General features: G+C 32.8%; 4 protein-coding genes, 1 long non-coding RNA gene and 2 pseudogenes across 8 annotated transcripts; 3 read left to right on the top strand and 4 right to left on the bottom strand.

Annotated features, from left to right (window-relative positions):
- Nucleotides 1–696: 696 nt before the first annotated feature.
- On the bottom strand, nt 697–5,404 carry LOC117933345 (membrane steroid-binding protein 2). The gene is given in 4 exon segments (XM_034854708.1): nt 697–1,279; nt 3,183–3,240; nt 3,243–3,594; nt 5,393–5,404. Coding segments are annotated over 4 exon segments (750 nt in total). The 3' UTR covers nt 697–951.
- A 327-nt stretch (nt 5,405–5,731) lies between these two features.
- LOC117932954 lies at nt 5,732–10,913 on the bottom strand (annotated as a pseudogene).
- Nucleotides 10,914–17,829: 6,916 nt separating this feature from the next.
- LOC117934320 lies at nt 17,830–17,942 on the bottom strand (annotated as a pseudogene).
- A 20,130-nt stretch (nt 17,943–38,072) lies between these two features.
- On the top strand, nt 38,073–55,833 carry LOC117933031. The gene is made up of 6 exons (XM_034854378.1): nt 38,073–38,276; nt 40,098–40,298; nt 40,402–40,497; nt 40,760–40,906; nt 52,464–52,590; nt 54,391–55,833. The coding sequence occupies exons 1-6, from the start codon at nt 38,193–38,195 to the stop codon at nt 55,653–55,655; spliced, it is 1,920 nt and encodes a 639-aa protein (XP_034710269.1). The 5' UTR covers nt 38,073–38,192; the 3' UTR covers nt 55,656–55,833.
- A 558-nt stretch (nt 55,834–56,391) lies between these two features.
- Nucleotides 56,392–60,951, top strand: LOC117933476 (chromosome transmission fidelity protein 8 homolog). Its single transcript, XM_034854849.1, has 3 exons — nt 56,392–56,699; nt 57,577–57,781; nt 60,603–60,951. Exons 1-3 carry the CDS (start codon nt 56,550–56,552, stop codon nt 60,668–60,670), a joined length of 423 nt encoding a protein of 140 aa, XP_034710740.1. The 5' UTR covers nt 56,392–56,549; the 3' UTR covers nt 60,671–60,951.
- Nucleotides 60,952–61,495: 544 nt separating this feature from the next.
- LOC117933865 (protein phosphatase inhibitor 2) lies at nt 61,496–66,107 on the top strand. Of its 4 annotated transcripts, none has more exons than XM_034855433.1 (5): nt 61,496–61,516; nt 63,541–63,614; nt 64,422–64,543; nt 64,829–65,002; nt 65,333–66,107. In XM_034855433.1, exons 2-5 carry the CDS (start codon nt 63,610–63,612, stop codon nt 65,569–65,571), a joined length of 540 nt encoding a protein of 179 aa, XP_034711324.1. In that variant the 5' UTR covers nt 61,496–61,516; nt 63,541–63,609; the 3' UTR covers nt 65,572–66,107. The 4 variants fall into 4 exon arrangements, with proteins under 4 accessions (XP_034711324.1, XP_034711325.1, XP_034711322.1 ...); XM_034855434.1 differs by lacking the exon at nt 61,496–61,516 and adding an exon at nt 61,576–61,669 and having other exon boundaries at nt 64,889–65,002; XM_034855431.1 differs by lacking the exon at nt 61,496–61,516 and adding an exon at nt 61,581–61,669.
- A 2,418-nt stretch (nt 66,108–68,525) lies between these two features.
- LOC117933462 lies at nt 68,526–71,058 on the bottom strand. The gene is made up of 2 exons (XR_004654290.1): nt 70,959–71,058; nt 68,526–68,797 (listed from the first exon to the last, which is right to left on the bottom strand). It is a non-coding gene; the product is annotated as an uncharacterized LOC117933462 (long non-coding RNA).
- Nucleotides 71,059–72,089: the final 1,031 nt, after the last annotated feature.

The raw sequence follows: 72,089 nt of genomic DNA, 5'->3' as shown, positions 1-72,089 counted from the left end.
AAGGGACAGATCTCGGTTGAGATGGTGATGACAATTATTTTGAATAAATGGTGCGGAACCCATCCCAAACCCATCCCGTTGTCATCCCTATCCATCAACCTAGATTTTCATTGATTGTATCGTCATCCATCAACCTAGATTTTATTATACACTTTTAATGATATCAACCTAGATTTTATTATACACTTTCAATTATGGAAATGACAAGTTTGGTACATACTATTCAAATTTTGTTAAATGTCTATATTTTGTATGAAATGCGTATGGAAACACGAGAAAGTGACGTTAAAATCAACACTTAAAAGTCCATTTGGGAATGCTTTTAAAAAACACTTCCAACACGAGACTCACTGTTAAAGAAAAATCACCCATTTGATAAATTTTAGAAAACATTTAACAAAATATTGAAAACAACTTGTAATGTTTTTTTAAGAAACACTTTATAGGTGTTTATTTCAAAAACACTTCGAATAAAAAAAAAGACACTTCAACTAAAAACACTTTAAATAATAAAGTCCTCAAAGACTAGAAAGGCACTGGTAATCTTTTGTTGAACAGCTAAGCCTCTACAGACCATAGATTATAGAAAGATGTGAAGCTGCTTGCTCAGGGTAGAATGAAGGAATATAATGAGATAATATAACTAGCGGGTAAACTGTTGATATGAGAGTTTCCAAGTGCCTGAAGGGGTGAGAATTCTAAAACATGGAAATAGATAGATACTGGGAATCAATCAGATTAAGCAAGTTGCACATTTTTGAACTCCAAAGCTTATCATGTCTTGACCCATTATTGAAAAATGTAAACATTCATAACAGTATCGTCACTGGAGTATTCTAAACTTATAAGCACATTAATAAACACAAGCACCCGACAATATAACATTAACAGAATCTCCACCGAGGGTCGTGGTTCACTGCTCCTACTGCTGTGGTCAAAAGCACCTCAACTTCACTCCTGTGCATCCCCGCCAGTGGTGGCTTCCACAGGTTTGGCGGGCAAGCTCTCTGATGGACCGTCTTCTGCAGGCTTGGCAATGTCACGGTCAGTGGTTTCGGTGGAGGACCCATCAGTTACAGGGACTGTCTTAATAGTTCCAACCTTGGTATACTTGCTCATAAACTTGTATTCCCAGTCCTGCAAGGCCTCGAGTTCGAATGGACCAAGACCAGAGAGATCTCCTGTTAGATCTTGTTCTTCAAAAGACATTTTAGCGAGAGCTCTGCTAGCATCCTTCCCAGCAAACAGAGCATATGGACCACCGGGTCCATAGAACATCCTGCAAGAGATGATGAGTTTCAATTAAAGGCAAGTTAGAAGTTTCAGTGTGGAGTAATAGAAAATAGAAAAGCCTTTAATGGAGTAGCAATAATTCATCATGGAAAATTGGCACCGGTAAGGGATAAGGGGAACAATATACTATCAATTTATAATCATCAACTGTAAGTCAGCGGGAATGGTTCCATGGTTCCCGAAAAATCAAATACAAATGAAAACATCCGAGTTCACTTCCATATCAATTGATGTGCATCACTGCTGCATATAATGTAGTTAATTACCAAAATCATATTCATCGAGATGAAAACAAATTACAATATTGTGATCCCATACACCACTTTTTGGTGAGTTCAAGTAGTACATATGGAATAGAGTTCAGATAAAATATTCACTTCAGAAAATCAAATTCATGCAAAAGCACCAACCAATTATCAAATTAATCATGCCTGTATATTTTTAAATAAGCAAGAAAATATCATTAAAGAGGACAAGGAGGCATAATCCAAGAACATGTTTTAAAATACCATGTGGTTTAAGCACTAACAGTTATGTAACAGATCCACTTTTGAAAGTAACTTCAACAGAAAAGGCATGGCTGAATGACTTCTATGAAGCAGAACCATATTAACAATGTAAAGCAAATTGACTTAGCGACACAAATAAATTAGTAATGATGTCCAAGAACAAGCCCAACGACAGGCAGACATGATAGAGTCAGCAACTAGAAATCCACAATAACAAGCCTAATGAGGTTGAGGATGAGGAGGAAAGGGGATGAGACTACAGAACAAAAAGTACAAAAAACCATGAAAACAACATTTTAGGCTGTTCAAGGTTGTGTAATGACAAATGGACTGCAGGGTTTATCACTGCAAACAAATTAGTCTGCCATCAGGTTTATTAACCATGGTGTGAAAGAAAATGATAATAAAGAAAAAAAGGCAATCTAAACATAGAACCTTCCACATTCAACTGCATTGTGCTGTGAGGCTGAAAACTCTGAAATAATAGTATAGAAGTCCACAAATGGCAATTAGCAAGCTGTACAGAACAAATTGAAACAACCAGGTAGACCACTATGTTCCAATAGCTGGATCACAAAGGATTCTAGTGAGAGCTTTAGTTTCTCAGATCACATCTTCAGATCCTTGTGGTTTAAGGATAGAACCACACACTTAAGTTCTTAATCCACACACTTAAACAGTTACAAGATTAACATGCATCAAGATTCTGATAAAACACAGTATATTTTTCAGTCACTTATGCTTCATTTTGAAGAAAATTGGAGTCAATCCAATATCTACAAACCCATTTGATGGTGACCTTTAATTACAAATCAATTACCTAAATCTCTTGTTAAACAAAGAGCACAGAAAGCTAAAATCCCTAGAATCCCAGATAAAAAAGAGGTATGCTTTTCAGAGAAAAGGAGCAGAAAATTCAGTTGACAGAAAATCGAAAGGCCAAAAGAACAATGTGGGGCGGAAAGGAAGAGAAGAAAAGATAAAAAGTTGCCAATCAAAAAACCACACGAAAAACAGAGAAAATATGTTAGATAACAAGCCAAAAAACCCAAGAAAAGACACATGGCCAGAAGCTAAAAAGTCGCTAAAAAAATCAAAACAAAACTAGAAATCTACAGCATCCACAAATGAAAGGGGGAAAAAAAATCAAAACCCACAAATATTTAAAGGCAAAGATCACTACAAAGTCAAATAACCCAGAAACTCAGAAGCTGAAAAAATTGGGAAAAATCAATTTATTTTTATTTTTATAAAAAGAATCTAAGCAGAATAGTAAAGGAAAATCAAAACCCACAAAAAATCCCTGCAACATCCAAATACCCAGAAGACAAACACCCCTCGAAAAAAAACAATATAAAGCACAAGAAATCAACGCTATACCTGCCCTGTGAAACATCATAGATCTGACCCTTGATAGCCATAAGCAAAGGTTCTTGGAATCGGACCCATCATAGGTCTTCAACTCCTCTTCAGTGATCTCACCAAGCTGAACAGGAGGGGGCAGAGGCTCCATCTCTTTTGAAACAACTCTCTCTCCCTCGCAGGATGAACAGGCGAGACAAAAAAACCCCGATACAACATGGTACACGGCCAAAGCCAAAGCCAGAATTGTGAAGAAAGCCGTCGGAGACAGCCCTGTATAGGCTGTGATTGCCTCCTTCAGTGTCTCCCAGGAGTTGCAGAGCCATCGTTGAGCCTGAAAAAATAGCCTCGGGAAAATCAGAGGAAAATAGGCTCTCTTTTTCCTCCTCTCCTGCAACAAAAGATGGGGGTTTTGATCAATCTCTTTCTTCTAAATATCAGGATTTAGGTTTGGTGGGTCTTGTTTGGACTCTGGATCTTTTACCAAATTTCCTTTTAATATTTTTTTTCAGTATTATTATTATTTTGGGTGGGCCTTCAGATGTATGTTATTATATTGTTTATGGCATAAGATTCCAAATATCACATCATTTTCCTTATTTTTCTGTGATTATTCATTGCTTGTCAAATCCCATTATTGTACATGACAAAGGGAGGATTGAGTATTCAACCCTATTTTTCTTTTATAGAAATTACCCTAAAAAAAATTTTAAATATCTTATCAAGAAAAAAAAAAAAAAAAAAAAAAAAAAGGTAAATATCACAACAACATTCGATAATATTGATGATGATAAAATTATATTAACCACAAAATAGGGGAAAAAAAATTTGGGAAGATTATGGAATTTTCAATTTCATATGACTTATTATTAAGAATAAAAATTTTCTCCCCATGTCTAATTAATAAATGGGCTTAAACATTGAGTAAAAAGAGTAGATATTGACCCATTATCTAATTTAGTTGGCCCATGGGGAAGGCTAGCTTTATGAATAAGATGGGCTAATTTTAAATTTTCAAAGAGATGGGTATTTTTTTCAATTTTGATGGATTTAATTTTCCTTTTCTAATAATACAATTTTTTCCATTTTGATTGATATTCATACCATTTTTCATTATAATTTTGGGTCAAAATTGATTGTTTGAGCACCAAAATATATCTTTTCAACCTCTTTTAAAACTCATATTCAATGTGACATTTTATAATCACATGATTACCATATTATCCTCCCACAAATATAACAATCGATAATTAAGACTTCGGTTTAAAAATAAATTCACAATTATCGATCAAAGTTTCAACTAAAAAATGAAATGAAATCTTAAAATTAAGCCTCAAAATGAAGCTTTAGTTTTTAATTGAAGTTTCATTTTTTAAATGAAGTATTAATTGATAATTAAGATTTTAACTTAATTAATTAATTAATTATATATATATATATATATATATATATATATATTATATATATATATATGTTTTTAGTCATATTGACAATAAAAGTATTTTGAACGTAAGTTTGGTAAAGCAGTTAGATTTAATATTTTTTTGCCCCAAAAGGGCTGTTTGGCCGAAGACTCTTTTCCCAAGGTTAGTACTTTTGACAATCCTTTTATGGCGGACAATGCAAGAGATTTTAGTACCAGTAAAAGAACCAATTCCAGGATTTCAGGGGTATTTAAGTCATTTCATTATATGGTAGGTGGATGGTTGGTACAGTATCAAATGAAGCCATCCAAAATTGAGAATGAAGAACACCCAAAAAGTAAACAAAAAGGGCCCATAATAATAAGGAAATTACACTCTTATAATCTAATGATTTAATGTGTACATTTTTTTTTCTGTTTTTAAATAAAAAAATAACTTTTATGTAAGATAAAAGAATTTTTAAAACTTACATTAAATAATAATAATTTTAAAAATTATTTATATAAATTAAGATATTACCTCAAATTTTAGAAATTTTGAAATTGATTTTTAAAAAATATAAGCTAAATTACTCTGCTTTACTTTTATATATTAAATCTGATTTTAAAAATAAAAAATAAAAACTGTCCAATGAGAAACTTAATTGATCAATTCTCTGCAAATTGTTTTTTCCTGGGGGATTATTAGTTTCTTGCTTTGTTCAAATGGCATTTTGTATGTAAGTCATTGTGAGCAGCCAAGTGCTATCATCATGCAAGTAATGGTGGAACTACAAACAGCTAAGCCTCCAAAATTTTGACTTACTTTCCTGCACATTCTTGGCCACCAAACAGAGTCAGGCTAAGGAAAAAGTTGACATCATGCATGACAGCTGTGAATTCTCCAACATATCCTCACAATCAAATATAAACACCAGTCAAATTAAGCAGCTAAAATAATTGTAAAACATGAAGGGCATTTGAAAGCTTGAATTCTCTCCTTCCCCACTTTGCATCTAAGATAAATCAGTTTGACAGTTTGGCATTTGAAATTTCAGGTGTAAAGAGATTAATCAAGACAGAAAGCCAAAGGTTTGGGACATGATCAAAACCAGACACTGGGGTCGCACAGTTAAAGAAGTGTGTGAAGCACATTGACAAGATCTTTTCATGTGAAACAAAAGGAAATGGTTTCAATTAATGCCAAAATGGCATCAATCAGCATGCACTTGAACAAAGTTTTTATTCTGTGTCTTCCATGGAAGTTAAATACACATTCTATGCTCACAAAGGAAAAGGGTAAATGGACTAAGGCTTTACATTTTAACCCGAGGTTCACTAATCAGAGAGCTAGAGAGGTCGCCTCATCTGTTTTCCATAGCCCTTCCTCATACTTGTACCACCTCATGAGCCCTTCATCATTGATCGTCCGTTCACACATAATGCATGAGTCGTTCATGCATGTTAAGAATTCACGTAATCTAGAAGCTGCCTTGAGAATGCTTTCATCAAGCTCCTTCATAACTCTTTTCATTGGAGGAAGTGGCTGGGAATTCATGCGCTGGGAGTCTATGAGAAGGCAGTGTGATATGTTAAGCACTTCCAGGTGTTTCAACCCTTCCAAGATACTGAGTAAAGCTTCCTTTAATAGCACTGAGCACCGAAGACTTAGAATCTTTAATCTTGGAAGAAATGCTACCAGTGTATTAGCAAAGAAAACATGACAAGGGCCCATGATTTTGAGTTCTCTAAAGTTATTGCAGTTCTTAGAAATTTCCTCCATCAGGTATGGGGGATTTTCTATGCTAGGCATTGTCAGGGATTCGAGATCTTTCCACATGCGAATAGCCTTGCATATCCCACTCTTCTTTATTCGATTCCAAGCTGGCAGAACAAGCCGTCTGAGCCGAGGGCACCTACAATAAAGAATGAGCAGATTACTTTCATGATTTCATCTCAGCCTACTCAAATTTGCATGTTAAAAGAATGGCATCATAAACCTCTGGCGATATCTTAAAAAATCACTAACCTCCCATGACACAGGTTTCAGCATTAACAGTGGATTGAACTGAAGGGTAATACAACTCAGGACTAAAAATGAATCAAAGAATAGTAGCCTAGCATGTAAGATACAAGGAACACGAGCATATGTGGTGCACTAACGTTCTGCCATGAGGAAAGAACTTTATGCAAATTGCTGGCCAAGCTTATTTGTCATTGTATATCGGCTAATAACACATGAGTTAAAAGAATAGCAGTATAGAATGCTGTAACATACAAGTAGCACAATATATGTACTGCACTAATGTTCTACCTTGATGCAACAACTTTATGCAAATTGCAGGCCAAGCTTTTTTGTCATTGTATATTGGTCACTAACTCGTGTCAACAGTCTTTTGATTTGAAGTATAGTAGAATGCATGTAATATACAAGTAGCACAAATATATGTGCTACACTAATGTTCTTCCATGATGCACAAACTTATGCAAATTGCAAGTCAAGCTTATTTGTCACAATTATATCGGCCTAAAAACATGTTTCACCTCAACAGCAAGGCATTTATCCCAACTGCCAGTGGAGAAAATCCTGAGTGCTATGGTCCCATCCCTCTAATAATCGGTTAAATAGGGTGAGGATTTAACTCACAACCTTTGGTCATTGCCAGGCACTACTGCATAGCTACACCTTACGGAGCAGCTTGATTCAGTTTAATCCAGTGTGAAAGTCAAATGCAGTGCTCATACTGGATTACATTGGATAACAATAACAGCATGAATCCAAGAAAAAACAAGCAATTGTACTTCCAACAAAAAAAATTCAGCAGTTCCAACAAAGTGGGAAAAGAAAAAGAAAAAAAAAAGATCGTGACAAGAGCCACAAGTATATAGTTAAATACCTAATAGTGAAGAGAGAACAAGCAATTCCAACTTGGGAGAATAATACATATCATTGCACCATCATAAATTAAGGCATTGAGGACATGATGGATTGCCACCAAGTTATCCTAATGACTGTATTATTTTTTTTGATTAAGCTTATCCTAATGATGTATTATTCAAATAAAGGTAAACAATATTTTTTTACATTTTAATGGGAAATAGACACTTCAACCAAGGCCATCTGTAGGATTTAGGTGCCAGTATTGAGTACAGGAATATGTCCAGTTGTCTAATTCCCACACCCACAGACCTACATATTTTAGAATCCCAAACTCAACTAAAAAGAATCTCAATAAAAGATGAGCACTTGGATACAACATTAGGAGGAAAAAAAGGAAAAATCAATAGAAATCCAATCAAAACCAAAAATATCTTTAATAAGAACTTCCCCTCTGTTTTTTATTTTGTCTTTCCTTTTTTATTCCTATCTTTTCTTCCTTTTTCCTAAATGTTCTTATAAAAGTTCAATTTCAAGCAAACTCTCTTTTTAATGTAATCACCTACTAAGGAAATGGGAAAACAAAATAAATAAATAAATCAACGAAAATCAAACAGCCATATCCAAAGCAAAGAAGAAGTATTCATGTCAACCCAGGTATGCTATGTGAAATTGAAATTTCTGATATCATAACCCAAGGGGAGGTAGATCATGCTGAAATTTCAACCTTTAGAAGCAGTCAACAATATTTCAGAATCATAAAAGGAAGCCAGAGACTCAAGGAGGTTTATGATATTCATCCTCAAAAATAAGTAACTTATTTAGAAGTACCTTTCAGCAATATAAGTTAACTGATCATCATTCAGTATAGATTGAAATGAAAAATCAACGAGCGAATGTTCCCTTGGCTAAGATTTAATGAAATCTTTAACAGTCGCGTCAAAGACTTATCTGATTGATCAGACACATAAACATATGGCTCTAAGGGGATTTTGATGAAGTGGGATTCCAACTTCGTTAAATCAAGCGTTTCCAAAGAAAAGGATCACAAGCTGCCATGCGCCAAACTCTACAAACATGAGCAATGCCCGATGTCAACTCAAAGATATCAAATGATTGGAATATCTTCACCAAAATATCGATGTCCATGTCCTCCCATTTCCTCACAACAGATTGACCATCTTCCATTTCACCAGTTTCACAAAAATCAACAAGACTCATTGCATCATAGTGCCTACAAAAAGGATTGAAGAAATCAATATCAAAATTCAATCCAAACATATTATTACTCACATTGAAGTCTCTGATCACTAAGAAACACTTAAGCAATCACAATAAATTGCACAGATTCTTATTTCAGCTTGTTGTCACCAACATTAATTAGAGAATTCTTAGTTGTTAATATCTGACAACCCAGATTAAGAAACATTTAAGCAATCATGATAAATGCTCTCCTTGTGCAAGTGAATTCTTATTTAAAGCTTATGTGACTAAATAGAAAATGCATAGTAGTAAATATATGACAACTCATATTACAGCTTAGAGAATTGGGTAATCCTTAAAAAGTTCATATATCCAACATACCATCATGGATGAATGAAAGTCCATGAACAAGTTCTAGATGATCTCCTTAACTCATGAGTTTGATTAAGCATGGTATGCATGATGCAAAGAATCAAATAAAAGTAACATGCTCTTGGTTATTGGCTATGACTTTCGTATTGAATAATAATAATGACTACAAAAATAACAATAACGAATCAATAACCAATAGAACTCAGCTAAAGTGGACCATTTATTCCTCAAAATCAATAATGAATATTCAAGAGTCCTTACTTCTTACCTAATCAAGGTCAGATGGAAATTCAATTACTTGTTGTCATATCCTGCACCATTTTTTCTTTTTTTCTTCTTCCTTCCTTTTTAAAAAAATAAAAAATAAAATGTGACAACAGAGGCCAACTTGATATTGAGATATCTACTCCAACTGTCAAACCCAGGGCGACATGGACCTGCCCATTTTCCTGACACCACTTATATACCATAAGGCTCAAATCGGAACCTCTAGTTTACTGCCAGATGGCACTACCCATTAAGGTTTTCTAGAATTCATGTGCTATTGGAAGATAATGACTCGAAACTCATTCTACATCACCTCATATCATATAGCAATGGAGCTTGAAACTACAAGACATAAGATAATTCTGTAACCATTGCAAGAACTCAATATCTCTCAAAGAACTAAGTGACACCATATCTTGCTGCATATATGATTCTTTTCCTTATTACAACAAAATCACAAGAAAGTCTCTTTCAATTTCAAGTAATCCCATGATATTTCTCCCAGTACAATGCTAGCAACATCCTGATCAAAAGGCATGATTAGGACATGCCAGCTCGAACCTCTGCATGGCCAATACATTCCCCTTCATTTGTATGACAAAAATGGGGGCCAACATGCCAGGCTAACTGTCACCCACAACTGATGTGGTCTACATTCTCCCCTGAGATCCCACCACTGACTTGCATAGTGGGAAAAAAACCAAAAGTTAAACCCTTTAGCTTAGTCCAATAGGCACAGAGACATGAAAAAACACATATGCAGGGATAAAACCCTCGAATCTGATATAGAAACAATACTCAATGAGAAAATCAGGCAGAGGCATATTCTCATAGCAATGCATATAAATGAATCTTGTGTCAACTAACATGAGATGAAATAAAGCAACTAAGAAAACACTGAAATGAGCAATCCCAATAAGTAAAACTTACAAGAAGAAACTTCTGCAAAATAAAAACAAAAAAACACAGGCACAGTAATGAAAAATTTTGAAAAAAAAAAACCAACAATGAGCACGGAAAAAATGCTGACATTCAAAAATCAAATAATTTCAGTTGGCATCCACCATCAAAGGGAAAGGTTCTCAACAAAAACATAAAAGCATTAGAGAATTAAAAAAAAAAAAAAAAAAATCGAACAGAATTACATGGCAAATCAAATTAATTCTCAAGGTCCCAATCAACAAACAAAACCCACGTCATAAATTGCAATCTTCAAGTTCTAAAACCTCCTGTACCAAACACAAAAGTGAAACTTTTCATTTCGCCATTGATAAAACTCCAAAGCTGCACCCAAAATCCAAAACCCAAAAGTAAAACCCAAAACCAAAATCAAACTTTCATGCTAAAAAAGCTTATGGTTTCATCGAATTTCAATCAAAAAGCCTCCATCACTTGCCCCCAAAACACAGCAATCTAGATCCATCTTGATCGGGGCCTCCCACTTTCACTCATATGGAGAAACATAGAAAGTAATACCCGTATAAGTAAAATTCAGACACTTGTAAGTGTGATTAAATAGGAGAAACAGAGAGAATTGCACCTTAAATCTCATTCCTTCTTCTTCTTCTTCTTCTTCTTCGTCTTCGTTTTTTTCTCTTGACTCTGTTGTTCGAAATCTAGCATTTTGTATTTCTGGAAATGGAAATGTTAAATACACCCGGCTCATGTCTCTTCACACGTGTCTTTCTGAATTGATTGGGCCGGATATGCACCATGCTTGGGCTTTTTGCAAGCCTCAGTGGGGCCTTCAGGCCCAAGACATTCAAAGGTGCAGGAAAGTAATTTGTAACGATAGTAACAAAATTACCGTAGTTTTAGTCATGCATGAAGAGTTTTGGGCCAAAATGTGCAAACTTAGTATTAAAAGTGGGCTTCTTCCAAAACTAATGTTAAAAATAGCCCCCATCAATCCACATAAGCATACAACTCAGTTTTTTATACTATTTTTATTTACTTTCCCAACTTCCCGTGCTCTATTCTTTGTGTAATTTTTTTCTTCAAAACCCTAGCCCCACTAGTGGGCCATTGTGAGAGAGACATTGTTGGAGCTACAAAGTATCAAGGTTGAAATTGGTCCTAATCTTTTTTTTTTTTTGGCTTGTTTTATGTAAAGTTTTTGGCACTTTCCCATTTTTTTTTCCTATATCAGAATCTCGGTTTTCAGAAAAAAAAAAAAAAAAAAAAAAAAATTCTCATTTCTTTTGGTTTTCTCTTTTGTTTACGTCCTTCACGGCCATTTTAGTATAAATGATTTGTTATCATCCAAAGATTGAAGCCCTTTAAGATGCAGGCGTTTGTTGAAGTTTTATGGGGAAAATGAAAATTTCAAGGGAAACTGAAATTTTCTGGGAAAAAAAGACAGATCCGTGATTCTAATATCTAGCATTTATTATAGTATGTTTTTTTGTCTCTTTTCTATTGGGACTTTGGGAGAATGAATTTTATATCCTTCCTTAAAGTTGTTTTCCAATGCATCCTAACTCAAGACATACATGTGAGCTTGGTGTCTCACATAGGGCCTACAGTTGTATATTGTGATGATTAATGTCTTGAGGGCTGGTTTCAGCTTCAGCCTTGTTAGCTTAAGCATCATATAGGGTAACCTGCATGGAAAAACAGGGCTCGATTTTGTAGCATCTGGTTCTGGATCTGGATCTGCAACGCACTTAAATGGTCGTCCAACCTTTGATTTCTCCGATGAATCAATTCACTTTTTTTTTTCACTTTTTTTTCCCTTTTTTGGTTGGTAATAAAATGTTTTTAGGTCTTAATTGTTTTTTAGCTTGAAGGTGCTCATTCCAATGCCTGATAGCTTGAAGCTACAGTTGAGTGGTCAAGTAGCAAAAGAAAGGGTTTGTTTGAGGGTTTTAGGTCTTTCAAGTCAATTATTATTAAATTAACACTACTTATAATACAATTTATGTCATCTACATCAAAGACTTATTATTACTTGTTAAATTAACACTACTTATGATAGCTTGAAGGTGCTCATTACAGTGCCTGATAGCTTGAAGCTACAATTGAGTGGTCAAGTAGCAAAAGAAAGGGTTTGTTTGAGGGTTTTAGGTCTTTCAAGTCAATTATTATTAAATTAACACTACTTCTAATACAATTTATGTCATCTACATCAAAGACTTATTATTACTTGTTAAATTAACACTACTTATAATAGCTTGAAAGTGCTCATTACAGTGCCTGATAGCTTGAAGCTACAGTTAAGTGGTCAAGTAGCAAAAGAAAGGGTTTGTTTGAGGGTTTTAGGTCTTTCAGGTCAATTATTATTAAATTAAGTCTACTTATAATATGATTTATGTCATCTACATCAAAGACTTATTATTACTTATTAAAAATAAAATAACTATATAATTGTAATATCTTTTACTATCCTAAACTCGCTTTTGGATTTTTCAGGGGCTTAATGTTAAGTTTTTAACTTTTGTGAATTTGATAATATCATTACTAAATTTATAAAATATTTATATATTTGGATATTTAAATGAATAAATGAATATAATAATTAAAATTTGAAGGTGTAGTAGAGTCATTTTTATAAATATATCATATTTAAATACTTCACTTTTAAATAAACTTTATAAAATATATTGTTATTTATTTTTATTTTCATATTTTCAATTGCTAATTTACTTAATATCTTGTTTTTTTTTTAAATAATATTATTTAATTTTATGACAAGTCAACACAATACCACAGCTATGTGCCCTTGGACATGTCTAGATGTTTAGGTAGGGTGTGATGCCAGGGAATATAAAAAAATGTCAGGAAAGCATTTTTATCATTACACTAGAATTTAGAATCACAATCTACATGCTATCTACATTCTACACTACAAGCATAACAACAAGGAAGGTTATCAAATATGATTTCAGGATCTAATTTTTAAAATAACACCAAATAGAATATCAAGTCAGACTTTAGGTGGCTGACATCCAATTCTATTCGTATCAGTTTTATAATGAGTGTAGCACGACAGAACGGTATAGGCCTTAAGGATTGAATAAGCAATATCACAAAGAAGATAGAATCAAAAGGAATGGAGAGTCTTACTTGCCCAAGCCATAGAAGTATTACAAACATTACAATTATGACTCAACTTCTGTCTCTAGTGACTAGACTAAATAAAATAACCAAATCCAATTCCACACTAACTGGGTCAACTTGAAGGTTACCTACTTGATATTCTGCACTTATGGGGAGTAAATTGTATTATTCATTCTATTATGGTAACAAAGTTTTTAATTGTATGTTCCATATATAAAACAATATAATAACCTTAGGATATGGTTTTTATTTATGGGATATTGAAAATTATTTTTTTACAAGGTTCTTTAAAAAATCTCAGTTTTTTTTAAAATAACATATTTAACATATATTTATTTTAAAAATATATTTAACAGATAATTTTTAGTTGTAAAAAATTAACATATTTAACAGATATTTATTTTAAAATTTAATTTTTAATATAAAAATATTAATTTCATTTTATCAATAAAATATTAAAAGTTAATATCTTCCTAATTATCAAATTAGAAAAATAAACTAAACGTGTTTGTAACCCAAACACATGTAAAACATTTTATTGGACCAAAAAATTAAATAAAATAAAAAAAACGTCAAATTACACAATAATAGACATAGTTGTAAGCTCAACAGTTTCTCAACATCCAAACAAGAGAATTACCATTAGATAGCTTTCTAAAAATATTTTATAAATTTTTGTATTGTATATAAGTACGTTGTAATTTTATGAATAATAAGTTGAGCAAATTGTATTTCATATTTCAATTCTCGAACATAAATTTATTCTTAAAAACAATTTTAAGAACTATAGAATAGAGTTAGTTGACTAGTCTTTTTAGATGTGATATATGTTATTGGAACTCGGGGAACTTCCTTAGTAGCCTTTTATTATTATTATTTTCATGTATTTGTACAAATCATCAATGGAGAAACCATTAGGTAAAAACTAGTATTTAGGGAATGATGAAATAATTCTTATCCATTTCGAATATGCTACCACCCCAGCCAAGGGTCCTAATGCCCATATTGATGTTTAGTATTATGACCAATGCTATAATTTATTGTCATTATTTAGGCCATCTAAGACATACTCATGATTTTTTTTATTTAAAAATCAATAAAAAAAAAAATTGAACCTAAACCCTATGCTATTTTGTTTTATTTTTTGACCATAAAATGACATGTTAATTTGCTGTCTTGAGTTCTTCATTTTGAAATATTTATTGATATTATCATATTAATTCATAATATCATCCTACTCTTTACTTATACACTATTTGCTTATAAATTGCTTTCATTTGAGTTGAACTTGGTATTAGACATGAAGCTTTGTTACATTCCAATATTTATTTGGTTTATTCTTGTCTTTTATAAATCATTGACAATAAAATATTATTTTTTTATATAATAACCATTTGTAATTATCTATATGAAGGCAATTATGACTGATTCCACGGTAGAAGTGCTATGTTATTGGAATGGAACAATTTTGAGGACAGAAACGGATTGAGATATATTGGAAATAATTTAGAGATTGAGCCTATAGATGTACCCATTCAAATGACCTTTGTGGTGTTGTTGAACATGATATATGATATCATTGTTGTTTACAGACACTATCAATTGGTCTTGAAATGTCGACATCCAACTGAAATGAACAAATTTCAACCATTAGTGGTTAGGAATGATCGAACAATTGCACGTATGCTAGCGGTGCCATCAAAGTATGTAATGTCTTCAGTTCCATTATTCATCAAGTAAGCTCCCAATCACTATCATTTAAGTAATGAAATGGGTCATTTGACACGGTTGTCGGTAGGTGATACTAATGTTGATGACGAAAATGAAAGAGATGAGGAAGATGATAGAGATGATGTAATCAATACAAATGAGATTCATTTACCTAATGATGATGAAAATTATTTTGAAAGAGAAAATATTGATTTGGTGATGGTCCAACAAGTTGTGGAATGTGAAAACACAAGATATGTGAACCTTGAAGTTGGTGATAGGTCTAATAATCTTGAGGTTGAGTTTGAGGTTGAAAACACATCACCAGTTGTCTCCCCACATGGCACCCAAGTTAATATCTCTAATGACAACCTAGAGGCAACATTTGTACCTATTTCATACCATATGCCACCTGCACAACAATTTTTAAATATGGACGAGGCAATTAATTGTGTTATAAGTGATTGGACTCCGTGGAAAAACCCAACTTTAGCAAATGTTGATGGGGAGTTATCAATTGGCCAAATATTTTCCTCAAAATTAGATTTGCAGCATGTTGTGAAGATGTTATCCATAAAGACGCACCAAGAGTTTACTGTTTATAGATCAAATGCAATTGTGTTAGTTCTTAAATGTAAAAAAACACTAGAGTGCCAATGACGACTAAGGGCAATGACGGTGAAAGATACAAGTATGTTTAGAATCACAAAGTACAAAGGTTCTCATACATGTGTCAATCCATGTATAAATCAGGATCATTCTCAGTTGGATTCTAGCTTTGTATCTAAGTATATTGAAACATTAGTGAAGACATAAATGACCATTATAGTTGTTGCAATTCAAGCTGTTGTTGTCGAACAATTTGGTTACCAAATTTCTTATCAAAAAGTAATGAAGGCAAAAAGGAAAGCAATGACGCGATTATTTGGTGATTGGTACAAGTCTTATGCAAAGTTGTCACCACTTATTTGATATTTGATGAAATTTTAAAAACTAGGTATATTTAACCAAAATCTCAAAAAAAAAAAAGAAAAAAAAAAGTGAAATTAACCCCTCATTTTTTAATTTTAAAATCTAAAAGCAGAAAGCCTGCAAAAGAAAACCTAGTCACCTAGCTTTTGTAATGTATAAATCACTAAATTAAATATCAAAACACTAAAATAATGAATTAAATTTACATGAAATAAAAAAACATTAATAATTAAAATTTTGCTTATTTTTATAGAATTAAGTGAACATAATTTTCTTCTTTCTTTCTTTCTTTCTTCCTTGTATTGAGATTAAAAATATACATAAATTTATAAATTTATTGAATTAAGCATGGTATAGCGAAAAAGTTAAAAAGGAAAATATTTATATCTCATTTTTGCTAAATTAAAGTTGTTTTTAAATACAATAGTGTTCATTGTAAGTGTTGTTTAAATAATTAGCAAATAGAATTATATAAAAAACATGAGAGAGAAAGAAAAAAAACAAAATTAAGTTAACTTGATTTTAGGGAAAAAAAAGTCTTAAATTATTAAATATATTTTTCCTTTAATAAAAATTCAATAAATTATTTTTTTAACTTTTATGGTAATAATTATCATATGGAAAATTGTATAAAGGTATTGGATACCTTTTTTTTTTTTTTTTTTAATAGAAGTGGTTTATTTTAAACAACATATCATTTGAAAAAAATTAGTGAGGTAATTTTGTGGGTTTTATTCGCTTAAAAAAGAAAAAAAATGTATCATGACGATATTTTACTTTAAGAGAAACATTGAAAATGACTCAATGAGGGAAATTAATACAAAAAAAAAAATCCAATTTTGGAGTATATTTTCCTTTTGAATTACCTTTTGAGAGTCAAATCTATAACCATTTAAAGAATCTATCAATATTGATGAAAATGGAAAGTTATACTAGCTTTTTGGTTTAGAGAGGCAAATAAGATGCTCATTCTATCATATCTACAACTATTTTAAATAAATTAAACTAAATCTAAAGTCTTTAAGTGGTGTTTGTGTAATGCCTCAATCCCAATTTAGGGGTAAAACCATAATTTAGAAAAAAATTAATAAATTAAATTAATTTAATTTAATAAGGATAGAAAAGGCTTTTGCTTTTAAAAGTTCTAAGCATAAATTAGATTTTCTCTATTTTCTTTATTAAAAAAACCTTTTTACACATAAATCAGAAAATATCAGAGCGTAAGGTTGAAGAATTGAAGGTTTAGAGTTGAAAATCAATTTTTCAAGTAAGATTTTTAACCCTTAAATTATTATTTTAAATTTTTTAATTAGTTTTGAATCGTTAAAAATTCTTTGGAATATTTCAATCGAAATTAGGGTTAGTTTATTTAATTTTTAGATCACAATATTGAAAATTTATGAATATAGGTTGTCTTATTGATGAAAATAGGGAAATTCGAATTTTTTAGATTAATAGATCTAAGTAATGGAATTTACACAAAAATAATAATAATAATAACAAAAAATAGGGTTTACGTGATTTTGGAAGTGTAAAAAGAAATAATATTTTGTAAAAACCCACACTCAAGTAGATATTGTTCGCACCCAAAGGAGCTCTCATGATTTTAAAACGTGTCTACAAAGTTAAAAGGAGCTTATACATATATAATGTCATGAACTTTCTCTCTTATTCGATGTCAAACATCATAAACACCCTTTCATGCAAACACAACGTCCTCGTTATGTCCCATAAGATTATGGAGTCAAACAAACAAACACCCCTCATGAAGCCAAACAAACTCCCACATTGAGGTTGAGGATCAAGTTTGACACCATTTCTTGATTTGTGTGTGTCATCCTTGTGCAAGGGTCATGCTAATCTTCTTTGTATCGTTCTAATTTTATTGGATGTCTCCAAATATATGTTTTGAAATAAAGTGTGGAGATATGATATTTTGTTTTGTAAGTTTGAATTAACTCTAGTTTTTATGGCCCTAGTCAACGGGTTATAATTGTTGACATTTCCAACCCTAGTCAACAAGTTATAATAGTTAATATTATATGACCCTAGTCAACGGGTTATAATTGTTAACCTTTGGTTTTGTTCACCTTAAATGGAGCAAATTTGAAACTAGTAATCGGGCACCATTTATTATATGATAACTAGAGTGAAAATATTTGAAATGTGTTTGATTTGGATTTGATGTGAAAAGGTTTTTATGTATATGAAAATGTTTGGTTGAATAGTTTAAAATGTATTTGCATAATTGAACTCAAACATTTTTATAAAAATGATCATACCTTATATCTTCTATTTGCAAGCATTGAAACTATTTGATTCATGAAACTTTATTAATGTTCCTTATTAGGCTTTGAATTCATTCCCTTTTGTTGATAATTTTTCAAGTACCCTCAGTTTGGGCAAGGTCGAGTGAGGAGTGACGATTAGGAAGGGAATTTAGCTTTATTAGGACATTTGTTTAAACTCTCTTTTATGACTTTGTTTAAATGTCAAAAGTTGATTTCTATTATCTATTGTTTAAGTTTGAAATTGATTAGATGGTAATACTTTAGTTGATATGTTAGTTTAAAGTTGAAATTTGGAGATGTTAGGATTTTGTTCCATTACTCTAAATAGGAATTTAGTAATTGGTGATTTCCAATTACAAAATGAACGTTTATGTTGTTTCCACTTGGAGTCTTTGGGCTTGAAGTGTGAAATGACCGTCATGACATTGGAGTAGGTTTTGGGGCATGACAATTTGTTTTTTTAACTGAATAGAAAAAATAAAAATATTTGTCTTTTTCTATTAAGCCAAAAGTAACCCCTTAATATTAACCAACATAACTAAACTGAACCTATTAATAATAAATTCGCTTTAATTATGTTGGTTCATATGTTACTTTTAGTTGAATAGAGAAAACCAAATATTTTGGCTTTTTTTATTCAACTAAAAAACAACACCACCTTAATTTATCATTCTTATTTTAGGAAACTATGATTCCAAACATTATGCATGAATATTTAATAGATTATCATAATCTTCAATTTAGTTCTTAACAAAATTTCTCATCTTCATGCCATCAAAAGGAATTTACTAGTTTTATTTTTTATTTTTTATTTTCCTTCTTATCTTTGCAATTTTATTAGTATTTGAAAAATGAAAAGAAAGAAGAGGAAAAGTCCTAACCTCATTATTATATTTGTTCACTATGAAGAAAATTGTTTTTATAAAAAAAAATTCTTTTGAAATGATATATTAACATGTTGTCTCAAAATTAGGGATGACAATGAGGTGTTTTCGCGTACTCATTTGATCCATAATGGTACGAGTTTGAGATAAATATAAATGAGTGTATAATAGGTTTGATTTTTTTTAAACTCATGATAGGTTGGGACTTTGGTCCACCCAACCTGGATTATATATAATATTAAATAAAAAATTATTTTTATTGATATATATTTTTTTCATTTTCACATTTTTTTTAAACATTTATAAAATACTATTTTTCATACAAATAAATTTTAGATATTTATTAATATATTGTATTTTCTTAATAGAATTTAAAAATTCTAAAAACACTTATCGAAACTAAATTTAATAAACTTTAAAACATAAATTTAATTAGACTAAGTCACTTAAACTAGTAAACTAAAATTCTCAAAACACTCAAACTAAAAAGAAAGAATTAAAACTAAAATTAATAAACTTCAAAATATGAATTTAATTAGACGAAATCACTTAAACCAATAAATTAAAATTTTAAAAACACCTATGATTAATAAAAATAACTAAAATTAAGAGTTCATTTGATAATGATTTTAGAAAATGTTTCTAATTTTTCTAACACTTGAAATTTTTATCATTTAAGTGTTAAAAATGATAAAAACGTTTTTTAAAATCACTACTAAACACATAATAATAATTCTAACTTTCAATCTAATATTAGGCATCTAACTTACACATCGTTAAGAAAAATCAAAAACTCAAAAAATTAACTTACCTTTTTCGACTAAAAAAATCTAAATGATGCATATTGGACTTCAAGGGGCTGTGAGGAGATGTTCTCTCGGTGATGCCGGTTGTCCCTTCATGTGGAGTGTAGAGAATTCCAGTAAATCCATTATTGATTTACGGAATCCTCCTTGATTGTAGGAGATATAGTTTAGGAGATACGATTTCCATTTGTACTTATCTTTTCTATTTTATCTGTTTATTCAAACTCACTCTATTTTGTATACATCTATATAAATAGAAATCCTCAACCCCACAGAGGGTGGTGGTTTTACAAATATTTTTATGGTATTAGAGCTTTTTTGGATTAACCTCCTCGATCCCCTCATGGTCGATTCTTCCTTCTCTTTCAACACCATGATCCACATGGTTACTATTAAACTCTCATCCACAAATTATCTTCTCTGGCGAAATCAACTTCACCCTCTTCTTTAATGTCAGAATCTCCTTAGCCATGTTGATGGTTCCGTAGTAGTGTCTCCAATCACTATCGCATCTGATTCTTCTTCCTCTCAACTGATTCCTAAATATGTGGAATGGCACCTTCAAGATCAACACCTTATCAGTCTCCTCTTCTTTTCATTGACTGAAGAAGCCATGGCCGAAGTCCTTGGTCTCACCACTACTCGTGATGTCTGGCTTGCTTTGGAAAATTCCTTCAGCCATATTTCCAAGACTCGTGAGCTTCACATCAAAGATGACTTGCAACTCATCAAGCGTGGCACCCGAAGTGTCACTGAATACTCTCGTTCATTTAAGGCTTTACGTGATTGATTACTACTCAAAAAGTGCTATTTGATAGCTTTTAATTAATCCTTTTAAGCACTTTTGAATAGTAGTTAGTGCCTTTTAACCCAATTAGCATGTTAAGGCCCCTTTCAATCAATTCTAATCAAATTGTATAAGTTTTGGTGTTTTTGTTAGTATTTTGATCACCAAAGCATTAGGAGGTTGAGGAGAGATATATGGAATCCTTGGTAAGCAATGGGAAGCTTAGAGAAATGAAGAATCAAAGCCTTGAAGCTCTTTTGCCATAAGCAAAGTGAAATGAAAAGGGGAAGCAAAGAGAAATCAGCCATGGAGCACTCTTGATGACAGTCACTGCAGCTAATTTTGGAGCACTTCCTGATGTCCAATTTATGCATACAATATGTCATTTGAAAGCTTAGGAAGTCAACAATCCAATGTTTCAAACCGTGTGCAATTTGGAGCTGAAATGAGGAAGTTACAGCCTTTGGAAGATAACTGCTCCAAGCTGAAGGAAGGCTTCAGAAAAAGTGCTGCGGAATCAGCACTTTTGTTGCGGAATGGTTTCGCAGCCTTTTAGTACAGTGCTATGGAGTTCCCCTAAAGCTTCATGCCGCGATGGAAGCCAAACACCACAAGATGGAAGTCCAATTTGCAAAGGTGTTGAATCAGCTGGTTGCTATGAAGAAATTTCGCAGCCCTTCTTGTGCACCTGCGAAATTTCGCAGACCTCACCTTTCACCTGCGAAGTGGTCCTGAGTGCTTCCCGATATTTGTAACCGACACTTAGAGATATTTTTCATTAGATTTTTGTTGCCTAAATGCCCAAATTCTCCTTGTAAGTCACCAATGATAGTTTTCCTTAGCTTTTAAGTTGGGAATTTGGCAAAATATCAGGGTAATAGCTATCATTGTGATTTTGGTATAAGGGGAGCCCGAGGAGCCTGTTCGGAGAGAGGGTGCTGGTTGTTGAACTTTTTGTAAGTTTCCAAAGAAAGAAATACAAAGAGCTTTAGCTCTTTACTGCCTTACCTTCTCTCTTTGATTGTGTTTTTCATATATATATAAATTATGCACTCTCTGAGGAGTTTTCCCCAGAGAATGAGTAGCTAAACCTTTTAGTTCCTTGGAGTTAAGGTTGCCGGGAAAGGTTCCAAGTGCAAGAATCAGAAGCTTTGTGGTTTCAGCTAAGAATGAAGAGTAAGTGTGTCCCGTGAATGGTTTCTAATGTTTTTAGTTAACTTAAAACACCTTGGAGTCACCTGGGCCAACACTTGGTAAGGCAAGTGATCTCTAACCATGGAGATGCACTAGTTTACCCCTTGCGAGCCTTTGGTAGGTGACTTGAAGGTAGGATTTTCTAGAATAGCCAACACTTGGTAAGCTTTTGGACTCCTAGGAGACATCCATTAGTTACCTCTTGCGAGCTTTTGACGGGTAATCCAAGGTTAAAGATCACCTTGAATGGTAAAAGCTAAGTGAGAGGCTCAAACCATTGCAAGTTGCATCAGTGAGAGAATTAGAGCTGAAATCCAATTGAGGGATGCATTTATGCAGCACCTGTTAGAGAATTGACTTTATGTTAATTCTATAATGTGAGGAATTGAACCAAGTGACCGGAGCTATGCTTTTGCATGAGGAACCTCCCTTGTATACCTGAATCTCCAAGGAATGCTTTTCTTCTTAAGTTATTTTCATCACTTGTTGTGTTGTTAATCTAAGTCCAAACCTTTTTCAACCAAAGTTTGTGTTTTATTTCTTAAGCTAACCTTGAAATGAAACAACACCAATTCACTTTGAATTGGTATCATTTTCAACTTGAGTACCCTTCCCGGTGGAACGATCCTAGAGCCACTATGCTATAGTAGCTTTGTATTTGCTACCCTAGTTCATGGTGTTATAGGTTATAAATATTGTCGATTACTCTCGCCATCAAGGAACACCAGCTGGACATGAACCAGCTGAGACACCAATTAGGCATGAATCAGTGATCAACTCACTGCAATGGGTTGCTCGATTGATGATACCGACAAAGTTCACTGGTATCTTAGAGGATTGAGCACTGACTTTGCTAATTTTTCTATTGTCCAGATGTCTCTCATCCCATTACTAGCTTTTAAAGACTTGGTTCTCAAAGCTGAAAGCTTTGAGATCTTCCAAAAGTCACTCAGGTCCTTCTCCCCTGTTTCCTCTGCTGCTTTTACTACCACCAAAGTCCATTTTCTCCATCTCGGTGTGGTAGCAACTCCAAGTCCCATCGTTCTCGTGGTGGCTACAATGGAGGCCATGGTCATGGACGTGGTAAACAGGGCTCCTATACCCCTCGATGTCAAATTTGCAAGACTGAAGGCCACACTGTTGATCGTTGTCGGAGCCGTTATGAACGTACCGATCCTACGACACAGCTTGCTGAAGCTTTCAACACATCATGTTCTCTCTCAAATGGTTCGGAGTCCGATTGGTTCACTGATACCGGTGCTTTCGCTCACATGACACCTGACCATTCTCAGTTGGACAAGGTTGAGCCTTATCATGGTAAGGACTACGTAATAGTGGGAAATGGTGCTTCTCTTCCTATCACTCACATTAGTACGCTCTCTCCCTCTTCCAATTTTAAACTTTTGGATGTTCTTGTTGTCCCTCGTCTTACCAAAAACTTGTTGTCTATCAACAAACTAACCTCTGATTTTTCTCTCTCTGTCACTTTTTCTCATGATAATTTTGTTGTACATAATCGAGTAACAGGACTGGCAGTGGCAACCGATAAACGAGAATGTGGTCTTTATGTGCTGGAACACGGCAACTCTGCATTTGTTTCTGTCCTTCAAAATAAAAATTTACATGCTTCCTTTGAATTTTGGCATGCTCTCCTTGGTCATGTAAATTGGTCTATTTTATCTCTCTTGAATAAAAAATGACAATTATTTCTTACCTCTTTGTTGCCTAATCCATCTCTTTGCTCTACCTGTCAACTCGCTAAGAGTCATTGCTTGTTTTTTTCCCAAATAATACTTGATCTAATGTTGCTTTAGGCCTCATTCATTACGATATTTGGGGTCCCGCTCCCATCAAATCTAATTTGGGATTTACCTATTATGTATTATTTATCAATGACTACTCTTAATTTACTTGGTTTTATCCTATGAAATTAAAATCTGACTTTTTTGATATTTTCCTCCAATTTCAAAAATTGGTTGAAAATCAACATTCCACCAAAATCAAGATTTTTCAAAGTGATGGTGGCACCGAATTTACAAGCAATTGGTTTCTATCTCATCTTCGACAATTTGGCATCCACCACCAAATGTCTTGTTCATACACTCCTTCCCAAAATGATAGAGTTGAACGCAAACATCGTCATGTGACGGAAACGAGTCTTGCTTTCCTCTTTCACTCCCACGTTCCTCCTCAGCATTGAGTTGATGCTTTCAGCACAACCACCTATATTATCAACCGGTTGCCTATGTCTGTTCTTGGTGGTCTTTCACATTTTGAAGTTTTATCTGGTAAGCCTCCTAATTATGCGAATTTCCATCTCTTTGGTTGCCGAGTTTACCCATATTTACGTGATTATGCACCTCACAAATTTTCTCCCTGTAGCTTACTGTGTATTTTTCTTGGTTATAGTTCCTCACATAAAGGCTTTCGTTGTTTTGACACTACAACCTCTCGCACATATATTACACAGCATGCTCGATTTGATGAGAATTTTTCCCGTTTTCAAATACTTCCAGTCCTGCTTTTATTTCTGCTATTGGTTTTTCAAATTTTTACGAGCCCTACTCCCTTGAACCACCTTTTAGCACATCATTTCCTACTACTAAGCAAGTCTCTACTACCCCTCCTTGTCATTTTTGTGCAGATGACTCTATTGTTGAGCCTTTGCAGGTTACTTTTTCTGCTACCGAGTCCACGTCTCCTTCAGTTGCAATCTCGCCCGTCCCTATATCTGCTACGGACTTGGCTCATTCTACAGTTCCTATGGACTAGATTCCTGCCACTACTTCATCAGCTCCTTCCAACTCTCATCCCATGATTACTCGTGCCAAATCTGGAATTTTCAAGACACGACATCCTACTCATCTCAACTTTGTGCAGTCTACTCCATTGATTCATGCCCTGCTTGCCACCTCTGAGTCTAAGGGACTTAAATCCGCTACCAAAAACCCAGCTTAGCTTGTTGCCATGGATGATGAAATGAAGGCGCTTCAAATAAATCACACTTGGGATCTTGTTTCTCGACCCTCCAATGCTAATATAGTCGATTCCAAATGGGTTTTTCAGACTAAATTTCTTTCTAATGGATCCATTGAGTGCTTCAAAGCGCGTCTCGTGGCAAAGGGCTACACTCAACTTTCCGGTCTTGATTACATGGACACCTTCAGCCTTGTAGTCAAAGCCTCCACAGTTCGTGTTGTCTTCTCTCTCGCCATGTCTCACAAGTGGCCTTTACGTCAGTTTGACGTCAAAAATGCATTTCTCAATGGCATTCTTCTTGAAACTGTCTACATGGAGCAGCCCTCAGGCTATATTGATCATCACCATCCCCTTCGTGTTTTCAAATTAAAGAAGGCACTCTACGGCATGAAACAAGCACCCCGTGCTCGGTTTCAATGTTTTAGTTCATTTCTACTATGACTTGGTTTTTCTTGCAGTCGTGCAGACACTTCTTTATTTGTCTTTAATCGGCAGGATGATCTTATTTATCGCCTCCTTTACGTTGATGATATCATACTCACTGGGAATAACTCTGCTCTCATCAATCGATTTATTTCCTAGCTACACTCCAAAATTGTTGTCAAGGATTTGGGTCCACTGACTTATTTTCTTGGACTTAAGGAGTCTTCCATTCCAGACGACCTTTTCCTCAGCCAAATTAAATATGCTATTGATGTCTTGGCTCATGCTCAACTACTGGACAACAAACTTGTTACTACTCCCATGATTGTCTCTCAACGACTATCTTCTGAAGGTGCTCCATTTGTCGATCCGACTCTCTATCGTACCTTAGTGGGTGATTTGCAATATTTAACCATTACACGTCCTGATCTTGCTCATTCAGTCAACTTTGTAAGTTAGTTTCTTCATGCACCTACTAACGTTCACTTTCAGGCAGTCAAGCGAATTCTTCGCTACATAAAAGGCACACTTCATTATGGTCTCAAGTTCACTTCATCCTCTTCAATGGGCTTAGTTGCATACTTGGATGTCGATTGAGCTAGCTACCCGGACACTAGACGTTCCACCTCTAGCTACTAGATTTTTCTTGGCAATAATCTTGTCTCTTGGAGTGTCAAGAAACAACCCACAGTTTCTCGTTCAAGCTGTGAATCCGAGTACCATGCTCTTGCCCTTACTGCAGCTGAAGTTTTATGGCTCACTCATCTTCTACGAGATCTTTGGGTTACTTTAAATCACTGGTCTCTTCTTCTTTGTGACAACAAGAGTGCAATTTTTTTGAGCTCCAATCCCATGTCCCATAAGCGCGCCAAGCACATCGACCTCGATTATCATTTTCTCCATGAGCTCATTGTTTCTGGCACCCTTCGTCTTCAACATGTTCTGTCCCACTTACAACTGGTCGACATCTTCACCAAGAGTGTCTCACGGGATCTTATGTCTTCTTTCGATCCAAGCTTCGAGTTTGTGTTAATCCCACTCTTAGCTTGCGGGGGGCTGTAGAGAATTCCAATAAATCTATTATTGATTTACGGAATCCTCATTGATTGTAGGAGATATAGTTTAGGAGATATGATTTCCATTTGTACTTATCTTTCCTATTTTATTTGTATATTCAAACTCACTCTGTTTTGTATATGTCTATATAAATGGAAATCCTCAACCCCACAGAGGGTGGTGGTTTTACAAATATTTTTTATGGAGAATCCCAACGTTTTATGCCTACCATCCATATGAGAAATCCCATCTGATATGCGCTTTCTCCTCATATTTTCCATGAGAATAGTGTTCTCCTTCTAACCATGAAAAATGATGACAATCAACAATCTCATCATGTTCTCCTTCCAACCAAGAATTTGATGGTGCATGTTCAAGAAGAATTCTGGTGTGCATTTCCTTCTCAGAAAAAACTAATGGATGCCTCTTTTGGTAGCGTTGACCCCCATATTGGTGCATCATCTCCAGTACTGAATGTGTGAATCCTCCCCTTAGCATGAGGGGGCTATGTATTCTCTTTATACATGTGCAAGTTGCCTTCTTTTTATTTGGAAAGTGTGTGGCTTCCCCAATCTCAATGGTGCATAGCTTTTTCTAGTATGGAAGGTGTGGTTACCACGATATTTCCTTATTAAAAATTTAGACTAAAAGAGAACCCAGATTCACTGTCAGTCCATGAGTAGCTTGTAAGTGCGTTGAATTTCAATGTCTATCGCAACTCGTTAAGGCGCCCAGTTTCAGCCCATGTGCGGTCCATGAGTGCATCAAAAAATAGCCACAAAAACAACCCAAAAAAAGCTTTAATATGATATGGTAAAGACAACACCAACTGTAGCCTCAAAACCAACCATTTATAAACTTCAAAACTACACATAAATCATAATTCTCCAAAATCATAGTAGCCCTTCCCATAAATTCTCCAATGCATAGCCACTAGATTCATGCAAGAAAAATAAAAAATAAAAATCAAAGGAAAGATCATGTCATTGAAAATAAAAGATAAAATTATACTATTAAAAAAAAAATATGCCACTCTCTTGCAAATTAAAAGTCAACATTAGTCTCAAGTAAATTTTTCAAAATAAATAAATGAAACAAACAAAAATATAAAAAAAAATTAAATACATGCAATCAAAATCCAAATATTAAACTAATGTGAGTATCAAACTCACATGACTAAATATCGAAAGACCATCTCATGCAATAAAAATAATCGAAATCAAGTCCAAAACTCTCCTAGGCCCAAAACCTAGCAATGGAATTCAAGAAAAAGCCTAAGTGAATAAAGTTTAAGAAAGTGTCTAAGTAGAACTTATTCTTAAAAAGATCTAACCAAACTTAAAAAGTGCATTAGTGAACTAAGTGGAAAATGATTTAAGTGAAACCTAAATTAAAACAAAATGATCAAATGACCTAAGCCTGAGATGATCTAAGTGGAAACACATCTATGTGAAGAAACCTAAACTAAACTCGAGGTTGCCAATGTCATAATGTAGGTTCAAATGAATCCCTAACCAAATAAAAAGAATAAAATTTAACTTTTTTGAGATTAATTACATATATTAAATTAAAAGAAATGAAATAATATAGTAAAAAAAGGATCAAATAAATATGGACATAATTTTAGTTTCAAAGGCTTGCTTTTCTCATTGTTAGAGAAGGTGAAATTACTAATCTTATATAAGTACACATTATAGAGAGTTAAAAAATAATAATAAGAAAAAAAAATCATGTAAAATATTCTATTACTTGTGGTTTAACTAGTTGGAAAAAGGGAACAGTGACATTGGTTTAGACCATTTGAATTTGTTAGGAAAAGGGCAAAACAATCTATGTTGTTTTGTGTGAATTATAAGGGATTAATTCAAATCAATCAACTGGAATATATATATAAATTAAAAGTTTTACTCTTTCACATTTTTTTATTCAAATTAAGTTTTTGTAGAATCAAGATGTTTTAAAACTAAATAATTTTAAGTAAAATTTTATTTTCATGTACTTGGCTTAAATATAAAATAAAAATTTATAATTTTTTATCTAAAATTTTATTTGACAATTCAAGTATGAAAAGTTTTTAGAGGAGTTCTTGAAAAAGTTCTCAATTATTTTAAGAAATTAAAGTTTATTGTAAAAAATAATTTTCTCGACTTCTTTCCATAAAATTATTATACACTTATATATAATATAAAACTTTTGAAAGTATTCATCATCTTTGCAGTTATTGCTTAAAACACTAAAAAAAATTATCGGACCCATATTAAATTTATTTTGAAAAATAATTTATTTATTTTCAAAATAAATAAATAAAATTATTTTTTACAAGTTCATGAAATGCTTTTTGTATATTTGAAAAGTGAATAAAAACTACTTTTAATAACTGTTATCAATCAATAGGATAGTCTCCCTTCGCACTTTCATAAATACCATTTCAAAGAACTTCCATAGATGCTCTACACAAATTTTTCTAATGAAACCTTTATAAAATAGCTTATTAAATTGGTCATTAAGGTAATAACTAACTAATGATGATGATTATTTTTGACATAGGGCAGGTTTGTTTTTTAGTTGTTTACTTAAAATAATTTGCTTTCAAACTTTTTCGATTGTCTTTTTTTTTTTCTCTCAACTAATTATAAATTTTTTGTTGAATAGAAAAATCAAAATATTTTATTTTTTCTAAATAAAAAAAGTAATATATTGATTTTTTAAATATTTAATATAAATAAAATATTACAAAAACAAACAACTTAATACTTAACATTATTTATTTTTAACTTTTCATTTCTATTTAAAACTAAATAAAACAAACAGACGCCACCTTATTTTTAAACTTTAAAATGCTTATATATTTTAAAATGTGGAAAACCGTATTTATCACATTAATTTTCATGAAATATTTCTAAAACCATGTTAGTAAATATGAGTTCAATTCTTAATTTTTAGTTATGAAATTTATGCTTGATTCCCAAAAAGTATTACAAAAAGAAAATAATGTTAAAAAAAATGTTTTCTTATATTTAGTTACATGATAAAAATATATGAAAGAAAATCAAATACAATTAGAATTAGTTAAAAAAAAATCATTTTAAAATTATTTGATAGTTATATATGGAGGGAAAATAAGTTAAATGAATTTGAAAAAACATATAAAAATAATTTATTTACTTTAAATCTATTTTTTATTTTTCTTTACTTTTTTTCCTTTCTACTTTTTCTCTTTATTTTCTTTTCTTCTCATTTTCCCTCAATTTTTTCAAAATCAAACATACATGTGGATCCATATTTTTCACATGCGTCCACATTCGACGATGACTTACTTTTTATTTATTTGGTGAAAAATATGATTTTTAAAATACTTGGATTCATCATTTATTTTTGTTTTAATTTTAAAGGGAAAAAAAAAACCTGACTCCTGAAGGAAAAACAGGTTTGTGAAAAACCGAGTTTAGGTCCAAAGGTCAAGTTACTTATTGGGAAGGTACGATTGTGAGTCATATCACCCCTCTAAGTCTGTATACATACAGTTTCTACTAAACAAATCATGAGAATTGTGATAATTAATTAATTAATTATGTATACCAATAAAAATAATCACACAAATGAGTATGTACAAGTCACGGTGAAAATCGATATACAGAAAAATAATGATGAAATCTAATTACAAGAATACATAGAATAAATGACAAGAAGATTATGCAAATTGATTTATTGTATATATATATTTCAAGAAATTTCAAAGGAGTTTATTAAAAACAATTTCAAATTATTTATTTACAAAAAAAATCAATTTATTTTCAATTAATGATTTGATTCAATTTCGCTTTTTGTTCAATTTTCAAGAAAGTTATTTACACTTAATACTATTAAAAGAATTTATTAAAAATAATATATATAAAAAGAAAAAAAATTGATTTTATTTACAAAGAAATGATTTTTATTTACCTTTGTTGGGAAAAGAATGAATTTTTATAATTTTATTTACAAAGTATTTCAAGTTTAATCCTCATTTAAGAAAAAAAAAAGTTTTTTTAATAAAATTATTAAAAAAAATTATAACTTTATCAAGGAAAAATGTTTCAATTAAAAAAAGCCAAAACTTTTACACTTTTATTTATAAAAAAAATAATATTCAATCCAATTTTATTAATACAAAAAAAAATTAATAGAAACACAAATTTTTCCAAAATTAATTACAAAAATGTTTCAATCATTTTTTTATTTATCAGAAATTATTTATTGTTTGATTCAATTAAAAAAATTAAAGTTATTAAAAAAAATGGTTTATTCAATTTTATTAGGACTAAAAGTAAATAAATAATAATAATAATAATCATAATAATAATAAAACTAAAAAGAAAGTTTATCTAATTTTATTTAAAAATGATTTTTCAAGTTTTATTCATAAAAAAAAAAAAAATGAACTTCAAAATTTTATATTTTGTTTAAAGAGAGAAATTTACATTTTCACAATTTTATTTAATAGGGAGGAATTTTATTTTACTTTTACCATAACAAAAATGATTTTTAAGATTTTGTATTAAAAAAATTTCAATTCAATTTTATTTAAAAGAAATTGTTTACAATAAAAAAATAAAAAATAAAAAAATCTCCCACAATTTTCATTTCAGGTAAAATTTGCTTAACCTTTATGAAGAAAATAAATTTGCCCTACATTTAAAAATAAGAAGATTTTTTTTTTATATAAATTTATCTAAGAATAAAATTTAATTTGTCTTTTATTTCATAATAGAAGCATTTCATAATTTTACTTACAAATACTGAATCTTGGCTTAGAGATTTTTTTTTATTAGTTTATCCAAAAAAAAAATTTGTTTAATACTTATTAAAAGAAAGTATTTTACAAATTTAATTGGAAAGAAAGAAAAAAAAAATTTATGATTCCTTAAATAAATAAAATACAAGTTTATGTCAAAGGAATTTAGCTTATCTCATATTTATTAAAAATGATTTTGACAATTTCAAATTTATTAAAAACTTAATAACAAATTATAAAAAACATATTCATTTTTTAAAATAATTTATTAAAAGAAGATTTCAATTTGTTAAAAAGAGAAATTTCATTTTATTAAAAGAGGTTTTTTTTTCTTTAGTTTAATTATAAAAAAACTTATTTTTCCTTACTTTTATTAAAAAACAGTTTTTCAATTTTTTATTTTGAAGGGTTTTATTTATACAAGTAAAATTTTTTGATATAATTTTAGCTAATGGTTTTTATTTATTAATATAAAAAAACCTTATCAAACAAAGATTCTAGACTACTAAACAAATATTTATTTAAAAGAATGAAATTTTTATTCCAAAATGAATTTTCGATGCAAAGAAAAAATAAAACATTTTTCAAAAAATTTTATCTCATTATAGGATTATCCTACCAATTGAGGGATAAAACACAAATAAATTATATTTTTCATACATTTTTCATTAACAAACAAGCAATAAATAAATGAACAAAGGCTAATTGAGCGTATAAAATACAAATAACAAATAAAATAAATCCATGAATAACAAATTAAATGGATATACACGTAAAAATCTAAACAAACCCATTTACATGTATATTGGAAAAAAATTAAAACAAATATATACAACAAAAATTACAAGGACAAGGATTAATAAATAACCTTAGAAGTGTAGTCCCAATAATAGTAATGACCCTAAATGAAGCTCAAAAATTAAGAAAAAAAAACTCTCAATCCTTTCACAAATATCATAAAAAATATTGAGAGGATTCAAAAAAGTCCCCTAGAGCCGTCCTCCCCTCTCTCTTTTTCTGCTTATTTTTCCCTTTTTAATCTAAAAATTCTGATCCGTTCGATCCATGTCTTGTCTTCACCTGCTCCAGCCGCTTCCATGTTTTTCCCATTCTCAGCACAATGCCAAAACACTAGTCCAAACACCAAGAAAAACCCAAATGAATAAGAAAAAGGAATAATTAGAGCTTAGATAATATACCAGCCCCATAAAAATAAAAGGAAACCTAAATGCAATTCAATTGAAATGACAATTCTACAACAAAGATACTAAGCCCAAATCTTAAATCATAAATCAAATCTAATTAATAAAGTAGCCTAATCCAAATACCAATAAGCCCAAGGCCAAATAATATTGAAACTAAGTTCAACCCGAATTCAAGTCGACAAACAAAATCCAATAACCCAAATACAAGCCAAACACTCATGGTCTTGAAGTCATGTAGAGAAGAAAGGTACAGTGAGAGGATAACCACGATAACAATAACTGTGGATAAAGATGAAAGGATAATGACCATGGTGAGAAATCGTGATAGATGATGATGGGTAGGAAAGAAGAGAGAGAGAAAAAACTATGGTTGGAGTGGGGAATGACTATTGGCATTGAAGAGGACTATCGTCAGCAATGGAGCTACTGGTAATGGCGAGAGGCGGCCACAGGTTAGAGAGAGAGAAAGAAAGAAAGAAAAAATGAGATGATTAATAAAGAAAAGAAAAGGAAAGAGAAGACAAAGGAACCGGTGGGTATAGGGAAAATTGAAGGAAAAAAGTAAAAAGGGAAAATAGGGAAAGAAATGGGAAGAAAATAGAGAAAATGGGAAAGTAAGAAAGAGAAAGTGAAAAATGAAAAAAAATAATAATAATAAATAAATTAAATGTGATAAATTTGGGTCTACGATACCCTAAGCCTTGCTTTATTAATTCAATTCAGCTGAAGCAGAAAAATAGATTTTTTTTTTTCTCATCAATTTAGTCAATGGCTTGAAAACAAAATAATCACAAGAAATTAAACTGATAAATCTAAAGCCTGACAAGGAAAAAGCAATTGATTTTGTTTGTATATCCATCCCAATTCAATTTATTCAAACAGCCTGCACTGCAGACAACGTCAGCTTTGTCTTTAATTTCTCAATTATTAATCAAATACATCAATTATCTGTCAACTTCAGCGGTTTATTTTAATCTCCACCAGCTGTTTTTATTCTCTTATATGTTTTACCCCCTTTTTTTTTCCACCTGATTAGCCAAACTTTTTCTCGAGAAAGTGACTTCCTAGCTAGAAATACAAGTCAACTTTCATGCATCATCATCATGATGTTGAAGCCAAACAACAAGTTTTTCTTTCCATGGAATTAATATCATTTTCCTGAGAATTTAAAATCGTTGAATTAACTTTTATTAGGGTTTTTGGCTGTGCCCTACTCATTGTTTTTTCTTATTAATAGAATTCCAACTTTTCCAACACACACAATCATCTGTTTCTTGCCTTCAGGTTCTCTTTTCCCAACTCTTTTCCCAGCTCTTTTCCTCTCATTTGATCAATCATGAGAATTCAAAATTCTCCAGTCCCGTTTCTCATTTTCCTGATCATCATCATAGCATTGATCCATTCATCGATTAATTGTCTGTCCGCCATCAGCAGCGTCGAAGAACCAGAAAGGAAGGTAAGAGCTAAGCAATATTCTTCATGGTTTTCACATCAGTTTTCTTCAAACCCTGGAGCTCATGATCAAGAAGCAAGCAAAGGAAAAAATGACGACCCAATACATACCGTCTCTTATCAGCTTGTTCCTGGTGGACCAAACCCACTTCACAACTGATTGGTTCTCAAGCAAAAAAGAAAAAGAAAAAAGGAAGAGAAACAGAAAGTTTCAAATATATGTTTGCAAAGAGTGTAAGGTTTTTCTACTTCTTTGTGTATTTTGACTATTTTCAGGTTTAGAATAATTCCACAACTTTTAGGAGACTTGGTAATGGAAGTTTTGAGTATGGGTGGTGTTGGAAAGCGTCACAGATTGGTATGATTGGAAAGCGTTTCAATTTGTGTATAATTTTTTTTTTTAATGAAGAGTATTATATAAAATATTTTCTAAGTGATATGATAAATATTTTGATAAATTTGAAAATTTATTAAAAATATTTTCATAAATATTTTAAGTTATAAGTGGAAAAAGTTATAAAATGAAAATAAATTAATAAAGACACTATGAGGTAGATGAAAAAAATGAAAAAAAATGAGAGATATTGATGAAACGAAAGACTTATAATTTAGGGTATAGATGCATAAAAATGGGGAATATGAAATGTTTTGGGAATTTAATAATTATATCTAACTCTATCATTTATAATATTCTTTACAACACAATAAAATAATTATCTCTTATAAGTGAAAGTAACATGATTAACCTAATCATATTAAAACCTCATATATTTTTATGTCGGTAATTGGAAGCATGTATTTTTTTAAGTTATGATTGGAAAGTGTTTCAAATTATGAATAAATTTCCTATTATAAAAAGTATTATATAATTTTTTTTAAATGATATGTTAGATTTTCTCGTACATAAGAAAAAAATATTAAAATATATATTTATAAATATTTTAAATTAAATGTGAAAAAAGTTATAAGATGAAGACAATCTCATAAAGGTCATATGAGAGGAAAAATGAGATATATCAACGAAAGACTTATAATTTAGGGTATAAATATAAGAAGTGAGGAATATAAACTGTTAATTGATACTAACTCTATCTTTTATAATATTAAATGATTCTTATAGATATAGAAATGATTGATTTAACATGTTAAAACCTAATATGTTTTGGTGTAAATAATATTTTTTACGTTAAAACCGATGGCACAACAGTTGGAAGCATGTATTTTTTCATTTGAGGTGAGAGATGGTTTTGTTTGGAGATTGGGGTTAGGTGAAGGAACGGACGGGGAGAGTGACTAGCCATTGGATGGCTTTTAGTGAGGATTAGGTTGTGGAGTTGAGTGTGTTTGTCTTCTAGTGTTTATGGGTGGTGAAGGAAGCCATGCATTTTGGAAGCATTAGGGCAGACTTTTGAGGCTATCCTACATCACAAATCACACACACGTGTTCTTTTCTTCTTCTTGCCATGTGCTACTCATGCACACTATCTACTCAAATTAAAAAGGAAAAAGAAAAAAGAAGAAAAAAAATTGAGAAAGGAGGGCTTGGTTAAATTTGTCTTTAAATTTAATAAAAGCTTTTATATTTATTTAATTAAATTCCTTAAAAAAAAACAATTTATAACCTTAAAAAATTAGAAAAAATGTTATTTCAATTTTATTTCAATTCATATAAGAAATTGTTTCATGTTTAATATTTTAAAAAAAAAATTTATTATATGATTTTTAATTTTAATTTTATCTTCCAATTAAAGCTAAAAATACTATTCTAAATTGATTCTAAAGGTTAAAAAAAGAAAAAGAAAAAATCTATTTTTAGTTTTTACATTTTATTTGTTAAATCATAATTATTTCTATCACTATAATTAAAAATGATTTTCCTAAAAAAGGGTGTTGTAGAGGCTACTATTTTTATTATTATGATATATAATTAGAATATGGTAGGTAATTGTTTTTTATAATAATTTTCTATTTTATAGAATAAAAAATTAAGAAAAAGTGTTTAAAAACCAAAAATTAGTTTTTATTTTTTATTTTCAAAAACAAAAAAATATATTTTTAAAATTATTTTATATTGTTTTCACTTGATTTTTAAAAACTATTTAAAAAAAAATTACACATATATAAAAGGATTAATAATATAATAGTAGACATAAAAATTATTTTTAAAACATATTAAAAATGTTAAAATTATTTCAGGTTTTTAAATAAATTTTTGTTTCACAAAATATTATAAAATAGTTTCTAAAAATTATTATAAAAAACTATGTTTCATAACTCTTTGCGAAACCGTTACCGAGCATAATTTAATATAATAAACAATGTCTTTGTTTATCAAATATAAAAATTTATTAGCATCAAATCACTAAAAAGTTAAAAGTGCTCAAGTGTAGGACACCCAACATTTTCCTTTCTTAAGCTAACTTTTAAAAATTAACCAATTTTGTTTGCCATATATTTTAATTTAATTAAAGATATTTGGACCGATTGAGAAGGAAACAAATAAATAATTTAATTAAAATAAAATAAAATAAATAATCTGAGATGTCGTATATTTTGATTTTGACTATGCGTTAATCTTTGAATGAAGCATCATGGGAAACTCACAAAGTCAACCTTTGACTATTATCTATATTATTAAAATGGAATTAATGAAAATAATTAAAATATCCACCATAATTAATTATTACAACTTTTTTCTTCCACCATTTAAAGCACTTTAATGGCTTGTTTTATTATTTTGAAACAAAATTCAATATAAATCATAAAATTTTATCATAATAATAATAATAATTTATTTATTTATTTAATATTTATGTGTCTAAAATTACTCAACTCTCAACCATTTTCCTTTTTCTTTTTATACCTACCCCCTATTGTAACACTTCTGAAAAAAATTAAAAAAAAAGGAAAAAAAGAAGAGAAAAGAACAAAAAATATTCACATTAAATTAAGGATGCATGTTTATAATTTAGACATATGGAATTTATCCTTTCAAAATGAAAAATTTTGTCTCTTTATCCCAAATATTCCTTAAAAATAAAAACACTTCAACATTTTCAAAATAGAAATAAATAATGTTTGATTATGTGTCTATTTCTATCATTTAAACAAGATTTTGAGAAAAATTCTCTTATTTATCTTTTAAAAGATAAACCTAATATAAAAATTTATAGGGAAAAAATAAGGCCTATTTGGTTACATTTTTTCAAATATTTCTAAAAAATAGTTTTTGAGAATTTGTCTTTTGTATTAGAATAAAAGTTTATTTGAAACCTAAAATGTTTTTAATATTTTAAAAAATAATTTTTATGTTTAGGATTTCATTTTTAATAATTTTACATGTTTGTATAATTATTTTTTAAAATAATGTTTAAAAAACAAGTGAAAAGAAAATAACTAAAATGTATTATTTAAAAACATCTTATTTTTGTTTTTAATTATAAAAAATATAAAATAATTTTTAGTTGCTAAACATGTTTTTTTTTTCTTCTAAAAAATAGAAAGTTGTTTATGAAAACGGTTGCCAAATAGACTTTAAAATATGTTTGATAATTATTTTTTAGAATAATTTTTTGTTATTTAAACAAAAAACATAGAAAATATATTTAATAATTAAAAACGGTTTTTTATTTTTCATTCTAATAGGTATAAAATATAATATTCTTATAAAATATTTTTTAATTGTTTTATATTGTTTTTACTTATTTTCTGACGACCTTTTTAAATAATAATTATGTAAATATGTAAAATGATAAAAAATAAAACACTATATATAAAATTTATTTGTAAAATATATTTAAAAAGAGATTAAAAATATTTTAGATTTTTAAACATATTTTTTATTTATAAAAATAATATAATAGTTTTCAAAAACCATTTTTAAAATCAGTTATGAGGCAAAATAATGAAAATATAGTATTTTATATTAATTTATAAATTATGTTTGTATTAAAATTTCAATTTGAAACGATTAATTTCACTTGAAATAATAATATAAAAAAATCCAAAAGTACAGTACTGGAAGGAGAAAAGGCAAGCGTTGAACTTGAAGAAGAGGGAGAGGTGGCGAGGGGTAATATCATCATTCAACATACTTCCGACACGTTTGGCGTTTCTACACATAAAAGCTTTGGCAACACGTGGTTTCTAAAACCTCACTTTTCTTTCTTTAATTTATTATTATTTGTCGGATAGGAGAGAGTGTGAGCCCTTCTCTCTTATTTCACACCTTCTAGAGAATCGAGAAGCCGATTCCGTTTCGCTCCACTCCAATTCTCGGCGATCGTCGCCGGGAAACTTCCTATTCCCGCCGATATGAAGGAGCCTTCTTCGGATGACTGGCTTCCGCCGGGATGGAAGGTGGAGATGAAGCTGACCTCCACCGGTAGAAAATATAAGGTAGTGTTTGCTTCTACCAGTCTCTCTCATTCTAGGGTTTCAGCTCAGTTCGTCTTGATCTTTGTCGCTTTCTTTCTGTTTTTCTCATCGGAGCTCTGGTTTCAGTTTTTCCTGCTGGTGTTTGGTTGGCATTTCGGAAATTGGTTTCTTGAGCTGAAATTTTTGTGCCAATTTTTGCTTTTAGTGGCAAGAAATGTGCTCTGGGAAAACGGGGAGGGAGTAATTGAGCTCTCTGATTGGGTTTTTGAGTGAAAATTTGTTTTAGTTGGTGCTTGATTTTATGAAAAAAAATGTGAACTTTGTGTTGGTTTTTGGTTACTGGATGCTTGTCGGCGAAACCCTTTTATGAATGTTAGTTGAAATTGAAAATTTATTTTAATTTTTTGTAATAATTTTTGCTAAAAGTTTAATTTTTTTGACTGGTGATTTATACTAAAAAACCCAGTTATGTGATGTGGGAATGATTGATGTGGACGATGATGATTCTTTTGCTATTAAGTGAAAGGGAAAAATGAGAATGTGCCAATTAGACTGCTGGGAGAGTGTTCAGGGAATGTAACTGGGACTTGGAATCGAATTCTGCTTTCGTTGTGGTGTGGAAAACTTGTGCTTATTATGGAGGGCTACACCCCATTGTGTACGAAGACCCATTTCACCATGTTTCCAACCTGAGTTGGGAAAAGTTGAGAGATATGTAAAATTATGAGAATTAAAATGGAGAAATGATATTTGCTTTTCACGTCTTTTATTTTTCATTTCTCTTAAATTTTCATCAGGAAATGAGGGCCGGAAAAAGCAAAAAAATATTGAATCATGAATTTTGAAATTTGGTTGGTTTGGAAATTTTGGATTTTATTTTGTAAGTTAATTTGAGTGGGTGGTTTCCAAAGATTTACCAAATGTATTTTGTCTTACCCTAGTATGTTCTAGAATTTGTTGACTTTAAAGCGTTTCTCCATGACAAAAAACATACACAAGGATGCTACTTTTGGAAAATTTGTAGCATGAGGGACATTGGTTATGCAAAAAGATAGAGACTCAATGTCGGTGTTCACCCTTCTGTTAGGGGCTTTTAATATATTCTATCTTTGCCTGTCACCCAGAAAAAGGAAAAAAAAGAGGCTCAATACATTCTGATATAAGCCTATCATAATAAATAAAATTTCACTTCTCACTCATTATTTTGTGCTAGCTATCGTTTCATTATATATGAACTTATTTCCTATTCTTATGGTTTCATGCTAGTTATCACTCTATTATGCATGAATTTGTTTATTTTATGCATGGAGATTGCTACTCATCTTTTCTAATACCCATCCCCCATAGCTTCTTTCTAACAATCCCATTATGTGCTTGTTATTAGTCATGACATCAGAGGCCTTTCTTCTTGTATCCAAACCTTTACATCAGTTGTCTAAACATGAAAATAACAACCACGGTTGGTTTTCCTGGCATGAAGCCGGATTTCTGATTTTCCTGTGGTAAGTACAGTAGTCTAAAATTTAGAGACTCCAATGAACATTCATTTATATTCACATGCAACTTACCTATTCAACTGTTGGCAATGTCTTTAATCTGTATCTAAGTTTTGTTCAATATTTTTCGAACCATTTAGTCGTGGCGTAGGGATTAAGGATCTGGTTTGTTAAGGTTAAGGTTCAACTCCCCTCCCTAATCAAGAAAAAAAAATACATTGGTTCCTCAGGTTATAATGAAAGAATTGAATTAAGACAAATAATATGCATTAGAGAAGAGAGCTGTTAATTACCTTTAATAAAGAGAATACTCCATGATTTTTATGACAATCTGTGCTTATTGTAGTGTTATATTCATCCCTCAAGTGGACTCAAATTCTATTCCAAGCCAGAGGTGTCTCGTTATCTCAACAAAGCTCCCCTCAATGATCGTGAATCCATACAGAAGAAATCCATAGAGAGGAAGACACCCATAAAGACAATGGCACCCGCAGGGAAGAAGAAATCCATGGAGAAGAAGAAACATTGCAAAGGCATTGCAAAAAAAGTTTGTTTCCACACTTTTTCTGCGTTTATTTACTGATATGTGTTTAATTTTTCTTTATAGTTTTCTACTTATATACAAAGTTCTGACTTTCAAGCAATCTTAGGTTGTATTTGAGAGGGTAACAGCAGAAGGCCTGCCTCCAGGATGGATTAAGGAAATAAAAATACAAAAAAAGTGTGGTACAGTCAGAAGAGATGCGGTATTTCTTTGTTTCCTGTCCTTATTTTTGTTGACTATATGCTTGTTTTGAGAAGCTCTTGAAATTATTCTTGTAGTTTGTAAATTGCTAGTTCATTCCTCTGACCCTTTTTTTCCTTTTCCATGGTTCTACCTGTTCCTTGTCTGCTTGCAGTTTCTCTTGGCTGCATTCAATTTCCCAATTATTCTTTTGCTCTAAAATTATTAGTTTCTCTGCCGCTGGACATCTTTGAATCATATAAGTGATATTTAAATCCCTGCAGTATTACACTGATCCTGTAAATGGATATATATTCCGCTCAATGAAGGACACTCTTCGCTATCTTAAAACTGGAGACCCAGGAAGGCTTGCATTCAAGCCAAAGCCCAGAGACAGTGGTGATATCAATTTGGAAGATGATAAAACCTATGTAAGTATTCACAGTTTTTAAATCTTCAACTTTTGTCTTCATTACTTTATTTAGTTTTGTTTATCACTTGCAGATTCTTTCCTTTGGTTGGTCTATTTGATTTTGGTTCATTTTAAATGCTTGAGCTGAATTAGCAATGAGAGGAACAAGAAAATTGCAAGAAATTCTGTGAAGAATTATGAGTAGAACTTAATGGGGGCACAGTTGAAATAGTCTTGCTGTAATTCGCTTAATTTCATTTGGGCCATCTATATTCACACATTGCTCTCATTGCCTGAAGGTTCTGAATTCTAATTGGTGTGTGTGGTCTTAAAGCATGCATATTCTCAATGTGAAAATATTCCCATTATTTTGGTTTGATAAACTAGTTTTTCTTGGGAACCTTGTCAACATTGATGATAGTTGGTTCAACAATCGGACCTCAAAAACATTTTCCTCCATTAAAATTTAGACAGCATGTTACCCGTTAGGGTAACCTAGTTGGTCAGGGTGAATACTAGGAAGTATGGTTCCAATAAGTGGCACATCATCCTGGGTTCGAATCTTGCCACTGATGATACCCTGAATTTACCCGGTGCTAGTTGTTGCGGGGCGGTCAACACCTCGACGTTTGGGTCTCCAGGGAGAGTCCTAAGAGCTTGACTATGAAAGGTTCCACGGTTATTAGAAAAAAAAAAAATCTAGACAGCATGTTGAAGACCCTATGTAGCATTACATTTCCTTGCCTATGGCATGTACTTTTTGTTCAATACATTTTTGAGGTCTCGGAGGATTGTGGTTGTTTGACCCTTAAACTTTGCTTGTCCAACTTGAGTCAAACTATAGTATGGAATTGAGCGTTGCAGTGCTAATCGAATTCCCATGTAAATAATTTGAAGTCAAGATGGATAAGAAACTTGTTTTATTGTTATGATTTAGATGAGTTGTATTCACCTGAAATCTTTCCTTGCTGAGTTCGATATCCAATACCATCTTAAACACAAACTTGGCTAAGAATCAGCTAAACTCAGTTGACTCGGGTGAGATTCTGAGTTGACTCAATTGAATTGTCTGAGTTATTGAAAATTTCTCCCTTTAAACCCAAAAATAATTTTTTTCCCCTTTCAAATCACAATAAAAGAATGTCAAACAATAACTAAAACTGGGAAATCTTTGAAAAAAACAAATATTCTCTTTAAAGAATGGTTTTTGTAGACCCATGACTCTATCCATGATGATGAAGAAGAAGAAGAAGAAAGAAGACATGCTGACAACGATCACGGATGACTACAATAATGCCTTCGTCTCGGCGATGTGGCTGTGGTGATTGTGTGGTTGGAGAAAAAAACATCAAATTCTTTCATCGATGACAATCTTTGCATGTTGGTATTGCCTCTCTCTGCTTTGTCTCCGTAGCGTTACTGGTGTGGTGTGGGTGTGCATTGTAGAGGAGGTTCTTTGCTTTTGCCAAATTGGATACACCGAGTCACCGACTACCCTCCTCTCTCTCTCTCTCTCTTTTTATGGTGTGGTTAGTGGTGTTTGGGATTGGAAAAAGGGGTAATGTATTATTTTATAAAGGAATGATCTATTATTTTAAATGCTCATTGTGTTATGAATTGCATCAATTTGCCTTATATGCTAGTGGGTTTGGAATCAGTAAAAGAAAAGGTGGAAATTTGATAATTTATTATTGTGGTATGAATTGCATAAATTTTGGTAATATATTATTTTATTTGGTAATGGTACCATACATAGTATATTGTTTTGTATAATAATTTATTGTTAATAATAAATTGAATATTATTATATTAATATATTTTTAAGTTTATTAGTTTTTAAAGCTTATTCAATTGCACTTATTTTTCCAATAATTTTTTGAACCTTTCAACTATCTTATGTATTGCCCAATAACGAGCTGAGACATCGAGACTGATGTGCCTCAGAATCCTCTAAGTCAATGAATGATATCACGATTTTGAACCATGATTGAAGTATATGACTTGATTGGCGATTGTGTCTTCAGCAAGGTGGTACTGTATTTTATTTTTAACTTCTTTTAGTAGTCATGTATATCCTTCATGGCTCTTGGAACAGTCTTTCCAGTTGTATTAAGGCTTTCTAGTAACAGGAGGTGCTTTTTCCAGCACTTATCCCTTTCTAGTCATGGCTGGTGGGATGCCTGCTCATTTGACAAGTCTCCTTGTGTCCCCTTGGTTCTGTTTGATTTGTTTCCTACCCTTCCAAGTCATGGCTGCTAGGGTGCTTGCTCATGTGACAAGTCTTCTTGTGTTCCCTTGGTTCTGTTTGATTTGTTTCCCATCCTTCCAAGTCATGGCTGTTAGGATGCCTGCTCATGTGATAAGTCTTCTTGTGTCCCCGTAGTTCTGTTTGATTTGTTTCCCACCCATCCAAGTCATGGCTGCTAGGATGCCTGCTCATGTGACAAGTCTTCTTTTGTCCCCTTGGTTCTGTTTGACTTGTTTCTTACCCTTCCAAGTCATTGCTGCTAGGATGCCTCCTCAAGTGACAAATCTTCTTGTGTCCCCTTGGTTCTGTATGATTTGTTTCCCACCCTTCCAACACTGTAGGGTCAACTAATATTGCGGGTGAAGCTGTGGATAATGTATCAAAGTTCTGTGGACAATTAAGTTCTTGAATCTAATTGAAATCCTCATTTAGGATGATGCTTCTGTCATGGATTTCTTTGTGAGAACTTTTTCCGTTATCATTCTCAGCATAGTTACTCTTGTAAGGGATGGCAGAAAATGGGTTTTGAATCTCAATCTGTAAATTGTGGATTTTCATGGAGGCCGTCAAACTGAAGAGTTTGTGGAACAGTTCAATGTCTCAATGACAAAGAGACTCTCAGGGACGAGAAAGTGAAGTGTGGATGTCCAATTAAATATTAGAATTTTTTTGGTTGATTTAGATAGTTAACATTGACAGGATTATGAAGGGGATGTTGAGAATGGTCTATTTGGAAACAATTAAAGTCAATGGAACATTTTTTCTGTATAGCTATGCCAAAGCCATGTGCTGATGTCTTAATAACTTATAGGAATGGGTAGGGTGGATCAAGTGGTGCATTTCCACTACAAGTTTCTCTGTGTTGGTTAATGACACCTCTATGAGTTTCTTTCAAAACTCAAGGGGTTTGAGGCAGGGGGATCCACTTTTGCCTTATTTATTTGTGATTGCTGTGGAGGTGTTTAGTTGTCTCATTAAGAGGGTAGTGGATGGAGGTTTTTTGTCGGGTTGGAGGGTGAAGGGTAGGAGTGAAGAAGGGGTTCGGATTTCCCATTTGTTGTTTGTTGATGATACCTTGGTGTTTCGCCAAGCTTCCCAAGATCAATTGACCTATCTTAGCTGGTTGCTTATGTGGTTTGAGGCTGTGTCGGGGTTGAGAATAAACTTGGAAAAGAGTGAACTAATTCCTGTAGGTAGGGTGGAGAATATTGATGATCTTGCTATAGATTTTGGTTGTAGAGTGGGTAGCCTCCCGTCCACTTATTTGGGCCTTCCTTTGGGTGCACCGTTTAAGTCAGTGACAGTTTGGGATGGTGTGGAAGAGCGGTTCCGTAAAAGGTTGGCTATATGGAAGAGACAATTCATATCCAAAGGAGGAAGGGCGACCTTAATTCGAAGTACGTTGTCGAATTTACCCATCTATTTTATGTCTTTGATGCACTCTTAATAAGGCTCTTCTTTGTAAATGGAATTGACGTTTTGCAAATAAGAGAGAGGCTTTGTGGAATCAAGTGATTAGAGGGAAGTACGGGGAAGATAGAGGAGAATGGTGTTCTCGGGAAGTGAGAGAGGTGTATGGTGTGGGGCTTTGGAAAGGGATAAGGATGGATTGGGACTTTGTGGGTTCTAGGATTTCCTTCTCGGTAGGGAACGGGAGGAGGGTGAGATTTTGGAGGGATAGGTGGTGCGGGGATTCTCCGTTATGTGTGTCATTCCCTTCCCTATTTGCTTTAATTGAGGATAAGAAAACGTGGATGGCGGATATTTGGGACCCCTTGGCTGAGGGGGGTTAGGGGGATGGAACCCTTGTTTCTCAAGAGCCTTTAATGATTGGGAGGTGAAGGAGGTGGAAAGCTTCTTAGAGCGGCTACATGGGAAGAGAGTGCGTGGAGATGTGGAAGATATGGTGTTTTGGACTGAAACAAAGAGTGGAAAGTTCTCGGTCAAATCCTTCTACTATGCTCTTGAGCCGGACAACCCTTCTCTTTTTCCTTCAAGTTGCATTTGGAACGTGTGGGTGCAACCTAAGATTAGCTTCTTTGGTTGGGAGACTACATGGGGCATAGCTTTAACATTGGATTTAATTCAAAAAAGAGGGTGGGCTTTGGCAAATAGATGCTTTTTGTGTCATGAGAAGGAAGAGACTATAGACCATCTTCTTCTTCATTGTACAAAAACAAGGGTTTTATGGGATTTGCTATTTACTTTGTTTGGGGTGTCATGGGTGTTGCCTTCCTTAGTTAAAAAGACTCTCCTTAGTTGGTATTGTTCATTTGTGGGCAAAAAGCACAAGAAGGTGTGGAGAGCAGCTCCTTTTTACATATTTTGGACGGTTTGGAAGGTGAGGAATAGATTGACCTTCAATGATGATGTGCTGTCAATCCAGAGACTCAAATACATTTTTTGTTTTTTCCCTTTGGACAGAGGCCAAGTTGTTTATAGCTGATTGTCCTCTAACTATAGTCAGTTTTATTGATTGGTTGGGCTCTAGCTAAGGTTGTTGTTTGACCTAGCTGGGTGCTTGTTTATTTGTACTTTTTTGGCTGGTTTGGCAGTGGGTGTATAGGTATTGTATACCTTGAGTCGTTCTTTTGGTGCCTCTTCTTAATAGATCTTTTTTTTTTATCTATTAGGGAAAAAAAAGAAAAGTTATAGGAATTTTATGTGCAATGTCAAGGAATCAGCTTTTAGGAATAGCAAAACAATTATTGTTGTTACTGTTGTATTTGCTGATGTATTCCTGGTGTTGCTGTTGTTGTTACTGTTGTATGTGCTGATGTATTTCTGATGTTGTCCTTCATGCGTTTTGCTCGATTTCTGACACCTAACAACTTGCCCCAGTTGGAGCATTTATTGTCTGGAACTGCCTAGGATTGTGTGGTTTGCCTCTAATGTCAAGTCCATTTCGATGAAAATTTTGATCTGTCATTTTGAATGGGACAATATGGTTCTGACTATGTGCTCATTTATAGATTTCTTTCCTCCAAATTTGTGTAATTTTTTCTGAAGGAAGACCAAAAATTGAAATTCAAGTGTGGAAAATTCAAATTCGACAGAAGGCCTGGAGTGGACTAGATTGACTGAAGTGGGTTAGAGCAAATTGAAACTGAAGTTGCTATGAGACACAAACCTTTCTGATCCAAAGAAGTGCCAGGTTTTTAGCTAAGGCATGGGGGCTTAGTTGTGCGGTATTTGACTAAAATCTTTATGAAATTTAGAGAAGTCACGGTAATGAAATATGGCAACTTTTTTGGCTATACCATGGCCCTGGGTAACCCTAAATGGTACCCACATGGTGACAATCATTTAAGCCAAATTAATGCTAAATTACATATGCGACACTTTTCATAATTTCTCAAAAAAGCATCTACATCCAATAAATGTTATCCCTAGAGCACAAATGGAATACACACATAGATGGGTTGCTGGGAAATATCTGTATATATGGAAGTAGAATAGTAGCATACAGCTCAGATGAGAAAAACATCCAAAAGCATTAGTAGGAAAAGTATTCAATGAGGTTCGTCCTAATGATTTTAATAATTATAAACTCAAGATAATAAATTACCCCCCTCCCCCCCAAACAAAAAAATGAAAAAAAGGAAAGAGCCTAGACCCTAACTAGTCAACCAACCACAATTTCTTTAACCTTTACATTTTCACTAGATGGATGGTTGGTGTTGGCATTATTGATAGCTTTTGTGGTTGAGACTTCAATTGAGGGGTTGCCAAGAGAGGATGCTGCAAGAACTTACGAGATTATCCTTGTCTTGAAGCTTGCTATTTGAAATGCTACGATCGGCACAAGTATTTAGATAGCCCGTGTCATAGTCTATCTAATGTGCCTTGAGCACTGGATCCTAACATTGTTGTTCAAAATCCTCCTTTTAACTAATCCATATCCTCGACCTTGGTTTGGTTGACAATAATAAGCTTCGTTGACCAAGTCTCAAGCTTGAATCACGAGGTGGCTAGCTCTTTAATGAAATTCTCTTTTTTTCTAATATAATTCTCTTTGCCTTGATGAGATGGATCCATTGCTATGTTTGATTGTCTATGCCGTTGCCCTGGACCCTCTAAGTTCTTTCTTGACCTAATTTGCTTCCTACTTCACTTCTTTTGGTGTTACTTTGTTCTCCCTCACGTTGACTTTGTACTTTTTGATCATATTGGCCATAGCTTGACGCTTTAGACGGTTTTCTTTAATATGATCAAAGTGCTAACAATGTTTATCAATGGCCCACCTCAATGTTGCAAGATAAAATCTTGGTTTAGTAGCAAAGTTGTGCTATGAAGATCTAATGAGAACAAGACTTAAAGCCAATTTTAAAGGAGGAAACTCCCCTAGAACTTCCCATAACTCTTTGATCACTTTGTGGCTATATTTGCAGATGATCGTGATGACCCAGGAATAGGGAGTAGAGAGTTTGGTTGGTTATTGAATCAACCCCTCTCATGTGGCGGTTAAGGTCAAGGGAGCTAGAGACAAGTACCATGTTGTTTATGCCATTGGGGGCCTTGAAGCAAGTAGCAAATGCAACTCTATTGGTGGGAGGAATCCCCCAATTGGTGTAGCTCTGACACAGTTGTCGAGGAGGGGGTAGCTACTTCTTTGAGCCAAGGTTTCCTTTCCTTTGAGCTAGCATAGTCAACCTTCATCCTCCTCTTCTTGAAGTGCTTCAACGAGGATGAAATGCAATGTCGTATCCTTACAACAATTAACCTACCTTCAATGCTTTGGATTGGCGTAATACTTCGAACTACCATTTTTGTGAGATTTGATTGAGAAAGAAGCTAGTAATGAGGCTACTTTGAGGAAGATTGTTGCGTTGTCTAGGCAACTAATGGTGATACATATGTGTACAGAGTCCGCTCTCTTTCTCTCTCTCACACACATACATACACACATAGACAGATATACACACACAAAGTCAAAGATAGTGCTGTGAGAATGAGATGTCTCAATTAGTCATGGACAAGTTCAATTGGAAGACACCTTCAACTAGGGATGGTAATGAGGAGGGTATTTTTAGGGACCTCACTCCTAAACAACACAGCATAGCTAGAGTAGGGTTGGGTTTGGGTTTTATTTTAAAACTCGAGTTAGATTTCTTAAGGGTTTGGAGGTAGGGAAAATTATTTATAAAATGTATGTAAAATTAAATCCATATTTTATTTCTTTCTCTTCTCTTTTTTAACTTTTTCCCTTTTAAATATGTGAAAGATAAAATTCAAGTTAGCTCTCCCTCTCTCTCTCTCTCTCCTTGAATTAAATATAAAATATTTTTGTATGCCATATTTTTTTTAATGGGTAATTTGTAAACCAAGGCGAATTAGGGCAGGTATTAGGAATCCAAATTTTCTCCCATTTAGCTCTACTTTTCATTTTAGTCGAAGATGAGGAAGTATTAGACTACAAGGGTAGGGTTGAGGTAGGGGTGACCTAAATTGAACCAACCCCATTGCCATTGCTTCCTACAACTACCTAATTGTTTGAGCTATCATGGTTTTTGGGCATATCAGGGGTATCACAATATTGTATTTCATTACATCAAAATGGGTGTAGAAATTCATTAATAGTGGATGTGGCAATACCATACATATGTATTCCATTATTGAAGCTCGAATATTTATTTCCTCCAAAAGCATTATGAGAAGTGCAATGAATCTAAAGCTTGACTACGATACGTTATGAATATTTTATACATGGTAAATTTGGTAGATAATTTCTAGGAGCATATTTAGTGAATGTTTTGTTAAAAAAAATAATGAAAATACAAAGATTTAAAAAATTAAAGTCATGAATTACCTATGAGACACTATGTGGAAATGTAAAGATCTCTATGATCAAAGGTCTGAATTACTTATGAGAGACTTTGGTGATGTGTCTCCTAAGCGATCACATAAGGAGTTACAGAAAAGATTTCGTTAGATCGCATGAATCCATGTGCAATTTCAGCATTTTAGTTATGTATTTACAATAGTATGATAAATAAAGTAACAATTAAGTATAGGTTTCCTTATATGATGTGCTGGATAGTTAGTAATGTTTAAGTTTTTTTGGTTTTTTGATTAATCCCTTTCTCTAGGTATGAAAGTAAGATATGGGCCCAACGCTTGGACCCTATACCACTTAAATACCGAGAAAGCTCAACCTCAAGACCTCAAGACCTCTAGTTCATTGTGACATGGCACCACCTTTGAGCTACAACCATGGAACATTACTAACTTAATGCCTATACTAATCCCATGGAAAACTGTCTTTACGTTGTGGTGCTAATTTTGCTCAAGTAAGGCACTTATATGGCTGGTTATTAGATCCTACCATCTTCCAATGGTCCAATGGCCTTATCCTTCTACACTCTTGGCCTTATCCTTCTCCACCAAGAGTGTACTAATGCAAGAGTTGACATTATTATTTACTTAGTTTGGTCAAAAACATCAAATTCATTGCATTAAAGTCAAGAGTAAACGAATGAATCTATAAAAGGTGTACAAGAAAAAGCATAGAATAAAGCTGACATCCTAAAAGAGTAATCAGTTGAGAAAGTGCAAATAACCTCTTATGGGGATGAGATCACTTGCAAAGTCCTTCGGCATAAAACCACCTCACTTGGCCAAGACATCTACTAAAAGCAAAGCGTTGCATTCATAAAAGGGAGCATCCTAGCTTTATATACAGATCAAAAACTTTCCATAACATGAAGTCTAACTTTGAAGACCCTTTTTTCCTTTTAAAGGGCCATCGTATAACTATGGTTGAGTTACCCTTGTATATGAAGTTATTGAAACCCGAAGGACTTGCCATGGATTAAGTCTTCCAACAAAGATAGCATCTTTGTCTCTATAGTCGGTTTTTTCCTATTAGATTTAGAGTAAGTTCTAACCATGGTTCCCTATGACCTAGGAAAATGCTACCACTAATTAATTGATCTCGATTACCTAATAAGCATTCATCACAGAACTTCAAGCCTATGTTGCAAGGGTTCTAGGTACGAGTGTTGGATGTGGGTATGTGTTTTAATGTTTGATCCTTTATAACTCAAATTTTAGAATACAAAGACTTTACTAAAAAGGATTCAAAAAAACAAGCATGGATATTGGGATATGGTGCAATAAAAGAAAAATCAATTAAAAATATACTTGTTAAATGCTTCCGTCTACATATTCTTACAAAAATTCATTTTTCAACCAACTATTCTTTTTATCTAATGTAATTATTACTAAGAAAGTTGAAAGAATAGAAGGATATCAATAAACAATCACACCTAAAGTAAAATAGGAGTGCTCAACAAAGATCCCATACTTACAACTATGTCATGTTGTGTCAACACAGGTATGTTGGGTGGAACTGAAAGGCTTGGGTATCATACTTTCAGACAACTTAATGGAAGAGGAACTCACTTAATATGCTCTCCATAATTCTCCTACTCATGCAACAAGTAGATCTCTAATATAGCATGATCATACTCAGTGAGGTACATAAGCCGTTTGAAAAAATTGACGTCCATAAGGATGAACAAAGGTGTTTACATTGAGTCTTCAACTATGATAAATTCCTTAAAACTCTTGGAATTTGTCTCCAAGTAGATCACCCAGAGTTGATGGAAAATGGCCACATGCTATGGTACTATGCTCTTGATTTTTTTATATTTTATTTATTTTTTTATCTATTTATTTTAAGGTAGGTAAATAAGCAAATATATTTAAAGCACAAAGAAAGGTGTGCCAAGTACACATGGATTATACAAACAGTGCCAAAAAGCAGGCGAAAGAAGAAAACAACAAACCACTACCCAAGCCATAGGGCTCCCAAATCGACATAACCAAGCCCTAAAATGCCAAGAGTACAAGACTAACAAACCAACCATGAAAAACAAGCAATAAGATCCTACCTCACCAAAACCACTCCCCCAAAGCCATTGCTTGGCTCACAAACCACAATCCCAAGAAAAACAAGGAAGCCACCCACTGTAAAAGCCTAACGCAAAGAGAAGATACTGTAAACAACCTTTTCCTCTCCACTTCCTATCCTCACCCCAATCAAACCATGTAAACAATCATATATGCCACCTTTCAAGGGACCCAATCCAATCTAGTGAGTCTGAAAAGTTCATGGCATTAGTTCAATGCCTCTAGACGGTGTAGGAAAAGGAAATCCATTGTCTTCTTTGTTCCTATGCACGAGACACCAATTGTGGCCAAAGACTTTATGGTGCCTTCTCAGCTGCAACATGTTGGTATTTGTGTTTCTGTTGGCTATAAGCTATGCAAAAGCTCTTACTTTAGGTGGTGCTTTAGATCTCTAGATGAAATTGGTTGGTGGAAAGGAAACTCATCTCTCATATTTGTTCAAAGCTAGAAAGAAGGTACGAGTAAAAGATAAACTTGAGGGCAATAACTACCATACTTGGTTGTTGGGAAAAGATGGGGAATAAAGAGTGCAATTAGGAAGAGTCGTCATCAATTTCTTTGTTAGTCAAATTGTGATAAAAGTTAAAATTCTAAGATGTTAAAGGAGTGGATGGTCTAGATGGGGAGATGGTGGAATTTCTAAACTTGGAAAGCAAATAAAGTTTAGGAAACTTAGAAGGGCAGATAAAATTCACCACAGATGTTCATAGAAATGAGTTTTTTTTTTGTATCATCTCACAATCAAAACCCCAATAAAATGCAAAGAGTGTCACCTTTCCTTGGAAACATGCACACCATTTGCCTAGGATGACACTATTTGTTAGAGAAACTTCACCCAGACCAAATCTGTCACCTTTCAGCTTACGAACTTGATTCTTACATCACCATTTGGCTTACAGACTCGACTCTTGCCTACATTTGGGATGCCTTATGACAGTAAGATGATTTTCAATGGTGTGCATGGAAACAATTCAGCATGGAATTATGTATGCTCCAAGGAATTGTCAATATTTTCTTTCATCTGATGCAGTGATGGGCTGGTGAAATTATACAATAGGATAGATTTGTGTCCATGATATCAGATCTGGGTTTCTTTTAGTTTTTAGTTTTGTGTTTTCATGTGGCTAAGAATTCAGCATCTTATTTGCTTTTATTACAAAATGACGACATATTTCCCATCATGTTTTCCCATGAAATTTATGAAGACAAGGGGGAAAAAACCTTGCTTTATCTATTGCATTTATTTTCCTGTAAATTAGGTGCTACAACAAATTTCATAATTGCTTTTTCATTCTTGAGATTATTTTTCATTATTCTTTGCTGTTCCAATTGAAATCATTCTGCAGGTTAACTATATTGATTCATGGAAAGTCTTAACTTTCTTTTTTTCTTTTTTCTATTCTGCTTCTCTTAGTCACCTGTTGTTCCCAGAAAGCAAGAATTAGCAGGTGGTGGAGCAAGAAGACAGGTTACAAGGGGTCAGAGCTTGAAATTGGGCAAGATAGCAAGCGATGAAGGAATCCCTAAATCTGCCTGTTCAGGTGAATGCCTACTGAACTCTGAACATACTTCTGATCAATGTAAAGTTCTTGCAGTGACATGCTTTTCTTGTTTCCTCTCATTCATTCGCTAACTTTATCATTCCTTTGTTTCTAATCTTTGGTATGAATCTATTAGAATCCTATAAAGTGCCATGAAAACACCATTTTATTGAATTAAAACTAGTAGAGATTATCCAAACATGTGGGGATAAAAGAAGATAGCGAAAAAAAAAAATAGAACATATTAAGAAAGAATAGAACCTAAAATGGCATATTTCAAATTTTTATACATGGAACATATTAGGAAGGAGGGTCCTATCCATAAACTGAAATGATTAATGAAAAATAAGAACTCAATTCACCAAAATGAAAATAGTAAATACCATGATTCCTTAGTGTGATCCTTTCTATTATGAGGGATAACATTTAGGTGTAAAATATTGAGGGATCTAGCCCAAAGAAAACATCAAAACAAGTAATTGAACATTTTAAAAAAGAAATATTAAATAACACTTCAGAGAGTTAATCATTTACAACATTATTTCAAATATTCAAACAAAATATAAAATTTACAAAAAAGATACCCATTTGGGAGCACCAGATATCAAACATATAAAATCTTTAGTGTGAAGGACATACCCGAAAAATTCTTAGTCTTAAAACCAACAATCTCTGTAAATCTGAGACAAAGGTGTTTGTTGAAACCCTAGATTGAGAGTTGGACAGGCATATTCCATAGATAAAATTGAAGAAGTCAATGTTAAACCTCTGGAAATTGAGAATTGGACAGACTATGTGCCAAATTGCTCAAAAAGATCAATGGGAATGTTTCTGGAAAAAGACTGATGAAAAGGAGCTTTTTCTTGGTATCTCTAACTGCTGTTGATGGGGATTTTTTGACTGTTATTTCCTGTGTATTTTCTGATGAGACAAGGTGGTGGCAGTTTGTTCACCAGATTAGGAGAATCATGGATCTTGTGAGGGCTTTTGCTATCTTCCTTTTAATTGGAAGCCTAGTTGTTGAGTGAGTTGGTTGATGTTCTAGCCCAGAGGGGAGCACAGGTTTTTTGCACTGTAGTTTTATATACATGACCCTGTTTTGTTTTGCATTTGATATGTTTTGCTTGAAATTTCCATTTATTTATTTCTTTTTCTTTCCCTATTGTTTTCCACTTGAATTGCTTGGGCATGGACTGGTTTGTATTATGCCCATTTGGGATTGCTGTAGCTTTTGGTGTTTAGAAGTAGAAGCAGAAGCAGAAGCCAATGCTGTTTTTATGCGTTTGATTTTGCATTTGGGAGCACTGTTTTAAACGAACTTTTGTGAGAATAAAGGTAATTTTGACATTTAAAAAGTTATATAAAACTCCATTCTATTTCCTGCATTGTGTTTTGAGTGAAAGCATGCTTTTCCAAAACACTTAAAAATCATATTGGGCTGTGTGGAACCCATATTTAGGAATTTTACCTAGACATCCTTAGAAGGGATTATAATCCAAATGCTGCTTTTAGCAAGCTGTTCTAATCTGAACTTTAGATGCCTTTTTTCCAGTGATGTACAGACTGGCTTTTCATGAGAACATGAAATAGGTACTATAGTAGGTAGTCTTGTCACATTGAACATTTGACTTCAAAATTGGAACAAGAGAGGCCATTATATCTCTGGTCATCTACATGAAATTTGGAACCAAGAACGATTGTCCTAAAATAGGAGATTTGGTTGATGGGTTCAATAGATAATAAGCCTTTGAGAGATATGGTAAAAGGTAGCACCTAATTTGAATTTACTGCATGCTGCAGGTGCAAAAGTCACAGAGAGCAGCTTATACCTCTCAGAAGCCAAGGGTTCAGAGCCTATAGGAGAGAAAAGTGATGATGCTAAAAATGTGTTAGATTCAGCGCCTTTGGTTGAGCCCCTTGCAGAAAAACAACCACTGGAAAATAGGGCAAAAGTTCGTGGAAAAAGGAAGACCCAACCTGGTTTGTGCAATTACAGGAACAAAAAACCTCGTGACTTGCCACGTCGAGCTTCAAAACGACTTGCTGGGCTTGAAGCTGATGTGACACCAGAGCTGAAAACCACTAATCGAGGTAGTCGAGTTGCAGCTGGACATTCAGGTGAGATAGAAGCAGGTACAGCTGAGGCTGAGCCTGAGACAAAGTGCTCCTTTCAACCTTCCCAAAAGTTGGAAGTGTTATTGGAATCAAATGGTGGTAAAACTCCTGTTGAAGACTTGGCTCCTCCAGAAGAGCAAGCTGAAAAGGTTGAGGCTGAGAATAAGGACAAGGTGAAGCACGGGTGCCCTCTTTCCTTGCCTCTGGGGGATGGTTCTATTCCCATAGAGCATGCTGGAGTGGCTGAAGATGAAAATAAGGGGGCTGAGAATCCAGAACCCCCTCATGAGTTGCCTTTTGGGGATTCATGGACTGACCCATGTATTGAATTTGCAATAAAAACTCTTACAAGCGATCATCTGTCCATCGAGGACTACTTCCAGCAGCAACTCAGCTCACCACACGCCCAAACCAACAATGGCTCAAACTTTGGCTTGGGCAACTTGCAACAAACTGACTTTCCCTTCCAGCAATATGATGTGGCAGAAAATCCAGCACCTGAACTACAAGCACCCGTACAGCCTACATCCCAGAAAGACGGAAATATCAACTTCCCAAGTTCAGGTGAGACTGGTAGATACCAACCCGGTGAAGATAAAAGCAAGGCATCTCTAAAAGTTCCAGCCCAAATAGACAATGGCTTGAACTTGGGGTTGGGTAACTTTCATCAAACTGACTTCTCATTTCAGCATAATGTCATGGCCCAAAATCCAGCACCCAAACCACAAGCACCTGTGCAGCCTATATTCCAGCAAGCCGGAAATGCCAGCTTCCTGAGTTCAGGTCAGACGGGGCTGCGCCAACCTGGTGAAGATAAGAGCAAGGAACTACAGGGGCCCACAATCCAGCCAGAGGGAAATGCCAGCTTCCCAAGTTCAGGTGCGACCGGTGGTCTACACCAACGAGGTGAAGATAAAAGCAAGGAATATCAGAAACAGTTGATATACTAATAGAGACCTCAGTATGTACAATTAACTATGTAGAAAAAGACACTTCCTGGCCTTTTGACATGTGACTGCCTTCTTTTGTTTCTTTAACTGCTGAATGTTCATAATCTCCCCATATGGATTTGAAATCAATTGCCAAGGAGATTGCTCAATGCCCACAACTCAATAAGTTCTCAAGTTATCTGGCCGTCTCATACACCCATCTTCTTACATTCCTGCGAATGCTTTTTGATGTTTTGGTCTTCTCTTCAAGCACTCTTTTTTGGTTCTTTAAAATACTTTCACCTCTTTTTTCCCACTTCTAAATGTTTTTGCTTAGTGGTGTTGTCATGCTTTACATATCACAGGAAAAATTTTGGTTAATGAATTTTTTGTTAGTATTTTTAATTTGAAAAATATGTTAATGAACGAAAATAAAATTAATTTTCATTGAAAGGACATTTTCTCTATTTTTTCAAATTTTATTATTATTTCAAAGCCAAAGAATCTAAGGGTATATTCAATTTTAAATAATTTTATTACGTTTTATTTTATTTCTTATTCTATAATAAAATGACATTTAAATAAGGGAAATGGAATTCATTTTTCTTTTAAAATAGGTTTTGACATTTTTGACAAAATCCCATCTTACTAAGCCAGTACTAAATGCACACAGCTCCTGTCTTCTTGTCGACAGTAAAACGACGTCGTATTACTCAACCATCCCAACATTAACCCAACCCACCGCCCTGATTCAAAACCCATTTGCTTTGCCTCCACTACCTTTCCCTCCTCTGCTTTTGGTCAATTTTGGATCATACCGTTGATCTGTTTGGGATCAAACACAACCAAAAAACCACCCAAAAAGAAGAAGAAGAAGAAACCCGCCCAAAGAAGAGGGGGAAAAAAAAGGTTGAAATGCAGATTCAGGTGAAGTGTAGTTGTGGAGAAGAGAAGTGCCCAGAATGGGCAATTGTAGAGTTGCAAGGTGTAGTTGAAGTGCAGCCCTCTTTCCAAGGCACTGTCCAGAACCTTGAAATTGGACAACTTTGCCGCCCTTCTTCACAGGTTGTTATTTCCTCACCCAAACTTGCTGTTATTTTTAGAAACGGTTTCATTTTCTGTTATTGGTCTCTCCAAAGAACGGATTTCCTTTCTTAATGTATGAGGAAATTATTGTTTTTCTTTTTGGCATGAATGGTTGATTGGGTTTTTCTTGCGTTTGTTTTAGGAGCTGGGAAAGGGGTGGTGGGTGTGGGTTGGTAGTGGAACTAATATTCACACTGTTTGGAATGTGGGATTTGTGAGAAAAGAAAATGGGTGGAATCGAAATTGATAAAGTTTGATGTTTGGGAAAAGGCATTGGGGAAAATTTTTGAAGGAATTTGAATACATATTGAAATTCCATTAAGAAGTGGGCCTCACTTGGGGCTAGTTGAAATTGGTTTCAACACAACTTAAGGGCAATCGACAGAAAATTCCTTCAGATGAAATGGATAAATCCAAGTTTTTTACACTTGTCTTCATTCATTAAATTCCTTCTTGGAAAAATGCTTTTCTTACTAATGTATTATAAGAAACAAATCTTATTCTGTAAACATGATGTTGTAAGTTGTAACTAATAAGGCCCTGGTGCTTTTAATGGGTCCTTTGCATGGAAGATTGGTGATGGCCCTAACCTTTGATATTAAAAAATTGTGTTGGTTTTTACTTATAAGCTTTACAAGCATATCTTACAAACAAATATCAGATTAGAGTTTTATGAGCAACAGGGTATTGGTTATTTGAAGCGAAAATAAGGTGTGAGTATTTCTAGGATTAGTTTGTAACTACTATCAGTTGATATAATATTGTGCTTAGCATTCTTGCATGAAATTGCAGCCCATGGGCTTGTAACAGCATTTTTATGCTTTGACAGCAATTTTCTTTTGGGTTTTGTGTTCAGGAAAACTACACTTTTACGGTTGGGTATCATGAATTGTCAGGGTCAAAAGTGCCATTGAAGAAGCCATTTGTGGTACTTAAAAAAACAAGGCACTTGGATGCAAACCAGAATGGAGACAGTAAATCATCTAGTGTAGATTTGGAAGTAGTGGGAATTATTCGCCATCGGATTTTGTTCAAATCCAGACCAAAGGCCCTTATATCCAGTATGTTCTATTTGATTTTATTAAAACCTTGTTTATTTTCGGTATAGCAATCCGGGCTTCATTTGCATGCAATTACATAACATATGAATTTGTCAAGAATATAAGATAATTTATAATGCAAAACCCTTATAACATATTATGGTAACACATCATTATGTTATAATCATAATCTCATTACATTACTCAGGAGAAATGTTGCAATTGATATTGGTTGATTGAAAATTTATGCAATGAGAGAAGCGGGTGTAAGTTTATCTGGGAAATGAAAAGTTAGAGACATAGAGCCAAGCAAGTTATGATATGCATTTTCAGTTTCTTGTTACATATCCATTTGATCTTAAAAGCATTGAAAACTTGTGCCCTTGTAAGTTCTGTAAGCATTTGTCTGACTGGCAATATGTTTCAACTTCATGTGGTCAGAGCCAAATTGATGATTTTCACACTATTATTCATTGATTCAAACCAACATAGCCTGGATCTAATTCTTGGGTTTGGTTCATTAACCATATCTTTGCTATCCAGTTCTATATAGAGCCACATCATTTGTCAGATTCTAGGAAGTCATGCCATTTCTCATTTCTTCAGTTTATCTATGCCTCCTCGGTTTCAAGTTCAATCTAATTAACTCCACTGTACTGGTGCATTTGTAGGTCTTCATCATAATCATTGCATATGGTTGTATCCTTGTTCTTTCTTCACCTAAAACATTTAGATCTAAACTATTTCTAAATAGTTCTTATTGGGAATTAGCCCCTACTGTAGTTTTGTCTAGGGATGGTTTTGAAAGCACATTCTGTGAAAACATCCATTTCTTGATGTCTTTGAAAATGCTTGGTAACTCAACTGGTAAAGGTTCTAAGACAGACAAGGTTTAAAATCCCTTGTTCGAACACCTTCCTCATGTTCTTGCCTATGAAGGGTGAATGTCTATGTTTGATGACATTGTAGGAAATTAGAATTAATATGATCTTTTTAAGAGTTCAGTTTCCTGCTAGATAAATGAAGCTAAAAGCTTCAGTGTTTTTGCACATGCCTCCACAAAGCCTTGTAAACAAACTGAACGGCTAGTGAACTACTTTTGTTTGGTTCTTTGGCATTATTGGCATATATGAGCTATTCTTGAGTCTTAGTTTCAAACTAACTTGCTAAACAAGTAGGTCTGAGCTCGAGTTGGGTGATAAAATAAGCTTGCATTAATGTCATCAAATGGATGACTAATATCTTAGTAATAAACTTAACATTATTTTATAAATTTTTTTGAATATGTTCTGCTTGTAAACAGAATCTAAAGCTGAGCGATGGTTATGAGTTGAATCTTTAATTTTTTTTTTTAATATTCTTTATTTAATTGGAAAGAATTGCCAATAATCATATCTGAGGTGCTCTGCCATGTTTTATGATAAGAAAAAAAAAAAAATCCTGGTCCAAAATTCTTTATGCAATCTCAATTGGAACACTTGTTTGTCTCATATAACATCAACTGCTATATCTCTTGATAACAAAAGGGTGCACAAGCAATCCCATGACTGTTAATTTTTGGGATTAATAAAGCTTGAGAAACACTTTTTGTATGGTAGAGTTTGTTGTAGTCCAAGAAGTAGATGTGATAAATCATTTTGGAATGCTTCAGATATCAAATGGTTGGTGCACAAAAAAAAAAACGTAATCCTTTGTAGCATTACTATGCAAGGCTCATGCCTTAGAATAAATGGAGGAAATATGGTGAGCCCATAGTTAGGTTAGAGTGCCTAGAAAAATGGAAGTTAGTCTTCTTTCATCTTCAGCCATAGAGATTTATTTCCAGCCATTCATCAATTTTCTGTTCCTGACAGAAGAGTATTGGGAGTTGTTTGAGCCAGGTTCTGAATCTACAATTTTTTATACCCTACACTCTTGTGGAATTACATGAGGGAAGACATCAGAATCTGTGATTATAGGTTGAATAATTATACTTATTTGTTTGTTCAATTCAGTATGGAGCAAGTTCGCTATTGCTACTGCTAGCATGTGGAGGTTGGATGAAACTGGTCATAGATCGAATTGCCGAATCGGAAAAATTGGGTGCTATCATATAACTTTGTATCAGCTAAGTTCACAAGTTGGAGATAAGCGGACTCGAACTGCTGACATCCGCCACAGTGTAAACCACCGCCTCTCAGGCCCCCCGACTGATTCTACCATAGAGGCCAATGATAGACAATAATTCCTCCTTGAACACTTCTTACAACTTTCATCGTACTGTACTCTCCAAAGAGCAACTCTTCTCAAAATCTGAAAAGGTGCTTAGTTGGAATCCCATTATAACTAAGGATTCTTGTGGTTTCAGAGGACCTAGCTAGAGGAGAACCAGGAATGGAGAGCTTTCCCCCCTTTTCCACCCGACTCTTTGGTCTAAAGAATGATGGTTGTAAGAATGAGTGATTGCACTTCTCCGACCCTTACTGCCTGACCAGAGAGTGGACAGCTAATGCGTTCCACTTATTGAAGAGGGTTCTATGGTCGGTTCACGACTCCTGGATGCCGAAGGTGCCCTTGGGGTGATCTGACAATGGCTTCATTTGATGCAATTGACAGGCAGTTTGCCTTGTTTAAGCGCATGATTTTGGCCTTTAAACCTGCCTGTTTTAACTTATTGTCTTGAGGCATGACCTAAAATTATGTTAACACTCTACTGTATTCTCGACAAGTTGCCTTCCTGCTATTTTTTAAGCTTCTAACCCATTTTGAATTGTTCTTGGCACACCATATTTGTGATTTAGACACGCTGTGATGGTGATGTTGGAAGAAAATTCTAACTGTCTTCTACATCTTTTTTGGACAGAGCCACAGCCATTAGTGAAGGAAAAAGTCAGTGCAGGAGGGTCGGTTGCGCCAGACCAATTAGCATGAAATTCATCTATGGTGCTTTCGAAAATTCAGGGAATTGAAGCAAGTGAGCTTTGATATTTGGGTTGTCTGGATTCATTTGAATGCCCACTAGTCAGCTTCATTTTCTGTCTTTGATGTTTTTCTTACCTCTGATTTTCTGGGTTCTGTACCAGCTGATATCACTCAGTGTCCATATCTCATATACATTTGTACCTTTCTAAGTTCCTGGGTTTAGGGTTTTAGCTTTTGAAGGTTTGATAAAATATTGAGGTTTATAGTGTGATGTTTCATATTTTGTATTGTTTGGATACCTTCTTGATGTTTGCCTTTAGCTAGAAGCTTAAGCAGAAGCCAAAACCATAATTTTTCTGAAGGAAGACAAAAAGATTTTAAAAATAATAATTTTTCTATATTTGATTTAATGTGAAAAATAAAATTAAATAAAATTAAAATTAACTTTATATATTTTTAAATTATTTAATTTTATATAATAAATGAAAAATAAATTAAAAATAATAAAAATAATTTTTTATATTTTATTTTCTTCTATGTTTTCTCCTTATTTTACATTTTCCCTTTTTTATATGTTGGTCCACCTAAAATTAAGCAAAGTCTTGGGAAAAAAGTCAGACAAATGGGCGGTCATGATCCACTCATACTGGAGGACCAATCGTGATTATATATTTAAGAGGGGTATTTTGGGAACATAGAAAAGGGGACACATTGGCGGTCATTATCCACTCAAACTGGGGGATCAATCGTGATTATATATTTATAAAAGGGGTATTTTGGGAAAATAGAAAACGGAGATCACGTTGAAAAAGGCGCATTCCAAGGTCTTCCACCTTCTCTTCCTCCACTTCTCAGGTGCGGAACTTTTCTCTCCACTCTTCTTCCTGTTTTTTCTTTTCATTTTCTATTTTTTACGCTCTGTTTGGTTGCTTAGAAAATTTCAGGAAAAAAAGAAAAGAGTTGAACTGTTTTAATGACAGGTTAGGGCTAAGAAGCCTCTGATTTTGGGTAACTTTTCCTGCATTTTTTTTCCCTCATCTAATGAACGGAGGCGTTAGGATCTGCTATTGTCATCGATTCAGCAACTTTTTCTTGATAATTCCTTTTTGATCCTCTTGGAGATCTTGATTGAGGTCTCAAAATTTGTGGTGATGAATGTGAATTAGTGGATTGTTTGTTTGTTTGGTTAGCTATTATTGGTTTGCTGAGCTGCAATCTGAATTGGATTCTTTTGCGCTTTTGCTTTTTTATTGTTGTTAAGGCTTTGATTTATTTTTTAAATAGGCTTGAAAGGTGATAAATGTGGAATGAACATGTTAAATTACCAGTTTAAGATGTCAGATTAAGCTAACAATAGCTTTGTATGTGATCTCCTTTTTTTTTTTTCTTTTTTTTTATAATATCCTAGTACAGAGTTGAGTAGTGGTGTGTGGTTTTTTCGAATTTGGATTTGGTGTTCTGGTCTAGAAGTTTAGTTGCCTCTTTGAAAATTGAATGGCTCCATTGCATTTTTGTTTTTTTGTTGGGGTGGGGGAGTACAATTAATGGGATGGATTCAGGTTTAGAATGTCATGAAATGGCACAATTTCAAAATTCAACTATCAGTTGTGTTGACTGATTCTGGGTTTTGTATGGTCTTAGTTTTGGTATATAAAATAGAATGGGAACATTGAATTTTCATGGGATGTTCCAACATTTCCTTACGTTTTTTTATGAATTTTAGGGTTCATTGAATTTATATGGCCTTTGTTGTATGGTATCTATGAGAACTTGTGATACGGGGTGGATTTTTTATCACATATATTCCTTATACAAAGTGCTCATTTAGTGTTCTCTGCATATTGATTCTTAATTGAGTATTTCATTGACTTGTTTCTACATTTAAGTTAGAATCATTAGTTTCCAGAAGGGGATTCTGTAATTGATAGGAATAGAAGAGCCTTCGATGATGTGGAAAGAAACGACCAAGATATCAAATCCATTTTTTTGTACACTTTTGTGAATTGGGCTAGGGTGTATATTGAGGATCATACTTTATCGTTGTTTGATTTTGTAAACTGGTTAGCCACCAAGTAAGGGTCAGAACCTTTTGTTTCTTGATCCTTTGTATCTTGGTATACTTCGTGTATACTCTCTTTAGCCTTTTTGGCTTTTAATGAATTTCCTTTTTCTATAAAAAAAAAAAAGACAAATGTAGGCAAAAATAACATGAGGGGAATTGCATACTTGTGCCTGAAAATTTCTAGATTACATGAGAAACTCAATTTTTAGTTGTTTATGTTTCATTAAAACCTTATATTTGGGGTTTTGTCCTTTCCAGAATAACTTCATTACAAGTTTTGGTGTTAAAAATAATGTAGTTGTTAACTATTCTTGAATTTTCAAGTTGGTCTTGTTTCATTCACATTATGAGGCAGTTGATCATTATTTTTATTTCCTTTTCTATTACATGCAATACTTTATTCATATCTTATTATTTTTTCTTTCCTTAATATTCTTATTCTATATGTTTAGTCTTCTGACCCTTGACCATTCTTAGTTGCAAATGGCTTTCTAATCTACCCCATCGTTCTTCCCAATTTTTTACTTGATGACAGTGCTGTCTTGTTGTCTCTCTGCTGCTTGGTTTTAGTACTCACATTTTTGTTGCAAATTTCCCCCTTCTGCTTAATGGATTATTTTACTTTCCCATTGCATCTATTAATGTAAAGTTCTCCTCCTCACCTATCACATGCTGCCCTATAGATAGGCCAAGAGGGGACTGCCATAACTAACATAGAATCTATTACTTTGCTATGAATTTTTATCTTATTATGCAACACTAAGTTCCTTTTGTTTGATCCTGAAGTTTTAAAAAGCCGTTTAAAAATTTATTTCAGGTGAAGGCAAGTCAATAAGCGACTGCTCAGTCTGCTTTGCGTATTTGAGGGGATTATCAGTTCAAAGATATGAAGTAATCCATACCATCCTTTTTTATGTATTCTGGTTCAATTAAGATTGTTGTTTTTTGTTGTATTAAGGTTGTTTATTCTAGTAGTTCCAATGCACGTAATTCTGTAGTTGAGACATTTCACTGTGAGCTGGTCAGTGAACCCGGAACCACCAACCATCTGGCCTTAAGCTTTGGATGGTTGCTTAATACATATCATTTTCTTATGTGGGTCTTAATAGTTGGAAGATGTCTCATTTAAAGTGTTAAGGATCCAGAACCTGGTTCAGTGAACCCAGAACCACCAACCACCTCACTGTAGCTTTGGTTGGTTGCCTAAGATACATTGTTTTCTAACATGGGTCTCAGTGGTTGGAAGATGTCTCATTTAAAGTGGTAAGGATCCATGAACAGTTGTCCTTCTCAGGCAAGTTGTATAAAACCAAGGATCAATGCAATCAGGTGAATGCACTTTTCTGAACTTCAACCATTTGCTGGAAGAGAATGTCACATACTCCAATATTATTGATTAGTGCCATATGCTAATGAATGTTAATGAAGAAAGCCTTTAATTAATGGCTTTAATTCATTGAGGTGGGAGAATAAATTAGCTTGATAATCTACAGTCAGCCACTGTTTGATTGACTAGTGGTGTGGGTAACAACATTGTTTGGGTGTTTCCTCTTTTCCCTTTTTTATCCTTGATCTGCTATAAGCATGTTCTATCATCTGCATAGTTTTATGAAGGTAGTTTGCTGCTTGATATTATCCATTTAATCCATGTTTAAATGGTTAATGTGATAGGTAAACTAATACCAGCATGTTTAACAGGGGACGTGTAAGATGGGATGAGGCTAATCTGGGTGAAATTGAGGCAAACAAACCTGTGAGGCAGAAAATAACTGAACCCAAGACACCTTATCACCCCATGATTGATGAGGATGATGAGCATGGTATGTTGATCTCAGTTTCTCTTTCCTTCTACAAAGTACATCAAATGGTTATGTATATGTGCAAGTGTGTGTACCTACTTTCACCCCTAAATCTACCCTTACTGTGAAGACATGGATTTCTGGGTTTTCTTGGATTGGCTTTAAAAGTGATATTCACTTTGCTTGGTTAGGGTTTAGATTTTGATCATTTCCGTTCCATTGTCAGGTCTAATTCTGTAGCTTTTATGTGTGAAAATTGTATTGCTATCTCCCCTAGTATCAGCTGATTTTTGTTAATTAATATAGGGTCTGTATCTCCCATACGCGGTGATTTAGATGATGGCTGCGATAATGTCATTCATGCAGAGGCAATACGAAATGCTTTGAATGATGTAGCTTCTTCAAGTAGAAACGCTTCTCTCTCTGGTGGCTGGACATCATCTGATGATGAGGCAGATGCAATGGAACAAGATGATGAAGGTCTGAGACCAATTACTCTTATTAGATGTTTCTTGTTCTGTTTCAACATTCTCATGTTTTTCAACAGCATAAATAATCCATCATTGTTTGTGTTCTCAAATGAAACAACATATTTCATCGATAGCTTTATTATTCATAAGCCTAATGGGAAATCTGGAAGCAGCTCTAAGAAGGAAAAAGTATCCAAGTAAAAAGTTATTTTATCATGGTGACCAACAAATCAGAATTAAAGTATCATCTGGTTGGTTTTGAATTAATCTGGACCACCCCTATTCTGACAATTATTTATGTTTTCCTTTTCTTTTTGCTCTCCTTTTTCAATGCCGTTAGACTTCGAAACAGACAGGAACGGTATGAGTTTTAATGAGCACCGGCGAGCACACTATGATGAGTTCCGAAAAGTGAAAGAACTCCGGAAACAGGGTTCATTTATGGAGGATGAAGCTGATGAGGACAATGAGGGAAAGGAAAATGGAGGAAGATGCGATTCATCTTCAGCAAGGGCTCGTTCAAAAGAAGGCAGCTCAACTTTGCCTAAGAAACCATCGGCACCGCCCAATGGGGTTTAAGCTCACAAGCATAGCTAACTGGCCTTATTTTTCTGCAATTTTCTGGTATTTTAGTGCCAAATGACTCTTATGACTCCATGTTTCCTTTAATTTGCTTTTTGCAATTTTCTTGTAAAGATGCTTTTCTTCTTGGTGTGTCATCTGACAAAGCTTGCTTTCCAGCAGAATTTCATGGGTTTTAATTGGGCTTATACATGTCCATCATTCAGGCACATAGTGTTGGACCTTCCTAATTTCACAGATTTGAACAATTATTAAACTTCAGAATTTATTTTAGATGCAAAATATCAAGGCTGAGGATCTTGATCTTGTTGCTGGAATGAGAAAAATGGTTGGCTTCAGCTGCGTGGATCTTCGGTCTACAGAGCACCGAAGCTTCCTTAGTTATGGTTGAAGGAGGTACAGGCTTGGGCCTCTTTGGGAATTGAATCAAGAGAGTCATGAATAAATGGAAATGGAGATGAAGAGCGGCATTGTGTAACGCTACATGTAATGTAATTACTTATCGGATATGGTATGAAAAATTGCTTATGGGATACGAAAGGAAAACCACTATAAAAAAGAAAGGAAGTGAGGATAGAACTTCAACAACTTTAAGGCCTTGTTTGGGCAGGCAAATGATATTATTCCATTAAACGTTGGTTTGCCATTATTCCAACTCAGCCTTTTATTTATTTATCACTCAATCACATCATCTCCTATCTCAGCAATGCATTTTGTCCACGTTAGACTTTGGCATCTTTTATGTCTTCTAGACTTGAAGCATGATTGACCCATCTTTTTTAAATGGTCACGTCAGGCAATTAATTTGCAATTTCATATTTGAATTTAAGCTATTATTATGTCTTAATCAATATGTCATGTCAAACATCAGTGCCATATGTGAGTTGAAGTTCAACTGCTATGTTTATATCTACATATAAAGAGTGTTCAAATTTGTGCCATGATATACATGGTACATGATACATCTAGCTACAAAAAAATCATATTAAATAAATTTGTTATGAATTATGTTGAATATTACCTTTTGAAATGAAATAGATAACAGTTTTATGAACAAAAAGAGGTTGTTTTTAATGTTTATAAAAATATAATAAAAACATAGAATTTAAAAATAAAATAAAATAAAATCAAACATGATATTGACAATGGAAAATCTTCAAATATTTTTTTTTTCTAAATTACATGTTTTTTTTTTCTATTTTTTTAACTTCTCTAAAATTTATCATTAAATAGATAAATTATGAATCAAACTATATTTGATACATAAATTTTATTATTTTTTATAAATAATTTGAAACTTAAATTTTGATTATTAATACTAAAAAATCATAAAACTTAGATGGTGTTCGTTTTTTTTTTTTGCTTAATTTTAAATAGAACTTATATTTAACTTAATACTAAATAGTGCTTAAAAGTGTTAAGTATCCAATTTTTTTTTAATATTTTATTTTTATTAAATATTAAGCCGTTTGTTTTTTAGATTTTAAAAACCAATATCTTAACATCTCAATGTATTAAGAAAAATAATTTAATTTAACATATTTCTAAAAAAAATCAAAATAATAAAATTATTATAATAAATAATTTATCATTATCATCCTTACAAAAAAATACATTTATTTTTTATATAATTAAAACAAAATATTTAAATTTAATAATCTAAAAAATAATTGATCGATAAAACCTTAATCAAATTAAAGAAAAATTAGAACAATTCAAATACATATTTTCAAATATCCAAAGACATCACATTTTAACTAATATCTAAAAATCACATTTCTTACAAATAGTTTACAAATAGTAAAAGCTAAAAATGACAAGCTAATTAAATACATGAAAGAATTCATTTGTAATTTGGTCTCGTGATCAGATACTGCAAAAAAAATTGTCTGTAGTTGAGTTCTAATTTTGATTTGTATTATCACTTTCCAATTCAACTTCATTGTCATATGACTCATATTCAATAAATAATATATCCACAGTTGAGATTTGTTGAAGAAAATTGTGAAGGGAGAAGCATGCCATGACAATTTTTGTTTGAGTAATAAAAGAATAAGGTGTCATTCTCTTCAATATTAGGAAACACGCCTTAACAACACCAAAAGTACGTTCAATGACATTTCTTAATCTTGCATGACATTGGTTGAATATCTCCTCTTTTCCTACAACTTTACCACCACTATGAAAATCACTCAACCAATAGCGTACATTACGATATGGTGCCATAAAACCTCGAGTGTGTGTACGCTGCATCTACCAAATAGTACTTTTTTGAAAGAAAAAAATTCAGTTGATTATTATTATGAATAAATACAAAATCATATTAAATAAAATGAAAATAAAATATTTACTTGATGGGAGCATTGGAAAATTATGTTGTGGGTTACAGATAGTTTCTATCAAGACTCTTGAATCATGAGTCGTTCCTTCCCATCCAACAACAACATACCTAAATATCATGTCAAAATCACAAACTACCATAACATTCTGAAAACATTCTCCTCTCCCACGACCCTGATATGGTACTTGTTGATCAACAGGAATGCATGCATGAATAACAGTTCCATCAATTGCACCCACAACATCTTACATGATAATAATTCTTTAAAACATAAATAATTATTTTTAAATGAGAGTAATACAAATATGATATGAATAATTAGTAATAAAAAATAATATACATTAAAAAATTGTCTTAGATGATGATTAGAGATACCATTTGAACTATCATTGAATGATGAAGGAGAAATCATCTCTTTTAAGAAATTCACCATAGCTACTAAAACCTCATGGAAGTATTCATGAATTGTTTGATCTGAGTGTTGAAATCTATTCTTAATTAATTGATTCCAAAGATTATGACTAATAGTCATTCAAAACATGGTCATTTTCTCTTCAACATTCAAATGTTTACAGTTAACAAGCCATCATTTTTCTCGAAACATGTGATATAAAGAAATAAATCCATGTTTTTTCATTCGCATTAGTTCATAACATGTGCTAGATGAACCATCTAAAAGTTCTTGAATGAAAAGTGAACCTATAAATGATGATGTAGAGACTCATTCCTTATTAATGGATGAGTCACTTAATAATTGGAGTAATAACACAATCAATCTCCTTCTTAAAACTCTTGTCACTTCTAACTTTGTATCTTCATCTTCACTTGATGATGAAGAACTTGAAGTGTCTGAGTGATGTGAAAGATTCTCCATAAGAATATCTATTATAAAAGGCAATATTTATGAAACAGAAACATAACAATATAATCAAATAATTATAACAATGTATAAGTAACAACTTATATCATTGCATTATGCTTCCATTACTATGAAAAACTAACAACTTATATCACATCTATTTCAAATCATCATAGTAAAGAAAGTAATATAGGAGTGAGTCTTCTCAATAAAATGTAAAGAGAAAGTCTTATAATTGCAAAAGTGGAAACACATCCAAGATCCAAAATAAACAAACCAAATGTACCACATTACAATCATCATATAAGCAATATATCAATGCATTTCATAAATCCAAAACAAATATCTAAAGTCATTTTCGCAAGCTTTGAATCCATCCCATTCGCTCTTGATCACTTTCTATATCTACCCACAACTCTCTATACTATTTCTTCTTGTAAAACACATTAATTGCTACATAATATAATTGATCCTCATAAGTCAACAATCTCCTCAAAATCTTCATGCATTCCTTCACTGAGGGTCCTTTAAAATTCTCTAACATATTCATTATTCTATTCATTTCTTCTGTTTTTTCTTAGACCCTTATACTTCATCATTAGCATTTCTTGGCAAATTCTCATCTTCCTCTAAGTTAATCAGAGTTTCATTAGGCAAAGATGTAGAATGTGTTGATGATTCCTCAACCCCAAACGCTATCACTCCTCCAAATCTCTAATTTTTAGACCTAGTAGCTAACACTCTTCCAAACAATGCCTCTAATTCCTCCACATTTGCTAGTGGTTTAAAAAGGAACTGTTAGTTTCTACATATTTCTATTTTATAAGACAAAAAAAAAAAAGTCATATATACATATATAAGACAATTGTTTTAAAAATTCACTCAAATCCACAAGAAAACTACTTGCAGATATTCTTCCCATTTTTCAAAATCAAAAGTTTTGGTTATAGAGTTATAACCATGTCCTGTCATAGTCATCATTTTACTCCAAATGAGATATTGTATTTTCATGTAATCCCACTCATTCTTAAGTTGTTTCCAAGTATCGCGTTTTCCAAGTAACTTCTCCAACTTTTCAGCAATTTGAGGCCAAGCACTAGACTTTAAACCTCCACCTGATGTAAAACCTTTATTTGGCTTTTGAAGACAAAGGTCAATAAAGTGTTTTCTTTGGGTGGGGTTAGTCCAATTTGCCTTACTGGTTTCAACATTCTGACTCATTACTGTACAAAAAACCAATCAACATTAATGATTAATTTTTATTTTTCAAAAAATAAAAATATCTAATGGGATTTGAAAACTAGATTCAACATAACAAATTACAAAATTTATTTTTTCCAAAAACCTTTTAGAATCCAAGCAATATTTTCAACTCCCCAATTCCAAAAGAAATCCTGGGCAACTGCAAACTGATAAATTAATGAAAGTTTACTAAACTATTTCAAGGGAAAGTTAACAAGGAAAGGCAAAAGGAGTCGACTATGAGTAGATCATGATTGGCAAGGAAACAAGACAAAATGTTAAAATATATAACCAACAAATGAGAATTAAGGCTAGCTTTGAGGATGAAGTACTAGCAAGAAGATGTATATGGTACAAATGAATCCTTGTTGGGAGGTTTTGTCCTTAAAAGGTAACAATATCCAAATAACAACTCTACTCTACGATCTATGGGAATTGTTATTGAAACCTCTGTATAGAGAACAAAGCTCAAAAAGACTAACCAAACAAGCAGACATCAACAATCTACAGAAACTCCACTTAAGAATTAAGAGTAACCACTGAAATTTAAAGTACCCAACTTTGTAAACAATGCAGAACTTTCAAAAAATCTCCAAAAGATCAAACACTGGTTTCAGTACAAACTAATTGAGTGTAAGAATTAAATATCTTATAATGCCAAAACATTTTTTAGAAAAAGATTTGCAACCCTAAACCCCAATTTTCTTCTATTTTTCTTTGTGTTTCAATAATCAAACAAACCACAAAATCCTAATAACCAAACAAATCACGAAAATCACAACAATCAAGCAATCCACAAGATCCTGATAACATAATAAACCATAGATCATACAAAGCCCTATTGAAAGAAGTTCACAAATTTTAGAGAGAAAGAGAGAGAATGAATGAGAAATTTACACCTTAAGAAACCTAAATAGAGAGAGAAAATAGGGAAGAAATTACCTCAAGAAAGTTGGATGTTGGTAATGGCTATGGAACCAGTGGGCAAGCAAGCTACACAGAGATAGGGTGAGAGTCAGGGGTTGGGGTGTCACAGTCGTGTTTTGAGGGGCTTCAAAATGTGGCTTTTTCCATTTAAAAAATGCCAAATATTTTGGCATTTTCTTTTCATCCAAAAAAAATTAAAAATTAAGTAATAAGTTATGAAAAATTTAAAAATAAACAATTTAAAGTTTAAAAGTAAATTATTTTAAATAAAAAGCTAAAAAAACAAACACTCTCTAAGTAAAATTAAAAGACCCAAATTTATTTTGGATGATTTGACTAACTTTTTCTTTTCATATATCATATTTTGGCAATTTTTTTAACTAGACAAATAAATTCTAAATCAAGTAAAACTTAATGTGTTGTATTCATTAACAAGTTTAGTAAATTTTAAAAATATCTTAAAATGTAAACAATGATCTAATTAATATTAGAAATTTAAGGACAAAAATTAGTGTAGAATGACTATTATTTCTTTTCTATGTAAAATTATATTTTCGGATTTTTTTTTACTAGACAAGTGAACTTTCAATCAAATAAGACTAATTAATGCTTTGGATCCATTGATGAGTTTAATGATTTTTAAAAATAATTTTAAACTCAAATAGCGAACTTATTAATACAAAAAATTTGGATAAAAATTGATTCACAATGGTTCTATTATTTTTCTATACATAATTTTATTTTTATAAATTTTCTCATTAGATAAATAAATTTCAAATTAAGTCACATTTTGGATTAGATTTATTAACAAATTTAATAATTTCTAAAAATAATTTGAAACTCATGACTTCACTATTTCTCCTATACACAACTATATTTTAAAAATTTTCTTGTAAAGTAAATGGATTCTAAATTAAGTGAGATATGATTAATAATTTAAATGTTTAAAAATAATTTGAAATTCAAAATACAATCCAATTAATTATAGGTTAAATTAAAACATTGTAAATTATTGTGTTCATAATCGAGTACTAAATGTATGCATGTGATAAAAAACTTGATTCATTTATATATTAAAAAAAATATTCATTATTCATTTTAAATAAACTATTATTAATAATAATTATTTTTTAATTATAATTATTT

The sequence above is a fragment of the Vitis riparia genome, chromosome 16 (assembly GCF_004353265.1).
Source record: "Vitis riparia cultivar Riparia Gloire de Montpellier isolate 1030 chromosome 16, EGFV_Vit.rip_1.0, whole genome shotgun sequence".
NCBI lineage: Eukaryota > Viridiplantae > Streptophyta > Magnoliopsida > Vitales > Vitaceae > Vitis > Vitis riparia.
This window is presented reverse-complemented; position numbering and strand designations above follow the sequence as displayed.

What these genes read in the sequence shown, in the direction of transcription:
- LOC117933031 (XM_034854378.1), top strand. Translation starts at nt 38,193, where the DNA reads ATGAAGGAGCCTTCTTCGGATGACTGGCTTCCGCCGGGATGGAAGGTG. An exon ending in CCACCGGTAGAAAATATAAG is followed by an intron (nt 38,277 to 40,097) that starts GTAGTGTTTGCT and finishes TGCTTATTGTAG; the next exon opens with TGTTATATTCATCCCTCAAG. An exon ending in TGGAAGATGATAAAACCTAT is followed by an intron (nt 40,907 to 52,463) that starts GTAAGTATTCAC and finishes TGCTTCTCTTAG; the next exon opens with TCACCTGTTGTTCCCAGAAA.
- LOC117933476 (XM_034854849.1), top strand. Translation starts at nt 56,550, where the DNA reads ATGCAGATTCAGGTGAAGTGTAGTTGTGGAGAAGAGAAGTGCCCAGAA. An exon ending in TTTGCCGCCCTTCTTCACAG is followed by an intron (nt 56,700 to 57,576) that starts GTTGTTATTTCC and finishes TTTTGTGTTCAG; the next exon opens with GAAAACTACACTTTTACGGT. An exon ending in ACCAAAGGCCCTTATATCCA is followed by an intron (nt 57,782 to 60,602) that starts GTATGTTCTATT and finishes TTTTTTGGACAG; the next exon opens with AGCCACAGCCATTAGTGAAG.
- LOC117933865 (XM_034855430.1), top strand. Translation starts at nt 64,411, where the DNA reads ATGTTTAACAGGGGACGTGTAAGATGGGATGAGGCTAATCTGGGTGAA. An exon ending in TGATGAGGATGATGAGCATG is followed by an intron (nt 64,544 to 64,828) that starts GTATGTTGATCT and finishes TAATTAATATAG; the next exon opens with GGTCTGTATCTCCCATACGC. An exon ending in AATGGAACAAGATGATGAAG is followed by an intron (nt 65,003 to 65,332) that starts GTCTGAGACCAA and finishes CAATGCCGTTAG; the next exon opens with ACTTCGAAACAGACAGGAAC.